This window comes from Oncorhynchus kisutch, linkage group LG1 (assembly GCF_002021735.2).
Source record: "Oncorhynchus kisutch isolate 150728-3 linkage group LG1, Okis_V2, whole genome shotgun sequence".
In the NCBI taxonomy this organism is placed as follows: domain Eukaryota; kingdom Metazoa; phylum Chordata; class Actinopteri; order Salmoniformes; family Salmonidae; genus Oncorhynchus; species Oncorhynchus kisutch.
In genome coordinates, this window is record NC_034174.2 from 47,881,155 (window position 1) to 47,953,243 (window position 72,089).

Below are 72,089 nucleotides of genomic sequence, written 5' to 3' on the forward strand. Positions count from 1 at the left end.
GCATATGGTGTCTTGGTGTATAGGCCCTATTAGCAATCATGTCATAAACTTAAAGTATTGCAAGTCAATTCCATACATTCGGAGAGTAAATTAGGCTTATTCGTTAAACATGATCCTGAGAGACACAATGTTGGAGCGGTCAAATAGCCTACAGTGAGAATAGAGCCGTGTTTGTCACTTTTGTCGATGTTCCATGTTTTAAAGATTATCCGGCCTAATTACATTTTATTGGAATGTATTTGTGTTCACAGCCACTGAATAATGCTAATCTAAAACCATGTTGGGAAACTCCATCCCTTGCATTAATTAATAATGGGAGCTGGAATAATGAGAATAAATAAGATTAGGTTAACCAACGGGCGAGATTTTTTTTCGCAGTCCGGAGAAAACACAGTGGGTGTGTGGAGAGGTTCGCCTAATGAGGTAAGGACATAACAATAGCAATTTGTGCTGCGCGTCATTTTGTGGCTGTAGATGTGTACTGCTGTTGGCGTGCGTGCGCGCGTGTATTGTTTGCTGCTGAGTCAGGCGCGTCCTCTCTCCATCAACACGGTCTGTTGCTCTATCCCAGTCTCTCTCGCTCTCTCCGTGCATTACCTCCCCACTTTTCTTCCTCTGCCCAGTGGACTTTGTTTTATACAGCGACGTCAATTTTCATTGGATAAAGCGGTGGCATGAGTGCCAGGAATATTGAGGTGCTGGTTTCTCCGCGTCGTTTATTTAAAAAAATATTTTTTAGCTATTGACAACTTGTTTATTTTTTAGCGCAGTGGTAGTCCACGGCGCCGGCTAGATCCAACCAGTAGTGTTTACATTCCTTTACATTACCGTAAACTGTAAGAGGTTTTGCTTTATGAATGAACAACGAGAAGGAAATACAGGGGATTGTGAAACTCTTCAACCGCGGTCGCGGGGAGCGAGTCACCGATATGAGGGATTAACGTCCCCATACTCGGGACTCATTGCGGAAAAGCCTCTCACTGCGGACCCATGTGAAAACGCACGGTGGGAGAACGTGTTCAAGGCATTGACCAGCAGAAACCCGTGGTGACCATGTAAGTTGCTGTCTGCACCTCATGAATGGATGCAAAAGACAGGGTAGTCTACTTTCCTCCCGCGTTTCTACTGTGTGATTGTACCACGCATGTTTTTGCCAATAATGGGCTATGAATGGGATAATTGCATAATAATAATTCAATTCTCAATGGTTTTTTAAATCTAAACAAATCTGACAGAGCAACGCCTGTCGGTGTCATTCGCTCAATGACACAACCTGATGCAGTGTCTCCGTGATAGACATGTATAATAAGAGGAAAAGGCTCTTAATTCCCTCCTTGTTGCATCTCTCACAGGCGCAGTATTAGAGACACGTTCACCTGACTTCCCCCTAATTCCCTCCTTTGCAGCATCCCACACTGCATTTGAGAGACACATCACATTCACCCTACCTACCCCCATAGTGTACCAGGCAGCACACCATATCTGTCAGCCCATCTCTGCTTGTCTGGTTCCTAATGGGTCTGACCCTGACTGTGTCCCCCCCATCTGGTGTGCTTTACTTACAGGTCCATTCATATTGTTGCGCTGGGCAGTGAGTGCCCCGGGGGAGTGGGGCCAGGAGAAGAGGCCATGGGTCAGGGCCAGCTCCAGGGGGGCCTGCTGTGGAGTTATTTGGGCCACGGCGCCATGGCCGGAGGGCCTGAGGAGAGCAGCCTGTCCAACCCGGCCTTCATGGAGTACACGTCCCACGTTTTTGGAGACGTCACTGTGGTGGTGCAGGACTGCCCTAGCTGGGTAAGTGTGTGTGTGTGTTTTGGCTCTGGAGATGTTGGGGTGGGTGATTATTTTTTATATTATTTCAAAATGTTTTTCGCTGCATTGTTGGGAAGGGCCCTAAAGTAAGCATTTCACTGTTAGTCTACTTTCCTGAGCTTTGTCTTCACCCAACGGTGGCTAATCTTTTCCCTTTCAGAATAGATTTCATTAGTGGAGACAGATGTAGGTTATCAGGGGCCAAGCCAGACCAATAAGCAGGCAGGGAAAAATGCATTTGTATGGTCAGATGAATATTGTCGTTATAAAGGAGTGAGTCACTCTTCCAGCCACTGTTTGTGTTTGTTTACCTGGCTTCCTTGAGTGTGAGGAGCGCTCTTGAGATACACATGCATTTTGAATTCCGAAACTGTTTTCAGCAAGGGCAGTGGAACAAATCTGACCACTTCTTCTCAGGTCTGATGGAGACTGATTACAAGTCGCAATTAACAGTTATTTTTTAGGGGGAGTGGGGCTTAAACTGGATCTGGGAAACGGGCCCTATAATGTTGATACTAAAAACACCAGCCCCTTGTGTCACACTTAAACAGCCTTGGTTATCAGTGCAACTTGTAGTGCAGATATTTAGGGGTCTTGGGCATGACAGTACGTGGCCTTCAGATTGCAGGACTGCATAGGACAAAGGCAAAGCAACTAGCAAAGTACTGCTCTGTGTCAGCTGTCATGGGCAGCCTAGCAGTTTGGAGAAAAATATATCCGTGTCCTGTAAAATGTTTGAATCCTCGACTGTAATGTGATTTGTGGATTCAAATAAAGTATTTAAAATGTGTGTATGTACTCTGTGTGTGGACAGGATCTGTTGGACAGTGACTGGGCCAGTGTGCGGAGCGTTCTAGAACAGGCTGACATCCTGGTCATCAAGTACTCGATCAACGACAAGATGGCCTTCCAGCAGGTGCGCAACGGATATGCCCCTAGACTCCGCCCCCTGCTACGTCACTGGGGCGTGCCCGTCATTTTGGTTGCTGTGGGCGCACGCCTAAACGGTGAGATCCCATTGGTCTATCTTTGACCACAACACCATTTTGTCCTGTTGGGACATGTTGTGTCTTCTTGTGCTGTATTACCATGCACTTACCACATGCCAGGTCATCATCTTAAATAAAATACAAATCTTAATGGACCTGCCTGGCTAAATAAGGATGATATTTTGTATCATGAGTCAAGTGGTGAAGTTTTGCTAGGCAGTCTTACATTCCGTTGCAGTCAGGGGTTGCCTCATAGCACTTAGAGTATAGAAATATTGACAATGATTGGTTATGTGGCCTCACACCATTCATAAAAGGTAATGACATCCAACCATGTTTATGACATTTGACTCAACACTGTTTTTACTATCCAATAAACCCAAACTAATATCATCCAAAAATCACATAATTTTGAGTCTTTTGAAATAGCCTTAATTAATTGATCTTTATATTTGCAAATTTTACAAATATGGCTTACCAAACGATTGCTACATTACATACTCTCGGAGCAAGGAAAATTGCTGAAGGAGTGGATTTGTCTTTTCCCTGTCCTTTCAGTTAAGAGCATGATGCTCATCTTATGATTCAATCTCAAACAGGCCCCAGGATTTTGTCTCTAAGTAATGTCTTTGTGGCTAAAACAACAAACAAACCAAGCATAATTTGGTGCAAGAAAAAGTATTAACCATCAAGCCCACTTTAATGTCTATATGCGTGACCATAAGTCATTTTCATTTCAGCGGTATAAACAAATCCAGGACATTCATGATGGGTTACTTTTTAGCACAGTGAGATGCTTTTAGATCTTGCCAGAGCTTCATTGCAAGATGATAATAGTATTTGATAACTCTTTGGTGGTGAGAGATGGGCCTTGTGGGAAAGTGGTGGACCTGACACTATGTTTTTGTGTTGTTTTGTCTCTGCTTTTATTGTCTATGCTAAAACTATCCCCTAATGAATGTGGAGAATGACAGCTGTGTTTCCTGTTGCCTTGGTTTAGGAGACCACCTAGGGCAGAATCATTGCAGGACACGTCACATACTGTACACACACACGCACCACAGACAGTGTCTGGCTTTCACTCTATGCCTGTAGTTTTATTAGCAGAGTGATTTATCCCTTGCATTTGGCACTGAGCAGACCGCCACACTCTCTCTGGCTCCTTCTCTGCTTTTATGCTGTTTCTGTATCTCTTTACTCCTCCCTCCATTTCCCTGTAAGTTTCTCTTCATATTCTCACACTCTGACTGTCTCTCTGCATGTAGGCTACAGTATGCGCATGCACGGTGTGCCTCTGTGCATGCATTGTAAATCTGTCTGAATTTCAGTATGTGGTTATATCTTTGATGGATAAAAGAAAATCTTGATATGTTCTGCTGGAAGTTCTGTGGGTAATATCTATTTTTTTGCAGGTGTGCGTTTAGAGGTAAATGTTGTCCTGTCTCACTCACCTCTTCTCTGTCCCCTCACTGTCCAGATGAGGGGCCCCCCTGCACGTGCCCCCTGTGTGCATCAGACTGGAGCAGCTGTGTCCCCCATAGTGAGGGCCTGCAGCTCTCTAGGGACCTGGGGGCCACTTACCTGGAGCTGCCCTCTCTGAACCATGTCTTTGTGGGTCGCTACTTTGGCAGCGTGGTGAGTGTCGGCATCAGCCAGTTATGAACGGATTATATTGTTTGATGGTGTGATATATGATTGGAGTGTTCTATGTTATCAATCATCATCGATGATGCAGATGGCAAATTATTGGCCATTGTACTAGTGAAGATAAGAATGGGGACTGGCTGCTATGTCATTAAAATGTTTTATTGGTGTGTGTGGGTTTATTCTAACAAGCGTGCGTTTGTGTATGTTTTCAGCTGGAGTACTTCATGATTCAGTGTTTGAAGCAGAAGGCCAAAGAGAGGCCGGAGAAGAGGCGGAGCAACAAGCTGAATGAGCCCCACCCCCCTCATCTGGAACAGCCAGGTGAGAGACTGGCATTGCAAGATGAGAAGCCCATTTAAATAATTTATATGCGTCTTTGTATGGTATCAACTTTACTTGTGGTGTTCCTCAGGGTTTAATTCTCAGCCCTTTCTTGTTCTCTCTGCACATGCTACTGTTGTTGTTAACATGCTACTAGATATTATTGTTAACTTAAATTATATTTAACATTTTTAAATCAGCCAACAGTTTGAGTTTGAACTAAATCGATAGCAGACACAGATTAGTGGAATAGTGTTAAGATTTCTTCGACAATTGCTCCAGTATAGTAGATTCATTACTTTTGGGGATTTATTATTGCATGGATCCAAAGTCTGTGAGATCTGAGATGAGAACGCCAGGGCTATTTTGGGCTCATGGACTTAATTTTGAATTATGAAAAGAGAGTAATTGCACACATCCAAACATGCCACAGGAGACAAATAAAGCAATGAAAATGAATACAGACTCACCGTTTGCTGCTCCTAAAGAACAGTTAGTGAAGCTTAGTGATAGTACTACAATACTTAAGTGACGAAGATCATATCATGTTGGTTGAAACATTGTTGAAACGTTGTCACTTCAATAGAAGATTGCATTTCTGTGTAGCAAACAGTTAGTGGACAATTTTCTTCCTTTACTAAATATAGAATATAGACTTTCATTGCTTTATCAAAGTTTCAAATCATCTGTTAGTCAGCCCTTCACCCTATAGTGTTTATTATTCCTGTAAATGTGCTATTACAAATTTGACACCTATCTGTGTTCATGGACACAGAAATAGAACACACGGCTAAGCCGGCCGTGACCAGGAGTCCCATAGGGTGGTGCACAATTGGCCAGCGTCGTCCAGGTTAGGGGAGGGTTTGGCCGGGGTGCTTTACTTGGCTCATCGCACTCTAGCGACTCCTTGTGATGGGCTGGGCGCCTGCAGGTGGATTTCAGTCGTCAGTTGAACAGTGTTTCCTCCAACACATTGGTGCAGCTGGCTTCCGGTTTAAGCGAGCGGGTGTTAAGAGATACGGCTTGGCGGGTCATGTTTCGGAGGACGCATGACTCGACCTTCGACTCTCCTGAGCCTGTTGGGGAGTTGCAGCGATGAAATAAGATCGTAATCACGCAATTGGGGAGAAAAAGGGGGCAGAAATGACAAAAAAAAAAATCTTAAATAAAAATACGAACACACGGCTAAGCTACAGTTAACGTACTGAATATAGCAGCCTTCCATGTTGCTATGTCTGATGAACTTTGGCCTGGTGATTGACAGATAAGAGCAACACTGCCAAAGTGGGTGCGTGGGTGGGCTGGCTTGGCTGGTGCCCGTCCAACTACTTAACTTTCTCTCGTTATAGTGCACAGTCCATGAAATATGAAGTGCATTGATTCCTGGACAGCCTTGCCTGTATACCAGGCTAAAACAGAGTGGCCATAAAAAAGTGATGAGGTGCACAGGGGTACAGCATGGATTAAGCATAAATAGGTTTATAATAGAACAGTGATTTACATACCTTCACACTCTCTCGCTCTGTTTACCTTTTACTTAATATTCTCTGCTTTTCCCTCATCCCTCGTTCCCATGCCCAACTCCCTAAGCTAACTGTCTGATCATCTTTCTGTTCTCCCTCTTTTTTTTCTCATCAATCCTTTATTCTTTCTCCCCTCCATCCATTTTCTGTCTGTTTCTTTCTCTTGATCTCTCTCTCGCTAACCTTCCCCATTTTTATTCCATCCAAGCCACATACGTAACAATGTTGACACTTACTCCTCCCCTTTTCCCTCTGTGCTTTTACTCTCCTCTCTCATTCCAACATCTCATCTCCTCTCTTCCCTTTTCTCCCACGACTCCCCCTTTCCTGTACCCATCTCTCACTCCATCCCTTCAGCGCGTCTTCCCCCCATCCGAGTGGAGGAGTCCAGCTTCTCTAAGGACCTACAGTGGCTGCTGGAGCGTGGTGGCCAGTTCGCCGACGTGGCCTTCTACTCTGGGGACTCTGGCAAGGAACTGGGCTGGGGGCACGCCGCTGTGCTCTGTGCTGTCAGTCCCTATTTCAGACAGCTGCTGCTGGGCCCCAAGGCCAGGGAGAGGCCCATATCGCGCTGCGCCTGCCGGGGGGATGGCCGGGGGGATGGTGGCCCCCCATCGCTGCTCTCCACCTGGGATGGGGGCCTGGGCATGGAGGACGGGTCGCGGCCCGATGGGCATCTGGCCGGACGGCTATCGCGCCTGGTAGTGAAGGACCCACTGCTGTGCTTGTGTCTATGGGAGACACTCATGTTCCTCTACCGAGGTAAACTACTGGTTTAAGTGCTGTTGTTTTGAAACAAGCTTAAATGTCAAAGTTACTTTAAGTGCCAAGTGCTTGAAGCATGTGGATCAGCACTAGAGAGCGAGGCTTTAGCTAAGTGAGCTAATGTCTGCTTTGGTGGGTGCAATCATTTGCAGTGGAGAATTTCCCATCACTGTATGAAACATCCTGCTATGACTCTATCCGTAGTCTCCATGGTGTGTGTGTGTGTGTTGGCTGTGCTTAGTCATGGTACCACATAAAGATCATCAGTGTTTAATTAAGATGATTTTACCCTCCATTTACCCTGCATTGTGAACCAAACTAACCAATTATCCTTTTCCTTGAGTCGACCTACCGTTGTCTTGGAGGAAATTTCAGCAGTTGATTTTCAGCGAGAAAGCTTTATGTCACAGCTTGGAATTAATCTCCTGAATGAGGTGTTTGTGGGATATTACCCTGCGCTGGGTGTTTAAATTAATCCTTGTATCAGCTAAAGTACCTCCATAAAAAGTGATGAGCTAATACCCCTATAACTCACCTCCTCCTGCTGCAATGGTCTGTTTGCCTTCATATATGAAGGAATACTCCACCCACCCCTTCCACCTTCAAGGCTGCCTGAAGGACTGTTGTTTGATGATTTCAAGGAATATGCTAATTGAAAGAGTTTTCCTGCCTATTCCTTGGGATACTAACTCACGGTCAATGGTTTTTCTTTCTCGCAGGTACTTTCTGAAAAGTAGGCCACTGTGATGTAGTTATGAGTGTGACTCCTATGCGACTCTGTGGATCTTTTCGTATTTGCATTGGTGTTCCTACAATATTATGTTATATGAGAGAGAGTACACAAAGTTGTTTATATTTGAGTCAATAACCATGTTTCCAACCACAGTTTTTATGCGAGTGATGGAAGTTTCGGTACAATTTCATTCTGGTGACATGATGATCGAAGCTTGACTGCCATTTGACAAATAAATATTCTCGCTCTTATCCATAATAATCTCATCATTTAGACTACCCGCACAGCCTACCCACACTGTATCTGCGAGCTGTTGTCTAGAATGCATATGTCAAGACTAGAATAGGCCCATATGCTATTTAACGCAACAGTTTTTGTGACAAAACCATCGGTAGAGTTGAAAATGCGATGGAAACATATTGCAATTTAGATTTGTATTCGGTAGATGAAAATGTAAGCGAAAAAGTACATTTTGTCTGCACTATGTCATCGCACACTGATTTTTATCTGTAAACAAGTCAGTTGGTGAAAACACTCCACTGGTGGGGAAATTAGCATATTTTCTTTATGCAGATTTATGTGGTAGCATATGTATTAGTTTTTCTGTGGTAGCCTATATATTAGTATTAGGGTTTATGTGAGTCTGTGTCCGGGGTATATATGAGTATATCTGTTTCCGTGGTATGAGTATTATAGTGTTTCTATGGTATGCATGAGTGTTTATATACTGAGTATACCAAACATTAGGAACACCTTCCTAATATTGAGTTACACCCTTCCCCCCAATTTGTCGGGCCGTATACTCTACAAGGTGTCAAGCGTTCCACAGGGATGCTGGCCCATGTTGACTCCAATGCTTCTCACACTTGTGTCAAGTTGACTGGATGTTCTTTGGGTAGTGGACCATTCATGAGACACACGGAAAACTGTTGAGTGTGAAAAATCCAGCAGTATTGCAGTTCTTGACACAAACCGGTGCACCTGGCACCTACTACTGTACCCCGTTTGAAGGCACTTAAATCTTTTGTCTTGCCCATTCACCCTCTGAATGGCACACATGCACAATCCATGTCTCAATCTTCTTTAACCTGTCTCCTCCCCTTCATCTACACTGATTGAAGTGGATTTAACAAGTGACATCAATAAGGGATTATGGCTTTCACCTGGTCAGTCTGTCATGGAAAGAGCAGGTGTTCTTAAATGTTTTGTATACAGACTCAATACTGTATATGAGTGTCTGTTTTTGTGGTATACAGTGGCAGGAAAAAGTATGTGAACCCTTTGCAATTACCTGGATTTCTGCATAAATTGGTCATCAAATTTGATCTGGTCTTCATCTAAGTCACAATAGACAAACACAGTGTGCTTAAACTAATAACACACAAAGTATTTTTCTTGTCTATATTGAATATATAATTTAAGCATTCACAGTGTAGGTTAGAAAAAGTATGTGAACACCTAGGCTAATGACTTCTCCAAAAGCTAATTGGAGTCAGGAGTCAGCTACCCAGGAGTCCAATCAATGAGACGAGTTTGGAGATGGTTGGTTAGAGCTGCCCTATAAAAATACTCACAAAATTTGAGTTTGCTATCCACAAGAAACATTGCCTGATGTAAAACATGCCTTGAACAAAAGAGATCTCAGAAGACCTACGATTAATAATTATTGACTTGCATAAAGCTGGAAAGGGTTACAAAAGTATCTCTCAAAGCCTTAATGTTCATCAGTCCACGGTAAGACAAATTGTCTATAAATTGAGAAAATTCAGCACTGTTGCTACTCTCCCTAGGAGTGGCCATCCTGCAAAGATGACTGCAAGAGCACAGCGCAGAATGCTCAATGAAGTTTAGAAGAATCCTAGTGTCAGCTAAAGACTTATAGAAATCTCTGGAACATGCTAACATCTCTTGACGAGTCTACGACACGTAAAACACTAAACAAGAATAGTGTTCATTGGAGGACACCATGGAAGAAGCCACTGTTGTCAAAAAAAAAAACATTGCTGCACGTCTGAAGTTAGCAAATGAGAACCAGGATGTTCCACAGCGCTACTGGCAAAATATTCTGTGGCCAGATTAAGCTAAAGTTGAGTTGTTTAAAAGGAACACACAACACTATGTGTGGAGATAAAAAGGCACAGCACATCAACATCAAAACCTCATCCCAATTCAAATGTATGGGGGAGGGAGCATCATGATTTGGGGCTGCTTTGCTGCCTCAGGGCCTGGACAGCTTGCTATCATCTACAGAAAAATGAATTCCCGAGTTTATCAAGACATTTTGCAGGAGAATGTAAGGCTATCTGTCCGCCAATTGAAGCTCAACAGACGTTGGGTGATGCAACAGGACAAAACAGAGAAGTAAATCAACAACAGAATGTCTTCAACAGAAGAAAATACGCCTTCTGGACCTCAACATGATTGAGATGCTGTGGATGACCTTGAGAGCGGTTCACACCAGGCATCCCAAGAATATTTCTGAACTAAAACAGTTTTGTAAAGAGGAACGGTCCAAAATTCCGCCTGATCCGCAACTACAGAAAATGTTTAGTTGAGGTTATTGCTGCCAAAGGAGAGTCAACCAGATATTAAATCCAAGGGTTCACATACTTTGCCCACCCTGCACTGTGAATGTTTACACGGTGTGTTCAATAAAGACAAGAAAACTTATCATTGTTTGTGTTATAAGTTTAGGCAGATTGTGTTTGTCTATTGTTGTGACTTAGATGAAGATCAAATTTTATGACCAATTCATGCAGAAATCCAGGTAATTCCAAAGGGTTCACATACTTTTTCTTGCCACTGTACATGGGTTAAAAAGATCAATCGAACTCGGACAAATCAATGGAAACACCCCTATCAGGTCCAGCCGTGTGGGAAAGATTCTGAATCTCCTTATTGTCTCCCAGCAAAATTAGCATTAAGGCTAATGTTTATGTGTATTCACACTATTTTGGGGTAAAGATCAGAGTATAATGCTGATATGGATGTCAACACCAGTACATGTCCATGTCATTGTTACCAGTCAACTGCATTACACTTACAAAAGACTCCAACTACCACTTCCCATTTCTATATGGCTAGCCATGCTACCAGCTTACATGAACTGGAGTTAGTATTTAGCAAAAGGACAAATATTTCCAAATCAGATTTTAGTAACCACATTGTGGGCTTGTTAGAACACTGACATCATGACGGAGTTGAGGAATATCCACTTTGTTAGATCAGATTTTTAGGAGGTGGGCAACAACCCAGCAGCAGGACCGCTACCTCCGCCTTTGTGCAAGGAGGAGCAGAAGGAGCACTGCCAGAGCCCTGCAAAATGACCTCCAGCAGGCCACAAATGTGCATGTGTCTGCTCAAACGGTCAGAAACAGACTCTATGAGGGTGGTATGAGGGCCCGACGTCCACAGGTGGGGGTTGTGCTTACAGCCCAACACCGTGCAGGACGTTTGGCTCTTCACAGATGAAAGCAGGTTCACACTGAGCATGTGACAGACGTGACAGAGTCTGGAGACGCTGTGGAGAACGTTCTGCTGCCTGCAACATCCTCCAGCATGACCGGTTTGGCAGTGGGTCAGTCATGGTGTGGGGTGGCATTTCTTTGGGGGGCCGCACAGCCCTCCATGTGCTCGCCAGAGGTAGCCTGACTGCCATTAGGTACCGAGATGAGATCCTCAGACCCCTTGTGAGACCATATGCTGGTGCGGTTGGCCCTCGGTTCCTCCTAATGCAAAACAATGCTAGACCTCATGTGGCTGGAGTGTGTCAGCAGTTCCTGCAAGAGGAAGGCATTGATGCTATGGACTGGCCCGCCCGTTCCCCAGACCTGAATCCAATTGAGCACATCTGGGACACCATGTCTCGCTCCATCCACCAACGCCACGTTGCACCACAGACTGTCCAGGAGTTGGCGGATGCTTTAGTCCAGGTCTGGGAGGAGATCCCTCCCGCCACCTCATCAGGAGCATGCCCAGGCATTGTAGGGAGGTCATACAGGCACGTGGAGGCCACACACACTACTGAGCCTCCTTTTGACTTGTTTTAAGGACATTACATCAAAGTTGGATCAGCCTGTAGTGTGGTTTTCCACTTTAATTTTGAGTGTGACTCCAAATCCAGACCTCCATGGGTTGAAAAAATTTGATTTCCATTGATCATTTTTGTGTGATTTTGTTGTCAGCACATTCAACCATGTAAAGAAAAAAGTATTTAATAAGAATATTTCATTAATTCAGATCTAGGATGTTATTTTAGTGTTCCCTTTATTTTTTTGAGCAGTGTATATTTTATATTTGAGATTCTTCAAATAGCCACCCGTTGCCTTGATGACAGCTTTGCACACTAGTTTGAGTTTATTTTTATTTTTACAGGGACAGTGCACATTAATCAACATTTCAGTAAAAGTGCCGGTTTTAGCCAACCGGCTAATTTTCAACCGCAGTCAATAGCAACATAGAACAAGCAAGACATAGCATACAGACAGAGCAACATAGGACAAGCAAGACACAGCATACAGACAGAGCAACATAGGACAAGCAAGACGTAGCATACAGACAGAGCAGCATAAAACAAAAAGCAGCAAGACAAAATTCATAAAAGCAACAAAGTGTTTCCACACCTCACAAGCTACAGACAACAGACAACATGGAGTGGCAACACACAGCTAGGGACCATGTTCACAAATCTGATGGACCTTTAGCCATGTCTTCAAGCATTTTGTGAAAGTGTGATATGTGGTGCAGTTATGTGTGTCTGATGGCAGTGTATTCCAGACATGGGAAGCTCTCACAGAGAATGCAGATTTACTAAAGGTGCTTTTCCTTAGGGGAACTATACAGTCACCTCTCATGGCAGACCTTGTGGATCTGCTGCCATATGTCTGGGTTTTCTGTTTAACAAAAATATTGAGTGGAGGGGGAGCCAGGCCATTGAGGATCTTGAATACAAGACATGCGTCGGTGTATTGCACAAGATTTTCCCAACTCAAGAGCTCATGCTTTCTAAGGATGTGACAATGATGATGGCTATTGGGCTTCCTATCAAGCACTTTGAGAGCCTGTTTGTAGACAGACTGAATAGGTTTTAATGTTGTACAGCAAGCTTGGGCCCAACTAGTCAAGCAGTATGTTAAGTGGGGGAGTATCATAGATTTGAAGTACAGTTTTGCTACCTCTGTAGTCAAACAATTTCGTATAAATCGGAAATTAGCTAGGTTGAATTTGGTTATTTGAATTACCTTTTTCACATGCTTTTTAAAAAGAGAGGTTGGCATTCTCTCAACCAGCTTCACCTGGAATGATTTTCCAACAGTCTTGAAGGAGTTCCCACATATGCCTTGCACTTGTTGGCTGCTTTTCCTTCACTGTGCGGTCCGACTCATCCCAAACCATCTCAATTTAGTTGAGGTCGGGGGATTGTGGAGACCATGTCATCTGATGCAGCACTCCATCACTCTCACACAGCCTGGAGGTGTGTTGGGTCATTGATCTGTTGAAAAATAAATTATAGTCCCACTAAGCCCAAACCAGATTGGATGGCGTATCGCTGCGGAATGTTGTGGTAGCTATGCTGGTTAAGTGTGCCTTGAAGTTTAAATAAATCACAGACAGTGTCACCAGCAAAGCACCTACACACCATCCATAACACCTCCTCCTCCATGCTTTACAGTGGGAAAAACACATGCGGAGATCATCCGTTCACCCACACAAATCTCCAATTTGGACTTCAGACCAAAATACACATTTCCACCGGTCTAATGTCAATTGCTCGTGTTTCTTGGCCCAATCAAGTCTCTTCTTCTTATTGGTGTCCTTTAGTAGTGTTTTTTGCAGCAATTCAACCATGAAGGCCTGATTCACACAGTCTCCTCTGAACAGTTGATGTTGAGATGTGTCTGTTACTTGAAGTCTGTGAAGCATTTATTTGGGCTGCAATTTATGAGGCTGGTAACTCTAATAAACGTGTCCTCTGCAGCAGAGGTAACTCTGGGTCTTCCATTCCATTCATCATAGCGCTTGATGGTGTTTGCGACTGCACGTGAAGATACATTAAAAGTTCTTGAAATGTTCCGCATTGACTGACCTTCATGTCTTAAAGTACTGATGAACTGTTGTTTCTCTTTGCTTATTTGAGCAGTTTTTTCTCAAACGCATTAAGAAGGAACTAAATTCCACAAATTAACTCCCTCATTGTCGTCACACGTCATCGGAGTGCGCAGCTGAACACTGTATGCTGGAAAACACCCGGTTTGTTATTTTTGATTAAAACAAAACCGCTACATATATTGCTAGAACCTATTTTTTTTATTTTAAATATCAGACATTTGAAAGATCTAGTTTTGACCATCATAATACCTCTGACGGCAGTAACTTTACGAGCACTAATTATGGCCAATTTAGACTGAGATTAGTATCTAGTTATGGTAAGGGGTGAAGTAAGTATAGCCAGTTATAATTTTAATGGTTTAGCAGATTATAAAAAAAGATCAGTCTTTACGTGGCTAAAAGAAAAGGAATATAACACATACTGTTTACAGGAAACACACTCTACATCCTTAGATGAAGTTGTGTGGAAAAAGGATTGGGGTGGTGAAATATTTTCTGTCATGGACAGAGGAACTCAATAGTTATGATATTAACAAAAAATTTGATCTGAATGTGCAAATAGTTGGGAATTATTCGCAATTTTAGGTGGATCTTTTTTAATATGAAAGTGGACGAAAAAGAGATTTGGCTCATTAATCTTACAGTGGGGCAAAAAAGTATTTATTCAGCCACCAATTGTGCAAGATCTCCTACTTAAAAAGATGAGTGAGGCCTGTAATGTTCATCATCATCTATGACAAAATGAGAAGAAAAAAATCCTGAAAATCACATTGTAGGATTTTAATGAATTAATTTGCAAATTATGGTGGAAAATAAGTATTTGGTCACCTACAAACAAGCAAGATGTCTGGCTCTCACAGACCTGTAACTTCTTCTTTAAGAGGCTCCTCTGTCATCCACTCGTTACCTGTATTAATGGCACCTGTTTGAACTTGTTATCAGTATAAAAGACACCTGTCCACAACCTCAAACAGTCACACTCCACACTCCACTATGGCCAAGACCAAAGAGCTGTCAAAGGACACCAGAAACAAATTTGTAGACCTGCACCAGACTGGGAAGACTGAATCTGCAATAGGTAAGCAGCTTGGTTTGAAGAAATCAACTGTGGGAGCAATTATTAGGAAATGGAAGACATCCAAGACCACTGATAATCTCCCTCGATCTGGGGCTCCACGCAAGATCTCACCCCGTGGGGTCAAAAGGATCACAAGAACGGTGAGCAAAAATCCCAGAACCACACGGGGGGACCTAGTGAATGAGCTGGGACCAAAGTAACAAAGCCTACCATCAGTAACACACTACGCCGCCAGGGACTCAAATCCTGCAGTGCCAGACGTGTCCCCCTGCTTAAGCCAGTACATGTCCAGGCCCGTCTGAAGTTTGCTAGAGAGCATTTGGATGATCCAGAAGAAGATTAAGAGAATGTCATATGGTGAGATTAAACCAAAATATAACTTTTTGGTAAAAACTCAACTCGTCGTGTTTGGAGGACAAAGAATGCTGAGTTGCATCCAAAGAACACCATACCTACTGTGAAGCATGGGGGTGGAAACATCATGCTTTGGGGCTGTTTTTCTGCAAAGGGACCAGGACGACTGATCCGTGTAAAGGAAAGAATGAATGGAGCCATGTATCGTGAGATTTTGAATTAAAACCTCTTCCATCAGCAAGGGCATTGAAGATGAAACGTGGCTGGGTCTTTCAGCATGACAATGATCCCAAACACACCACCCGGGCAACGAAGGAGTGGCTTCGTAAGAAGCATTTCAAGGTCCTGGAGTGGCCTAGCCAGTCTCCAGATCTCAACCCCATAGAAAATCTTTGGAGGAAGTTGAAAGTCCGTGTTGCCCAGCAACAGCCCCAAAACATCACTACTCTAGAGGAGATCTGCATGGAGGAATGAGCCAAAATACCAGCAACAGTGTGTGAGAACCTTGTGAAGACTTACAGAAAACGTTTGACCTCTGTCATTGCCAACAAAGGTTATATAACAAATAATTGAGATAAACTTTTGTTATTGACCAAATACTTATTTTCCACCATAATTTGCAAATAAATTCATAAAAAATCCTACAATCTGATTTTTTCTCATTTTGTCTGTCATAGTTGAAGTGTACCTATGATGAAAATTACAGGCCTCTCTCGTCTTTAAGTGGGAGAACTTGCACAATTGGTGGCTGACTAAATACTTTTTTGCCCCACTGTATATATAAGTATTATAGTGTTTCTATGATATACAGTGCATTTGGAAAGTATTCAGACCCCTTGACTTTTTTGACATTTAAATCGTTTTGTTGTCCTCATCAATATACACACAATACCCCCATAATGACAAAGCAAAATCTGTTTTTTAGACATTTTTGCATAAAAAAAAACAACTTAAATATCACATTTACGTAAGTATTCAGACCCATTACTCAGTACTTTGTTGAAGCACGTTTGGCAGCGATTACAGCCTCGAGGCTTCTTGGGTATGACGCTACGAGCTTGGCACACCAGTATTTGGGGAGTTTCTCCCATTCTTCTCTGCAAATCCTCTCAAGCTCTGTCAGGTTGGATGGGGAGCATCGCTGCACAGCTATTTTCAGGTCTGTCCAGAGATGTTCGATCGGGTTCATGTCCGGGTTCATGTCCGGGCTCTGGCTTGGCCGTTCAAGGACATTCAGAGACTTGTCCCGAAGCCACTCCTGTGTAGTCTTGGCTGTGTGTTTAGGATAATTGTCTTGATGGAAGGTGAATATTCACCCCAGTTTGAGGTCCTGAGCACTTTGGATCAGGTTTCATCAAGGATCTCTGTACTTTGTTCCGTTCATCTTTCCCTCGATCCTAACTAGTCTCCCAGTCCCTGCCGCTGAAAAATATCCCCACAGCATGATGCTGCCACCACCATGCTTCACCGTATGGATCAGTTTCCACCAGACGTGACACTTGGCATTCAGGCCAAAGAGTTCAATCTTGGTTTCATCAGACTTGAGAGTCCTTTAGGTGCCTTTTGGCAAACTCCAAGTGGGCTGTCATGTGCCTTTTACTGAGGAGTGGCTTCCGCCTGGCCACTCTACCATAAAGGCATGATTGGTGGGGTGCTGCAGAGATGAATGTCCTTCTGGCAGGTTCTCCCATATAGACAGAGGAACTCTGGAGCTCTGTCAGAGTGACCATCAGGTACTTGGTCACCTCCTTGACCAAGGCCCTTCTCTCCCGATTGCTCAGTTTGGCCAGGCAGCCAGCTCTAGGAAGAGTCTTGGTGGTACCAAACTTCTTGAATTTAAGAATGATGGAGGCTACTGTGTTCTTGGGGACCTTGAATGCTGCATTTGTTTTTTGGTACCCTCCCCCAGATCTGTGCCTCGACACAATCCTGTCTCGGAGCTCTACGGACAATTCCTGACCTCATGGCTTGGTTTTTGCTCTGACATGTACCGTCAACTGTGGGACCTTATTTAGACGGGTGTGCTTTTCCAAATCATGTCCAATCAATTGAATTTACCATAGGTGTACTCCAATCAAGTTGTAGAAAAGTCTCAAGGATAATCAATGGAAACAGGATGCATATGTGCTCACTTTTGAGTCTCATAGCAAATGGTCTGAATACCTATGTAAATAAAGTTCTTTTTTATTTTTTTATTATAAATGCAAAAATGTCTAAAATGCATTTTTTTTTGCTTTGTCAATATGGAGTATTGCGAGTAGATTGGTGTGAGAAATGTATTTATTCCATTTTAGAATAAGTCTGTAACGTAACAGAATGTGGAAAAAAGGGGTCTGAATACTTTCCGAAGGCACTCTATACGGTATGAGTGTTTATATATTTTATGAGTCTGTCTGTTGCTGTGGTATATATGTTATTTGTGTGCCTGTGGTTCTGGTGTGACCCAGGGGCGTGGGAGTGGGAGCACCTCCAGGAGGCCGTGGGGGAGAAGCTGAAGAACTCTCTGGCCGTGGCTCAACTCATGGACCGCGTCCGCTCCTTCATGGGCAGAGACAAGGTGACCCATGGTTAACATGGACTCGCACATGCAAAAAAATACCCTCTTCCCCCATATAAGACAATACATGTGGTTCTGATCAAAAGCAGTGTACTAGCAGTGCACTAATTGATTGAATTGGGATAATGTTTACTCTCAGATTGAGCAAAGGGAATGGGATGTGGGCCGCCTTAACATCAGGAGACATGTGACATGCAGGTTCATAATTCGATCTGGTGACCAGGCTTGAGTTCCTTCTATTTCAATTCCATCAGAAGTGAAGTGCCACTTTTGCACTCATCATTTACATGTATCATTTCTCAATACAAGTCATACGCTTGGTTCCAATCCATCTACAGGATTGACTAAGCAGTTGAAAGTCAATGATTTGTGTACTCTAAACCAGCAGGCTCTGGCACAATGCGAGCGATGTTATATCACTGCAGCACAATGAAGCCAATGGGTTTGATATGCAGACTGCTCTGGAAGCGAGCCTGCCTGCCAGTCTGTTTCAGCATTAGCCAGCTCCATTGAGGCGGTCTTGGCAGGGAGGGCAGGGACAGTGGAGTTGGCCACTGCTGAGGCAGGCGTGTAGACAGGCTATTTCTATGCCACGGGTGGGTGGTGGAGATGGAAGCTCAGAATGAATGGCACTCATGGTAGTAAATACCAACAGTGGTGGAATCCTCAGACATAACCCACGCTGTGTGTGTGTGTGTGTGTGTAGGGCTCCAGGGATACGCCTAACGCTCGGCCCGCCCAGCTTGGTCCTCAGTCTCTGGTCAACCTCTTCAACTCTCCTCTCTACTCTGATGTCATCTTCATGGTGCAAGGCAAGTACACACACACACACAAAGTAAACTTTTTTCTATTACACATGATTAACTGATTTCTTCACTGAGGGCCCTCAGGTAGTCGGTCCATTTCATTATTGCACCAGAGAAAAAATGCCATCAACATATTTAGGGTGCCTTGTAAGACGTACACTTGATATACAATAGTCGCAGTGCTTTAGACATTCATGACAGATTTTGTACAATTCTTCTGTTTTGTTTATAAGAGCTTAGTAATACTACAGACACCATAATATTATGTTTACAGATGTTATATTATGTATACAATTTTATAAATGACTTTGCTGCAGAAACAGTATATCGTTTTTATGACAAACTCTCTCGCAGGGTGATGCCAAGCTCCAGGTTCATAAGCAATCATCTACAATAACCCATGTAATGAAATATATATATTTTGTATGGCCAATATACCACAGCTAAGGGCTGTTCTTGGCACGACACATCGCAGAGTGCCTGGACACAGCCTCTAACTGTGGTATATTGGCCATATACCACAAACCCCCAAGGTGCCTTATTACTATTATAAACTGGTTACCAATGTAATTAAAAATAAATTGGTCATACCTTTGGTATATAGGTCTGATATACCCTGTTGTCAGCCAATCAGCATTCAGGGCTCGAACCACCCAGATTATATTTAAAAATAGACTGTGTTTCAGGGAGTGTGTTACCAGCTCACCGGGCGGTCCTGGTGGCTCGCTGCGATGTCATGGCGGCCATGTTCAGCGGGAAGTACGCGGAGGCACGGAGTCGGGTGGTGCCCATCCACGGAGTCTCCTCTGACACCTTCCTCTCCTTCCTGGAGTACCTCTACACTGACACCTGCTGTCCTGGTGGGTCCACTGCTGCAGGGCAGGAGCAAAAACAGGCACTTTGTAAAGGTCCCACCCCGGGTAAACATGGGTTAGGGCTAGACATGGCCTTGAGACCAGGGGTGGCCAAACCATCATTCTGGAGAACTATTGTTCCAACTTATGCTGCGTTTAGATGGTATGAGGTAGACGGCAAACCCGGATGTCTTCAATAATTGTTTTCAATAAAAGCACAATGGTAGACGGGACTTGTCACCAGAGTTCAGATATTTTAATGTTGATTTGCCCTGTTTGTTACTGAAATCACCATAGCAACACATACCATCGTGCTGGCTTGCTTTGCATTCACCCTCTTTCTTGCTTTCTTGTTCCGCTATCCCGACTGGTATGACGTTTTTTTGTGTGTCCCTCATCTAAACGCGGCATAACACTCAGTATTCAGCCAATTAAGGTCCTTATTATGAGCAGCTGATTCCCTAGAATAACAGGAAATTAGCTGTAAAAATTATATATTCTCTCAGCCTCATTGTGTAGAATAGCATGAGATTAGCTATAAAACTGCACATTTTTTCTTTAAGTCCCATGGCAATATGTGTAGAATTGCAGGAAATTAGCTTTAGCTCAGACTAGGGGTGTAACAGCTCACCAAACCCAGTTTGGGTTGGTTTCGGTACAGTGGGAAAATGAAATGCCAACAGTTACTGCAGTAAATATTTGTTAATTTAACAATATATTAAGTGTTGGTATTCATGTTTCCATATACTGTATGATCATGAGTCATAATGATGAGGGCACAATCAGGAATACCAACACATTGTGTTTTCTTAAATGAAAACAGGATTACTCATGAACAACACTAAAGTAAAGTGAAATATGTTTGTGAAATCAATGTGTAACCATGGCTAAGATATTGTATAATGTTATCTTACAAAGAGAAAAATATGTGACTCTCACAAAGAGGGCGAGTCTGAAGCATGGTACTTCACATTTCCTACTCCGGGGTAATGTGATGGGCTATCACTATTAAGTAGCTCTCTGTAGCCCTGGAGGTCCATCCATCTGTATTACGCAAAACATGGGGTGCATTGGCCAATTAATTGACAACATTTTGCTTTAGTTTGCTTATATAGAGCGGGTACTCCCAGTTTGCTGAAACGGGTGCGAGAGAGCCACGTTCATAATGTGGCTCGAGCACTTTCACGAGGTGCTGAAACCCCCTATTCTTCTCAACCACCGAGAATGGGCATATATTCACGGCCAGGGGGGCAACTTTCACTGGGGACGGGCATACCCCCCCACATTCTGAAATTGCATTTTTGTCCCCCCAGTTTTGTCATTGGAATGTGATACAAAACGTGGCAACGGTGTGCTTTAGGACCATGCGGACGCCTCCAAGAGGTCGGGTAGGCTGTTTGGAGTGTTTATCCGACTGGATAAAAAAAATATATATATATATAAAATCCCCCCCCACACACTTCTAAAGCCAAAGTTGCGCCTCTGTCTGCAGCTATAAACATACCTATCGCTCTAGTAATTTCTTTGGCCCGGTCAGAATCCGCTGCTTAAATGCAGAGGGGAGACAAAGTTGTGTTGTTTTTGTGTGTTTCTGTCTTGCTCTGTTAATAAGAAACATGGGCTGAAGTAGGCGTAAATGTGTCAACATGTTTGAGGTGATGGCAGCTGCATAGGCTATACTCATTGAGCATTGTCGACATACTCGCTCTGTCCATCACCGTTGTAATCTACTGGGAAGCGCAAATGTTCCCAAACTAGAGATTTAAATTATGAAGAATTCTCCTCCGACCCCACCACTCGCCATTGAACAGAACTATCTCCCAGCTGCGACAAAAGGATAGATTGAAATGCTCCAATTAAGATGGGAATTTTGATAACGTTGATGTTTTCTTATTTCAGATTTACTCAAGCCTATAGGCCTAGCCATTTTATATTTTAAATATATATTTTTATGTATTCAGTCAGGTTCACAGTGCGGACCGAACAGAGGTCTCCATACCCAACGGTTCGGTACGAATACGTGGGACCCCGCAAAACTGCGGTACGCCACTGTCCTGGGTCCTCGGTGCTGCTCAGTAGAGGCTGTGACATGATTTACAGTGGATTTACATGCTCAGATGGTATAAATAGTATCTCTTATGGCCTAAAGGGATTTGACTGTCAGCTCCCCAAAAAATTGACAGGCTGGGGGGACATCAAAAGAAATTGGAGTGGACACTGACCCTAGTACGATATGATAAATAGTACTGTAATGCCCGATTTGTTTGGAGGGTGAGCGAGTGAGTGTGAGTTGTTATCTGGTCGTTGGTTTATTTTTCACAGCTGTGTGTAATGTGATATGATTGACAGTACAGCAAATGGAGACATTTGCTGCGGTCTGTGTGCGGTTTATAAATCCCAACAATGGCATGGATTTCAACCACAATTTACGATTTTCTAAATGAGGCTCCAGTATGTTTGACAGTGTCTATGTATGTGTGTCCAGCCAGTGTGTTGCAGGCCATGGCCGTGCTGGTCTGTGCAGAGATGTACCAGGTGAAGCGCCTGCAGCACCTGTGTGAGGTGTGTGTGTGCGCCTACCTCCAGAGCATGCCTAGCCGAGAGCTGGCATCAACCGGCATCAGTGTGATCCGGCTTCTCCGTAGGGCTAAGGTAGGTGTGTGAAAGATATTCTCCATTTCATCTTGGCACTCCTGTAGATCTGAAACGTTTGATAGGTGTGAGCAATATAGTGAAGATTCTCATACGCGTTTGATTCTTTAAAATCTACCAACATGGTCTCAGGGAAATCAATAGGATTTGGGAAGTTTTATTTGTACCCCTCCTTTTAGTATGATATGTTACAAATGGAATAGTGGTCATACATCATCATTCGAATTGGAGGAAATATAGTATTGTAATGAAACAGGCAGGGAGCAGGTCTCAAACCCTTGACCTTCTAGCCCGAAGTCCAGCGCGCTATCGACTGTGCCCCAAAAGCATGCTCTAGCGGCAGAGTCAATATCCGCGCTTATAAACCCAGGGTCGTTACAGTATCATACTACTGTAACAATGGCGCCGTCCCAACTGATGGTGTTTTTTTGTTCGTTTATTTGCAACTTATTTTTTTAACTTATTTTGTACATAGTGTTCCGCTTATGTCTCTTATGATTGAAAATAACTTTTGGACTTCAGGACTGGGTTTACTCACCACGGACTGGCAGAATCCTTTTTTTCCTTTTAACGAGTCTGACGCAAATGATATACTGCTTTCTCGGGAACAGGCCCAGATCCCAGAGATTTGGGTGAAGAGGAGGTGGAGAAAAAGGGTCCAGAGGGCGGGCTGCCTTCTGAGAATTCATAGGCGATCGAATAAACCTCCACTTCCTTCCATTCTGCTAGCAAATGTGCAATCTTTGGAGAATAAAACAGATGACCTAAGCGGGAAGATGAATCTACCAACGGTAATATCTTATGTTTCACGGAGTCATGGCTGAAAGATAACACTATCAACATACAGCTGGCTGGTAATATGGCGGCGTCTGGTAAGACAAGGGGCGAAGGACTATGTATTTTTGTAAATAACAGCTGGTGCACAATATCTAAGGAGGTCTCAAGCTATTGCTCGCCTGAGGTAGAGTATCTCATGATAAGCTGTAGACCACACTATCTACCTAGAGAGTTTCTGTATTTTTCGTAGCTGTTTACATACCACCACAGACGGAGGCTGGCACTAAGACAGCATTGAATAAGCTGTATTCCGCCATAAGCAAACAAGAAAACGCCCACCCAGAGGCGGCGCTCCTAGTAGCCTGGGACTTTATTGTAGGGAAACTTCTCAGTTTTACCAAATTTCTAATCAGCATGTTAAATATGCAAACGGAGGGAAAATAATTCTGCACCACCTTTACTCCAAATACAAAGCTCTCTCTCGCCCTCCATTTTGCAAATCTGACCAAAATTCTGTCGTGCTTACAAGTAAACATTAAAGCAGGAAGCACCAGTGACTAGATCAATAAAAAAAAGTGGTCAGAAGAAGCAGATGCTAAGCTACAGGACTGTTTTGCTAGCAGACTGGAATATGTTTCGGGATTCCTCCAATGGCATTGAGGAGTACACCACATCTGTCATTGGCTTCATCAACAAGTGCATCAATGACATTGTCCCCACAGTGACCGTACGTACATACCATAAGCCATGGATTACAGGCAACATCCAAACTGAGCTAAAGGCTAGAGCTGACACTTTCAAAGGAGCGGGACTCTTAACCCAGAAGCTTATAAGAAATCCCGCTATGCCCTCCGACGAACCTTCAAACAGGCAAAGCGTCAATACAGGACTAAGATCGAATTGTACTACACCGGCTCTGATGCTCGTCGGATATGGCAGGGCTTGCAAACCATTACAGACTACAAAGGGAAGCACAGCCGAGAGCTGCCCAGTGACACGAGCCTACAAGACGAGCTAAACTACTTCTATGCTCGCGTCGAGGCAAATAACACTGAAACATGCATGAGAGCATCAGCTGTTCCGGAAGACTGTGATCACGTTCTCTGCAGCCGATGTGAGTAAGACCTTTAAACAGGTCAACATTCACAAGGCTGCAGGGTCAGATGGATTACCAGGACATGTACTGCGAGCATGCGCTGACCATCTGGCAAGTGTCTTCACTGACATTTTCAACCTCTCCCTGTCTGAGTCTGTAATACCAACATGTTTTAAGCAGACCACCATAGTGCCTGTGCCCAAGAACACCGAGGTAACCTGCCTAAATGACTACCGACCACTTACATCTGTAGCAATGAAGTGCTTTGAAAGGCTGGTCATGGCTAGGCCTGATCAACGACAAGACAGCCTATAGGGAGGTCAGCACACCAAGACCGTCGTGAAGAGGGCACGACAAAACCTATTCCCTCTCAGGAGACTGAAAAGATTTGGCATGGATTCTCAGATCCTCAAAAGGTTCTACAGCTGCACCATCGAGAGCATCCTGACCAGTTGCATTACTGCCTGGTATGGCAACTGCTCAGCCATCACTGGGGCCAAGCTTCCTGCCATCTAGGAACTCAATACCAGGCGGTGTCAGACGAAGGCCCTAACAATTGTCAAAGACTCTAGCCACCCTAGTCATAGACCGTTCTCTCTGCTACCGCACGGCAAGCTGGACCGGAGTGCCAAGTCTAGGTCCAAAAGGCTTCTAAACAGCTTCTACCCCCAAGCCATAAGACTCCTGAACATCTAATCAAATGGCTACCCAGACTATTTGCATTGCCCCCCTCCCTTTCTCTCTTTTACACCGCTGCTACTCTCAGCTGTTATCATTATGCATAGTCACATTAATAACTCTACCTACATGTACATATTACCTCAACTAACCGGTGCCCCCACACATGGACTCCGTACCGGTACCCCCCTGTATATAGTCTCGCTATTGTTATTTTACTGCTGCTCTTTAATTACTTGTTACTTTTATTTCTTATTCTTATCCATATTTTGTAAACTGCATTGTTGGGTGGTGGCTCGCAAGTAAGCATTTCACTGAAAGGCCTACTACAGCTGTTGTATTCGTCGCATGTGACTAATAGAATTTGATACGCCATACCCGGTCGTACAATATCATACGAATTGGAGGACGTATAGTATCATACGTTATACAATATCACACAAATTGGATGACGTATAGTATCATACGTTATACAATATCACACAAATTGGATGTCGTTAACACCCAGCAGGTTAGGAGAATTTACATTGCAGGTTAGTAGAATAAGGTTAAGTGGAAGGGTTACTAAAATGCTACAGTCGTCCCCGACACGACCATGCAACCTTTGGGTTGCTAGACGGTCATGTTATATGCCCTACTTTTTGTTAAGTAATCGTAAGCATTATTTTATTGGTAATGTAACACGTCATAGCAAATAGAGATACAAATGTAAGTAACATACCCTACATCTGTTTTAATATGGTCAGGGTGAATTTACAGAAGTAAGAACCCTAGGGGAAGGATTTTGGATTCAGCAAGAGTGTGTGTGTGTTCTGAAACAAAATAGCTTATCTTCAGTAGCATCCACCACATTGCGTTCTACTCAGTGGAGGTATAGAGTGAGAGAAGACAAGGAAGTCACTTCAGACTATTCAGATGATGCACCCCTTGATGTTTCAATGTTTCTAATATTCAGTGCCAAAAAATAAAAAAAATGTATGATTAAATAATAGTTTAAATTAAATAGTTTTATTAATGATCCTTACCACAAACCTGAGAGGATTTGGTTAAGGAAATAACTTGTACCGAACGCTGTGAAGGATTAACCCACCAAATGTGCTGTCACCTATCCAGTTCTTTCTGGTCATTGGTTTAAAAACACTGGAGGCAGGGAAAGCAGAGAATATGCATGCATGCACATTGCACAGGGTTGGAAAATGTCATTTTCCGTGTGGAAGTCATTGCTGGTGTTAATTTATTCCGCCCCATATAGTCTAAATCTTCAACAGTTACACAATACATCTTTGCTCAAATAGCTGACTCCTCCCCTCTCTCCTTCTACCTCTTTTTCTCTCTCTCGCAGTGCCACAACGCAGAGCAGCTGTACGTATGGCTCCTCCACTTCATAGCCAATAACTACCTAATCTTCAGTCACAAGCCCGACTTCTTGGAGCTCTCAGGTGAGAGATCAGACACAAGACATATTGATAACTCAAACTCACTAAGTGTGACTGGTGTTGCAAAATCCATGCTATGTCCAACTAAGGAAATGGACACGTGCGAGTCACCATGAGCTAAAACCGATGCCAGCTGTTGTGAAAGCGAATGACATTTTACTGACAGCTTTGTGTAGACCGTATGTTAAAGGGAAGTAGTTAAGTGTAATCCATTTAGGCATAATGTTAGTTTTGATAGCACAAGTTAAGTAGGGGACATATGAATTCAGAAAGGGAACATACTACAGGTCAAATAAGCAGTTCTGATTGAGGATGTAGTAGATTGTCATAGCATGTAAAAAACATTTACACACCTTTACATTTTCTAAATAGAGCTTGCACACCTATGACGCTAAATTAGCATTGTTAGCGTTTACCTTTCTTGACGCTCGTCAAGCCACTTCATCCCAGATTGACACATTTTATAAAGCCCACACGGGTTAATAAGCACACAGGGAAGGTTTAGTTGCATCTACAACAGGTTTATTTCCATTAACAATGTCATCGTACACCAGTGCATATTTAAGGTCAAATGGACGGATCTTTAAGGGCACAAGTGAAGTGATACACGATACAAAGACTAAATAGTACTACACAATATTATTCACATTGGTCCAGCTCGTGGGTGTAAACAAAAGTGTTTCAGGCAGAGCATGCATGTGGCTTGATGATGGCTTTATAGAAATGTTGGTTTAGGCAATGACGGATAAAAATAAATACTGGCACTGTGTGTGTACGCGCGCATCCATGTGTGTGTGAGAGCGGGGTGACATCGTCATGGCAACCTTGTTTTTTGTTGTTGTCTTGGTTGACAGAGGAGGAGCGGGAACAGGTGGAGAGACTGCGCTGGCCTTCCCGAGGTTACCTTCAAGAACTGAGCGAGTACCAGCAGCGCCGACGCAAACTCAAGAAGTCCCGCTGCCTCGTCATGTGACACCCACCCGCCGCCACACCCTGGAGAAGTAGCGAGAGGCAGAGAGGAGAAGAGGAAGGTGTGGGGCGAGAGAAAGGAGGGGGAGAGGAGTTGAGAGAAGGCATTAAAAACAGAACAGAACATAATTGAGTCATCTGCCTCAAATGGACAGTGAAAAAGAGGGACAGAAAGCCAACCAGCTCGGGAGGAAACCCAGAGGGTTAAGCGCGGAGCTGAAAGGTCGAAGAGGCCTGGTCGAAAGGCGACGTCTACGGGAGGTGACAAAAGACTGACGCACTCTGGTCCCCGAGGACCAACACGTGACTGTGTCCCCGGGACAAAATGACTGATTTACTTAACCAGGGAGAATTTCAAATGACAGCTGAATTCCACTGGAAACCAGGGCGTAAAAAAATTCCATAATGACCATGTTCGTCCTTTTTGCAGTTGCGCTGGCTGCATAGCTCATACGTTTTCTATATCATACTTATGTGGTTTCTGATATGTTAATCCTTCTCCAGGCATTGTGCACATGAAAAAAAAGATGACCTGGAAAGCCACCATTATCTGTTCATGGAGGACTATCTGTAGCCCAATGAATAACGGTATAAAAATGGCCCTTTCCATGGCAAATAACTGTCCATGGAGAATGGACAGTGATCCTCTTTGCCATCTCCACACAGGAGAGAGAACATTTAGGTTTTTAGCAGAGAAGGTGCTCAAATTTATAAATGTGCCCGGAAACATTCAAACGAACATGCTGAAATGTATCCAAAACGTTTGGGAGTCTGTCTAATGAACGTGACACGGGATTGTGCGTCTATAGAGGATGTCTGTATCTAATCTATACTTGACACAGAATCCTACAGTCCCAAATCAACCCAAGGCGCTACAACCTTCTCATTTAAGCCATGAAAGTTCAAGGTCGACCATGGTACTGCAGGCATTGGTAGCAGGAAACAGGATCCCCCATTAGAGTAAATGGAAAAATGGCAATCTTCGTGTTGATAAAAAAATAAAAAAATGATTCTAATATACCAGATGTCCTTGAACCGATTATTTTCAAAATCGCACACACAAGTTAAGGACAATTGAGTTGCTAATATTGGCAGCCTGCGGTACCCCGGTCAGCCTTCAACTTGAGGTACTCAATGAGATGGGGCAGCACTTAGCTAGCCTGCAACATCGCATATGTCTCCATGAGACACCATCTTAACCGACTTCATTTGGATTCAATGCGCTATTGAGTATTCACATAGGAATGAATGGTGTCACGGGATCAATGGCTTTGTCCATTCAATATATACAGTTATTGGCTACACCCTACATACAACTTAATGTCCCCTTCTTTTATGTCTGTAATGGGTCATCAAGAAGTGCCTAGGGCTATAGGAGTTGATCTGGGACTAGGCCAACATAACTGTGAGTACATAATGGTCCTACATGGCTGTCTTATTGGGTTATTCTGCAATGCTAAATCCTCTTAAGAGTGTTAACAGCATTGGGGTACCTGGAGACTTAAATCACCACATACACACCTTCTGTGGTGAACAAATTATTTGATCTGTTCATTGAAACCATAACCAAACAACACCTCTGGTTTGACCTCATTTTTGCCACGAGATTATAATTTGACAGTGCTGCGACTATTTTTGTAATGTGTACTGTCTGTACCAGGGGGTGTTCTATGTGTTTTTTTTAAACATCTGGAGTAGAGCTAACTGCGTAATGCACCCAGCATGTGGAGACTAGAGGGTGCGGGGTGTTTAGTTTCGTGGCCCTCTAGCCACGGGGGATGGCCGTGTACAGTAATAGTTGTGACCTCTGAGTCACTGGGAATAAAGACATGTTTTAGAAGAACACGTTGGCACGTCGCCTACTGAATCGTTGACATGCATCTGCTCGGTACGAGAGGTCTTCTGTCACGTGTGTGTGTTACTGCTTAGTGTGCATTAATAATGCACATACATATTCACATACAGCATGTCATGTGTTGAAGGTTAGTCTGAAGCTTGGTTGCTTTTGGCTTGAATTTAAACTACATACATTTATACACACAATATGATTTGAAGCAATTTCAACCTCAAACCACATAAGCAAATGACTTGCATTCCTAAGCTTGTTGTGGGTGTATGGTTCTTTATTACTCATGACCCCTTATGTTGAAAATGTTAGAGTAGTTAACGGCTCTGCATAAGCTCTAAATTAATCAACCTTGCGCAATCTTAACATTTTCAATTTCACCTCATCCACGTGCGTGTGTCGGAGAGTAAGTCACATGTTGTTGTGCATTTATGCCCCCCCCCCCCCCCCCGGGTTCTATCAATGTTGCCAACACCACAAGTTGTGACTAACAGGCCAACTGGTGTATTGAGACATACTGTATGTTGGGATCTCTAGCAGAGGTTGAGGGATACCTTGCTGCGGGTAAAAATGCTTTTGTTTCACAGTTCGCTCACTTCTGCCTTGTTAACAAGCTAAAATGCAGCATGCACCGCAAACGTCAATTTAATCTTGTGTTGCCAGATTCCGTAATCTCACATTTGCTCTGAAAGGGAAAGCTGAATTGAGGCTAACAACAATCTAATCCATACACTCTTTAGTCTGTTTCTGGAGGAGAATAGCTCCCACTCTCTGTACCTTGGTGGAAGCTTATGACTTATGACCTTTGCCTCTGGGGTCATTCATAAGTCAAAACAGGTCCCCTAAATGGACAGAAATATTATTTAAATCTAGGTCCTTAGGCTATGTGTTGTTTTTATTTAACTAGTCAAGTCAGTTAAGAACAAATACTTAGTTACATGTGTCCCAAGGTGGCTGTGGAGGATCCGTTTGGCCAGCAGGTGGCGTGGTTCTCTGGCCCCTGAGCTATCTGTTCTCTAGCCTCCTGAAACACCACCTCAGCTTCTCCCAGTCTGGAGGCTTGCTGAAGAGCCACATTACTCCCCCACCCCTCACTCTCTACAACTTCCCTCTCTACATTACAAACTCTAATCCCCTGCCTTGCGCCTCCCTCACTCCCGTTCATGCGTGTACATACCTGGGGCAGTGTGTGTCACTGCAGCGCACCAATGGACTGCAGCATCCCCTCCAGTTTCCCACTTTCGTCCAGATCTGCCACGTCACTGCCCCCTCCCACACACTCCTCACCGATGAACACCCGCGGGACCTACACACACACACACACACACACACACACACCACACTGTACTATTTATATTTGACAACTTTATACTTCTCTACATTCTTAAAGAAAATTATGTACTTTTTACTCCATACATTCCCTGACACCCAAAAGTACTCATTACATTTTGAATGATTAGCAGGTCAGGAAAATAGTCTAATTCACATACTTATCAAGAGAACAGCCCTGGTCATCCCTACTGCCTCTGATCTGGCAGACGCACTAAACACATTCTTTGTTTGTAAATTATGTCTGAGGGTTGGAGTGTACCCCTGGCTATCCGTAAATTTTAAAAAAACAAGAAAATGGTGCTGCCTGGTTTACTTAATATAAGGAATTTGAAATTATTTTTACTTTCAAATCTTATTGGTCACATACACGTGATTAGCAGATGGTATTGCAGGTGTAGGGAAATGCGTGTGCTTCTAGCTCCGACAGTGCAGTAATATATAACAAATTACACAACATATACCCAATACACACACATCTAAGTAGGAATGAATTAAGACGATATACATGTATGAGCAATGTCAGAGCGGAACGGACTAAGATACCGTAGAATAGTATAGAATACAGTATATATAGATATGAGATGAGTAATGCCAGATATGTGAACATTATTAAAGTGACTACCGTTCCATTCCTTAAAGTGGCCAGTGATTTGTAGTCTGTCTATAGGCAGCAGCCTCTAATGTGCTAGTGATGGCTTTAACAGTCTGATGGCCTTGAGATAGAGACTGAAAAACAGCATCTCGGTCCCAGTGATCTGTACGGCAAGGAACTTGAAGCTTTCCACCTTCTCCACTGCGGTCCCTTTTATGTAGGAAGTCCACGATCATCTCCTTTGTTTTGTTGACATTGAGTGAGTTGTTGTTTTCCAGGCACCACACTCTGATACTTAAGTATATTTAAAACCAAATACTTTGACTTTTACTCTAGTAGGACTTTACTGGGTGACTCACTTTTACTTAAATCCATTAATAAGGATAGTAAATTAATAGCTGAATACATTCACATGTGATGAGCTTCAAGCCAATCAGCGTTCATAGATTGCTGAGTCATTGCGATGGACGATCGAACTGTTATGCCGCGTTCAGAACAACTGGGAACTCGGAAAAAAACGAGCTCAGACTGGGAAAAATCGATTTGAACGGTCATCCAACTCGGAATTCCAACTCGTGAACTCGGGCCTCTTTCGAGAGCTCCAACTTTCCTACCTGAAAATCATTGACGTCATTAGTTTTTTTGGAACGGGAAATAACACAAACAAATGTATCATGTAACGTTACAATAGTCCGCATATTTTTTTAAACTACGGTATGTATTTTGCTATACAAAAAAAAATGAGACGTCGAGATATTACGCTCGTTATGAACTCCTTCACCGAAAAGCACTCTTTGTTCTCAAAAATCATCAATTGAACGACAGCCATCTTTGAGATCGCGCCCAATTGTCTGGATACAAAGTTACATGCAGTGTTGTACTCATCACAACAACAAAGGAATAACGAATTGAAATACTGGCAATACTCGAATGAAGACACTCACCGTCCGAGCTCCAGTTATCTCCAAAAAGTAGTCCTGTAAACTACTCATATCGCTCCGTCCAGTGATATCAATAAATTCTAAATGCCCAGCTTTGAATTTGTACTTTGTCAATACCTCTTTGGCCGTAACGCAATACGGGCACGATGGTTTGAGAAATATTGTAACTTTGTCTCCTCTAAGTTTAGTTTCGACAAATTCCTGTGCCATTCTAGCGTTAGTTGAAAGACAAAAATATTGGCTTGCAAATTTGATATGAACAGCTCGGCGCGATTAATGTTTTGATGAGCAGTCTACTTCCGTATTGTGTCAGAGGAGGCGTGTTAATAAATCGTTAGGACATGTGTGAAGATAGCCACAATTGTGGCATATTCGGTTTGCCTTCAAAATAAAAGTGTATTATTGTATTAGACTAAAATGTATTAGACTGCATAAATGTATTGGGGGCATACATACAGCTCTGGGAAAAAAATTAGAGGCCACTGCAAATATCAGTTTCTCTGGTTTTACTATTTATAGGTGTGTGTTTGGTAAAATTAACGTTTTTGTTGTATTCTATAAACTACTGTCAACATTTCTCCCAAATTCCACCTGCTGTCCCCAGTCCACCTGCTGCTGCTCCAGTATTAACTGTTCTGCCTGCGGCTATGGAACCCTGACCTGTTCACCGGACGTGCTACCTTGTCCCGTACTGTTATGATCTCCACCCAGCACAGCCAGATGAGGCCACCCCTCAGAGCTTGGTTTCTTCCTAGGCTCCTGCCTTTCTAGGGAGTTTTTCCTAGCCACCGTGCTTCTACACCTGCATTGATTGCTGTTTGGGGTTTTAGGCTGGGTTTCTGTATAGCACGTTGTGTCATCGGCTGATGTAAAAAGGGCTTTATAAATACATTCGATTGATTAGATTTATTTTCAATCACAGCTTTAATGCGTCTTGTCATACTCTCCTCCAGTCTTTCACATTGATGTTGGGTGACTTTATGCCACTCCTGGTGCAAAAATTAAAGCAGCTCGGCTTTGTTTGATGGCTTGTGACCATCCATCTTCCTCTTTCAATGCGGTTCAGGTCTGGAGATTGGACTGGCCATGACAGGGTCTTGATCTGGCGGTCCTCCATCCACACCTTGATTGACCTGACTGTGTGGCATGGAGCATTGTCTTTGTGGAAAAAACAATCCTCAGAGTTGGGGAACATTGTCAGAGCAGAAGGAACCAAGTTTTCTTCCAGGACAACCTTGTACGTGGCTTGATTCATGCGTCCTTCACAAAGACAAATCTGCTCGATACCGGCCTTGCTGAAGCACCACCAGATCATCACCGATCCTCCACCAAATTTCACAGTGGGTGCGAGACCTGGAGAGGCCTACAAGCCACAGTGTCTCGCACCCACTGTAAAATTTGGTGAGTATGTCTTTGTGAAGGACGCATGAATCAAGCTACATGCTCTAATTGAAAATATATTTATTTGGGAGGAATGTTGTCAGTAGTTTATAGAATAAAACAAAAATGTTAATTTTACCCAAACACATACTGATAAATAGTAAAACCAGAGAAACTGATCATGTTGCAGTGGTCTCTTTTTTTCCAGAGCTGTATATGCACTGTACAGCCAAGCCCTAGCACTTGATCATGACTCTCAGTTCCATGACATTACACACAAGAGTCATCGAACGAAGATGTCTTCTGTACAGGGGAGTGTTGTTAAGAGCCCCAACGCTTGGTCTGAACATTAACTCGTATTCGCTTGCAGTACAGTTTTGAAAGCATAAAAAAAAGTTAAATTGATACACACCTTTTAAAGGGTTAGGGTTCCCACACGGCCATATCTTCATGTTACAGTCAACCACCTCTCTTAATTAGCTATTAGCTAATTAGCTTCTAACACCTGTGTGTAATCGGAAGACGGACGCCACAAAAGGGTTGTCACTGAAAAATACTGTTGGCTGCAACTGTGATAAAACAGTGTACATACAGTAAATGTGTATTTTGCATTTGTGAAATTATTTTGATACGATATGAAAGTAGATATATTTATGTTTCTAGAACCATCGGATGACCCAAGCAATCGATGCATGTTTAGGTGGAGTATTTGGCTGTTTTGGCTTCCAGAGCAAATTTTGTTTTTGGCTTCCAGAGCCTTTAAAATGTAAGGTCCATGTAAGGTCCTTGGACTATAATGGGTAACATTAGACTCCTTTAGTCCCACTTTGGGCTATGTACTGCCTTACCTGCACCCATGGAATTGGGTATGTGCCTACTCAGTGACACCCACAGATTACAATTCCAAAGAGTTTACACAAATACCAGCTTCATAGCTCTTATTGCAGGACTATAAAAGGAACCACATTGACACATTAAACTCACCAGTCATTCAAATTGGACTGCAAAGCCTTACCTTTAGATTGTGCACCAATGAGTGTGCACCTATGAAATGGGGTATCTGCCCACACAGAACACAGCTACGTAGAGTTTACACAATTACTAGCTCTTATTGCAGGACTCTGAAACTAGCTCACCAGTCATATTGTGTGTATTGGACATTCATATTGTACTGTACAGCCTTACAGTGGTTTGAAATGAACCCAACCCATGGAAAACATTTACGAGACCATTAATTCAGTGATATACATTCTTTTCCTAATTATATCGCAAATCTCAGTTTTGGACAAGATTGAGTTTGACCAAAATTGTCCTATTTTCACTTTGTAGTCAATTATGACACTATAATACATGTTTATTACTAATAAATGTTTCCGTTTTCTACCAGAGAAGTTGTTTAGCTGCTCTTTAAAGATGCGGTGTGGTATAATTTTTAATACCCTGTCATTTTTTTCTATCTGAGTAGAAAACTGTGAAATAAATGTCCATTTTGTTATCAGATATATTTTTATATCAGTGTTCAAGAAAAAAAATAGACCAATCATTCAACCAAATCTACTAATGTAGATAGCGCCGAGACCCTTAGAAGGTGTAGTTCTTCCTGATGTGGAATTACATCTAGGTGTCAATGCAGCCAGTCCAGCCGGCTATACAGTTGTTTATATACAGTACCAGTCAAAAGTTTGGACACACAAACTCATTTTTCTTTATTTGTACTAATTTCTACATTGTAGAATAATAGTGAAAACATAAACTATGAAATAACACATATGGAATCATGTAGTAACCAAAAGTGTCAAACAAATTAAAATATATTTGAGATTCTTCAAGTTAGCCACCCTTTGCCTAGATGACAGCTTTGCATACTCTTGGCATTCTCTCAACCAGCTTCATGAGGTAGTCACATGGAATACATTTCAATTAACAGTTGTGCCTTGTTAGAAATTAATTTGTGGAATTTATTTCCTTCTTGATGCATTTGAACCAATCCATTGTGTTGTGACACGGTAGGGGTGGTATAGAGAAGATAGCCCTATTTGGTGAAAGACCAAGTCCATATTATGGCAAGAACAGCTCAAATAAGCAAAGAGAAACGACAGTCCATCATTACTTTAAGACATGAAGGTCAGTCAATACGGAACATTTCAAGAACTTTGTGCAGTCGCAAAAACCATCTAGCGCTATGATGAAACTGGCTCTCATGGGGACCGCCACAGGAAAGGAAGACTCAGAGTTACCTCTGTGGCAGAGAATAAATTCATTAGAGTTAACTGCACCGCAGATTGCATCCCAGAGAAATGCTTCACAGTGTTCAAGTAACAGACATATCTCAACATCAACTGTTCAGAGGGGACTGCATGAATCATGCCTTCATGATCAAATTGCTGCAAAGAAACCATTACTAAAGGACACCAATAATAATAAGAGACTTGCTTGGGCCAAGAAACACAAGCAATGGACATTAGTAAAGTGGAAATATGTCCTTTGGTATCTCCAAATTTGAGATTTTTGGTTACAACCGCAGTGAGACGCTGAGTAGGTGAAAGGATAATCTCCGCATGTGTTGTTCCCACCGTGAAGCATGGAGGAGGAAGTGTGATGGTGTGGGGGTGCTTTGCTGGTGACACTGTCTGTGATTTATTTAGAATTCAAGGCACACTTAACCAGCATGGCTACCACAGCATTCTGCAGCGATACACCATCCCATCTGGTTTGTGCTTAGTGGGACTATTATTTGTTTTTTTAACAGGACAATGACCCAACACACCTCCAGGCTGTGTAAGGGCTATTTGACCAAGAAGGAGAGTGATGGAGTGCTGCATCAGATGACCTGGCCTCCATAATCACCTGACCTAAACCCAATTGAGATGGTTTGGGATGAGTTGGACCGCAGAGTGAAGGAGAAGCAGCCAACAAGGGCTCAGCACATGTGAGAACTCCATCAAGACTGTTGGAAAAGCATTCCTCATAAAGCTGGTTGAGAGAATGCCAAGAGTGTGCAAAGCTGTCAAGGCAAAGGGTGGCTACTTTGAAGAATCTAAAATATATTTTATCACTTTTTTGGTTACTACATGATTCCATGTGTTATTTCATAGTTTGATGTCTACAATGTAGAACATGGTAAACAAAGAAAAACACTTAAATGAATAGGTGTGTCCAAACTTTTAACTGGTACTGTATATACACAGTTATTATTTGACCACGCTGATCATTTATGAACATTTGAACATCTTGGCCATGTTCTGTTATAATCTCCACCCGGCACAGCCAGAAGAGGACTGGCCACCCCTCATAGCCTGGTTCTGCTCTAGGTTTCTTCCTTGGTTTTGGCCTTTCTAGGGAGTTTTTCCTAGCCATTGTGCTTCTACACATGCATTACTTGCTGTTTGGGGTTTTAGGCTGGGTTTCTGTACAGCACTTTGAGATATCAGCTGATGTACGAAGGGCTATATAAATAAATTTGATTTGATATACACACAGACACACAAAATATGGGGGATTGGAAATGATGCAGATAATTACATTGATGGAAGCTCCAATCTGCAATATTAAAGCGGTTCTACACCCATTTTTTATAAAATATTTCAGCTCAAAAGAACACGGCTTGGGTCATGGACACAAATCAGGTCATCCAAAAGAAAACCAAACCCAAGAAGGAAAATTCCTCTGCAGAGGAGTAGCTGCCATCGATTATGGAGCCAAACGGATGCCAGACCCTATCGGATAACAGGACGACAACACTTGCTCTTCCCCAGATGGTCTTTCAATGCGGTATTCCCTAATCTCATTTGCAGAGATCTCAGATACTGTTGCATTGATGACATCCTGACAAATATGGGGCATCTCAGGTCATGGAGGACTGAATGCCGTAATCTTGGATTCAAACCAAATACTACTTTGAGCGGCCAAATTAAGATATATCCTTCATTTTCCTTGCAAAGCAGCAACATGAGTTAACATTGAGCGATCACCAGGACCGTGATTAGTTGATTCAGGTGTTAAGAGCAGGGCTGCTGCTAGTGCATGCGATTGAGCTTTGCACAAGACTTTGTTTGGGGGAAGCGAACCGAAGTCCTCAGGCAAGGTTACGTGTCGAGTGTGGCGAACCAAACTACCTTTGCTCCACTTCACCCTTCTTCAACCACCTCCTCTCTGAATCAACTGACTGAATCAAAGTCACTGCACCAATGTGACTGGCTGGGTTTGAACCTGGGTCACCCGCGTGCCATGTCTGTTAGCACGCAGAGCTAAAGCCTGTAGGCATTTGCTCAAGGAGACAGCTTGTTTTCAGGCAAGATTACTCGTCACATGGTTCACCAAACCACTTCTTACAATAGTTAACATTTAATTATAAAATGGAAAAAGTACCATCTCTGCCCTGGAATGTATAAAATTGCAGGCACATGCATGTGTTGAAATATTAATGTAGTCACTGACACTTGTAAGGAAATGTGCATTTGTCCAGTCAAACTTAGACCAGCTCTGCTAGTCTCCCCCCCAGACCACAACATTGCCAAGAGCTTCCCGGTACAATCCAACTTGTTTGTGACTGTTCAAACAAATTACTTTTCCATGTGCGCACTAGTGCCGGATCTGGATACCTTTACAAAGATGGAGCATCTTCCCAGTTTGCAACTGTCTAAGTTCCTATCGGCTCAGAGGCCATACTGACGGAACAATCATTCAACAGCATGATTTTCACACCAATCATGGCGAGACATAAATGTGAAGTCTTGTTAGCCGCAATAATCTATCAACATTAAAGCATCCAACCCACCTTCTTAACAATGGGTTGCATTTATATGGCACTTTACATTGTGCTGGGGGTACATGACACTAATATGTATCCATGTCAATACACAACTTATTGACCATAACATGGGACCTGTTGGAGGACAGTAGTCATTTCACATGGGAAAGAAATGGATGGCATGCAAAAAAAAAATGTAAATAAAAGAAACACTCCACAACGTTCAATGTAGAACCAAGTTGGCTTTTATTGTACTGATTTAATGCATTTTCAGGTGGGCAGGTTTACCACTCCTTCACAATTCATACAGTTTTGAAATGGTGTTTAACACTTGTTTGCCCTTTCTCATTAAAACTTGACCCCTCCTCCCCCAACATAACAAAAACAACTCCTCTACTTTTGCGCTCTCAGCCCTCCTTCCTTGCTTGCTTGCTTCCCGCAGTACTGATGAGTCACTTAGCGGCCTGCCATGTTAAGACCCCGCTAAATGTCCTCTGACCCATCTCCTGGCTGACGCTCCTTTAGCTAGGCATTAGCCTGCGGGGTCGCGGCGAGGACAGCCTCTCCCTGAGCCGCAGTATGAGAACGATTAGCGATTAGCAGAGTGGCTTACTGCTTCAGAGGGGCTGGAAGGGAGTGGGGCTTAGCAGCAATGCAGCTATGTTACAGAGCTGTCTTTACAAAGGAGGAAGGAGGGGGGGGGGGGGGGGGGCAGTGAGATGGACTAGACCTTGGGAGTTGTGTGCAGCCTAGCGTACATTTTGGCTATTGGGTCAACCTTGGGTGACTCACAAATTCTGGGAAACGACTGCAATAGTTATGGGAAAAGGGGGAAAAATAAAATAAAAGCAGCCCATCACACAAGTTATTTGAGTGAGGCTCCGACCAAGTACCCACTTTCCTGGGAATGGACCCTGTACTTCAGTACTCCTCTTGGGACTCACGAGTGTCACAATTATTCAGGATCTGCAAATAAGTATTTTTCACATCTACAAATCCCTCTTAAGCATGTTGAGCTCATGGTCCTTATAGAGTTGGACTATTAAATTGAAATACAGCAACACTGAAATATAGTTGGCTTTTGTGACTGGAGAGAGCCAAGCTCCTGTTTTAAAAAGTGACACTACCTCTGGAAAGAGTCGGTCTGCTGCAGAGACTGGCCCATTCAAAGGAAGCCCCAATCATTTCACGACAGTTGATATGAGCTCTATCACAGACTTACATTACACCATACTGCAGCAAGTTTGCATCTTCAGTTTCTTACAATTATATATAATTATAATTTTTTTATACCCCCCACCCCCCAGAAACAGAAAAAAAGCTCAAATGAAGAAGTATTAGAATATCTCCACCCCCCTGCAAAAAAAGAAGAAAAAAAAAAGCAATTTTCCAGGGAATACATTTCATATCCTGTCTCTGGTATCAGTGTGACAACTGGTAGGTAGATGCCCCACTGGAATACCAGAACAGTACATTTTTGGGCAAACATTCTAACACAGGTTTGTAAACATAATGTTTCCCTTGAGCTCAAAGGAGCTTGTTAATTAACGAGATCATGAAATAAAGACTCAAAAGTTGATTTTCATAACCCATCCATCAAACTAAATCAGCATGAGTTTAATTCAAAAACCTAAAACAGAAACGCTAAATCGTCGTTCTTCCATAGTTCTGCCAAAACTGGAATCGAGAAGAAAATAATACATTTTTCATCGTAATACAGATTTGTCTTCAGGTGGATGCATTCTTTTTTTTTCTTTTCTCAGAAAAACAGAACACAGCCTGTTTTCCTTTAAATAAGCTGGCGAGGCAATGCTGTAGTCCTAGAGATTTGCTACTCTAGAACAGCCTCCCAATTAAGAACATGTAACTTTAGCCAGGTTGATCCTGAGGGCTCTGGCTCTTTAAACAAAGACTAAAGCAGCTTTTTTTTTTTACTTTTTTCTTTCCCCACTTGTGTTTTCGCCCCAACCCGTTAATCTCCCCCCCACCCCCCCCGTTTTACATTGGCGCCCACCCATACACAGGTCACACTCACGCACACACAAACCACCCTGACCTTTGTAGCCCCTCTTGATACTCCCTCACCTCTCAAAAAAAGGTACCACCTAACCTCAGACATATTCTTTACTGTGTCTCCCCCCCCCCCCCCCCCCCGACACACACACTGGTCTGTGTGACCTGTAGCCAGGTGGTTGTAGTTCCCCCGTGTTGCCTTGGGGACCCTAGAAGTCTCAGCGACTCGACATTGCAGTGTAAACTAAACACGTTAAGGCACCCTTTTGCACTGAGGGCAGAAACACTGGTGGTGCTCAGGGTAGCACGCCCCTGCTGTCAGGGGACGGATACTCCTAATTTACCCATCCCACCCCCATTATAAGCCATTTATAACCCATGCACACACACATTGGTGTTACATCTCAATTGCTCAAGTGGATTCCTTTCCTTGAGCCCCCTACTTAACAATGAAAATGAGCCACTTTGGACCACTGGGATGCAGCATGGGATCTCCTCTCACGTGCAAAATGGCTTCATAAAGTCAAACACATAAGGCCCATGTTTTTTTGCATTGCTTTTGGAAAATATAAACTTTTTAAACAATAAATCATCTGTGGACCGCTCCTCCATCATAACAGTCCAAAATAAATAGATCTCCCTCTTTATTTACTTAAATACAAGTATAATATTTTCTCTGCTTTCAAAAATAAGTTTAATTTTTGTTGTTCATTTTTAGGGATAAGTCCTTCAAAAAGGTAAGAAGCGTTAAGTATTTTTGCCCTACCACCCCCTCACATGTAGATCCCTTCCTCTAGACCAGTGTTGTAATAATAGAGAGGAGGTCCAGGAGAAACCAATACGAGAAAAGGTGGGGGGGGGGCAGTGAATAAGAATTTTAAGATGGTGTACTGTAGCCTCCTGCAGCCTGTGGAATCAAAAGGTAGAAAGAAAGGGTAAAGGAAGGACGCGGTGGCAGAGGGGTCTGAATAAATAAAAAGCCAGTTGGACTCCCCTTGCTCTGCCCACCCCTTAAACCACCTCAACACTGTGGTCTTGAAGCTGGTGCTCTACCGCCAGGACTGGGCCCTGCGCTGGTCAAAGTCAGCGATGAGGCGCTTGATGTGGGCCAGCTTGTTGTGCAGGTACTCGCAGCGCTGCTTCTCCACCTGGTAGTTTGGGCTGTGCTGCAGGGTGACAGACACAAAGAAATTAGAGACTCCATAATATATGTTACATGAGAAAGCCATTTAAAAGGTTTGTGTTTATTTACTTTTATTTGACTGTTCAAAGTTCCAACGCTGTGTTTGGTTGATAACGCAGTGCCTTGAAGTGTACAGAATGCTTGCTTTTGTTGGAGGCCGCCCTGCGCTGACTCAGCCAAGCAAATCAACCTAGGTAATGTTAAAAAGTTCCCACTAAAATTAACCCTTGGTTCACCCATTTTTGTGACACTAACAAGCTAGAGTCATTAGTGGTTTGCTAGCAATTAGCACTGGTCACATAAGCTAACTAATGCACAGCGAGTAAGCCAGATAGCTAGCCAACCCTTTGGCTGTAAACAAGTTTCAAGTCTTCCTTCCACAACTGGTTATGACTCGTGGAGCACAAGTACACAGTCAGACTTCAACTCCACTCCATCTGGTGCTATATAGCTAGCGATTAGTGTCATGTAGAAAGTGTTGGTCCCATGTTTGTGATCTTTTATTTCAGCTCATGAAATGTTCCATATGCAAATTTCTTTCACATCCCTTTTAGTGAGCATGTCTCCTTTGCCAAGATAATCTGACAGGTGTAGCATATCAAGAAGCTGATTAAATGCCATGATCATTACACGTGCACCTTGTGCTGGGAACAATAAAAAGGCCACTAAAAACACCACAGATGTCTCAAGTTGAAGCTGTTGCCAGATAATTGAATGTTCATTTCTCTACCATAAGCCACCCCCATTTTATAGAATTTGGTAGTATATCCAACCGGCCTCACAACCGCAGACCACATGTAACCACGCAAGTCCAGGACCTCCACATCCATTATCTTCACCTGCGGGATTGTCTGAGACCAGCCACTTGGACAGCTGATGAAACTGGGGGTTTGCACAACCAAAGAATTTCTGCACAAACTGTCAGAAACGTTCTCAGGGAGCTCATCAGTGTACTTGTCGTTCTCAACAGGGTCTTGACATGACTGCAGTTCAACGTAGTAACAGACTTCAGTGGGCAAATACTCACTTTTGATGGCAACTGGCACACTGGAGAAGTGTGCTCTTCACAGATGAATCCCGGTTTCAACCATACCGGGCAGATGGCGGTGTGGGCGAGCAGTTCGCTGATGTCAACGTCGTGAACAGAGTGCCCCATGGTGGCGGTGAGGTTATGTATCAGCAGGCATAAGATACGGACAACGAACACAATTGCATTTTATCAATGGCAATTTGAATGCACAGAGATACCGTGACAAGATCCTGAGGCTCATTGTCGTGCCATTCATCCACCGCCATCACCCGATGTTTCAGCATGATAATGCACGGCCCCAAGATACAAGGATCTGTACACAAAGCTGAAAATGTCCCAGTTCTTCCATGGCTTGTATACTCACCAGACATGTCACCCATTGGGCATGTTTGGGACGCTCTGGATTGACGTATACGACAGCGTGTTCCAGTTCCTGTCAACATCCAGCAACTTCGCACATCCATTGAAAACACATATCTATATTTTTAAAAAGGTATCTGTGATCAGATGCATTTCTGTATTCCCAGTCATGTGAAGTCCACAGACCAGGTCCTAATGAATTTATTCCAATTGACTGATTTCCTTATTAGCTTTCAATCAGTAAAATCTTAGAAATTGTTGCATTTATATATTTTTCAGTGTATACTGCATTATTTGTTTTACTTACTTGTCTCATTTTATTGTACTCCTGCAACACTTCTTCATGTACTTCCTGAAAAAGTACAAACAATGCTTACAGTTACATGAGCAAAATGTGTTGACATTTTCCCATACATCATTTTTTAAATTTTTTATCTGACCTGGTACTCGTGTAGTGTTATATTTAGACCTGGTACTAATGGTGCTGTCAGAGTTACCGGCAATTCCGACTGACGTTTCACTTTAACGACCCTCCAAGTAGCAATTACTAGTGGGAAACTCAAAAGAAAATATTGCTACCAGTTGCGATGTTTCACCACTGACCTTCCACCTTTTCAACAAAAAGATGTAGCTAGTTTGACCATATTGTCAATGCAAGCTAGCTAACTTAATTATTAGCAATGTTAGCCATCTTATCTAGCTAGCTAAAATTAAATTGGTAGAACAATCGTCTTCTGACTTCAAAAGCACTTGGAACACAATCATGTCGGACTTCTTATTGGGACGTTTTGCATTTCCGACGAGCACATGAATGCAGCATTACTCGGTGGTGAAGTTTGGTAGAATCTGGCCTGGTACTCTTTGGTGTAGTTTATTATAATTTGATCTGGTGGTGAAGTTTGTAATATTTTCTCCTTGTATTGTGGTGTAGCTTGTTATAATCTGACCTGGTACTCTTTGGTGCCGGGAGGCAGCCTCCTGGACTCGGTGTCTAGATGGTGGAAGCGGCGGGTGATGTTCTCCACACGGGTATGCAGGACGCGGTACTCCTCATACTCGGCGTTGAATTCGTCCTTGTAGGTCTGCCTCTGGTCCATAGACACCACTGCCGTGTACTTACTGTAGGGGGACAGCAGCACAGGTCAGCGACAAGGAGACACACAGGGTCCTTCATGTGTATTTGAGAGGGGTAAAAAAGGAGATACCATCCCCCGAAAGGCTGATGATTGGTAGCAGTGGTGCTCTTCTGTGGAAGCCTTAAGTTCCCACATAGGAACAAAGAGTATTAAATAAGTAAAAAGAGGATAGTACTCACCTTATGTAATCTGGCATCACAGTGGTGGAGGATAGGTCTGACGAGTGGACTGGCCTCTCTTTAGTGTCTGGGGAACAGCAAAGACAATTATACTCCATAACCAACTGACAGCCGAACAGCTCGCTTCACTAGTGGTAGCCTTAAACTTATGAGCCATTCAAAAGTACTGGTATTGAAACAGTTGTTAGAGGCAGAACAAAGAGTCAAATGGACTGATTTCTGAGTCTGCTGCTCAGGGCAGGTCATTCTTTGACCACCTTAATATCATACACTAAATATAATAAATACTACCTACTAAATATCAGACCCCGAATAAATGCTAACCTCCCCCGTTATTGGTAAGGTTAATGTCTTGTGGGTATGATCATTGTGTCTCCAACTTTCTCACTCATTCACAATTCATTCAGGATTATCCGTAATCATGGTTACATCCACATGAATGTAGAAGTGTTCAGAAACATATTCTATTAATTTACAATTAAAGTGACAAAATGACAATACATTATTTACCATTAATTTCATATTGGGCACAACATAATCTGAAACAACCAAAACAAAATGCAAATACATCCAACAAGTCTGTAGTCACAAGCTTGATGTAATCATTGCGTGCTAGGAATATGGGACGAAATACAAAACATTTGACTAAGTTAATTCACATATACACACAAACAAGTGTACAAAACATTAAGAACATTTTCCTAATATTGAATAGCACACACACTATCCATGTCTAAATTGTGACCGCTAACCACTGCTAGCAGTCATCAGCTAACCTTTAGCTTGAAAAGCTCTCACCAGTTTGAACAACGCGACTCAAACCAGAGCATACCAGACCTATTTTCTCTCCATATCCCGGATTCCTACCGCAAGCTCTAGACCTTTTCACCTGGATCATCGCAGATAGCTAGCTGCTATCCGAGTGACTACTCCTGGCTAATCATCTATCCGAAATCAAGCACCAATTAGCCTGGAGCTAGCCCATCCTATAGGCCCTCCTGGGCTACAATACCCGGACCCCTTCTACTGCCGGTACGGGGCATGGAACCCGCCAATCCTTCACGACTGGACTACGACGTAATCAGCTTGAGGGGGTATTCAACTGGCCCCAACATCGCAATGTCAAGTGCCCATCTGCTAGCCACAGCCCGCTAGCTGTCTCGAGCATATTGGACTGTTCGCTGAATAGAGCAGTCGGCAAATTTCTTGGGCCACTATACCTATTTTGCCAATTGGACTTGGACCCCTCTGCTACTCGGAACGCTACTAATCCATCATGACTGATCTATCGACGTCACTGCACGCGGAGGCTAAAACAGACTTTCCTCCGACGAGACATACCTCTAAGGCCCTTCTGCTAGATTGCTAGTCCCGGCCTGCTAGCTGTCTGAATCGCCGTGTCTCCAGCCAGCCCAACCACTCACTGGACCCCTATGATCACCCAGCTACGCATGCCTCTCCCTAATATCAATATGCCTTGTCCATTACTGTCCTGGTTAGTGATCGTCTTATTTCACTGTAGAGCCTCTAGCCCGGCTCAATATGCCTTAACCAACCACTTAGTTCCACCTCCCACATATGCGGTGACATCACCTGGTTTAACCTGTTAGGCCTCAGCAGAATACTGCCCCCTTTGGATGAATTGCATGCCCATTGTAAACTGAAAAAAAATCTGTCCAAAATTGCTAATATATGCACATAATAATTATTATTGAATAGAAAACTCGCTGGGTAGATGAACAAGGTGTTTCTTTCATTTGAGCTATTGGACTTGTTAATGTGTGGAGGTTAAATATTTCTAAGAATATTTTTGCATTCTGTGCGCCATCTTTTGAGTTGAGGGGGGGGGGGCCCTTGGGGAACATTTAGCGTGAACAAGTTAAACGTCTCCAGAGACAATATCTCTCTCATCATTACTCAACGCCTAGGTTTTACCTCCAATGTACTCACATCCTACCATACCTTCATCTGTACATTATGCCTTGAATCTATTCTATCGTGCCCAGAAACCTGCTCCTTTAACTCTGTTCCGAACGTACTAGACAACCAGTTCTGATAGCCTTTAGCCGTACCCTTATCCTACTCCTCCTCTGGTGATGTAGAGGTTAATCCAGGACCTGCAGTGCCTAGCTCCACTCCTACTCCCCAGGTGCTCCCAATTGTTGACTTCTGTAACCGTAAAAGCCTTGGTTTTATAAGCATGTTAACATTAGAAGCCTCCTCCCTAAGTTTGTTTTATTCACTGCTTTAGCACACTGCCAACCCGGATGTCCTAGCCGTGTCAATCCTGGTTTAGGAAGAACACCAAAAACCCGGACATTTCCATCCCTAACTATGACATTTTCCGACAAGATAGAACTGCCAAAGGGGGCGGTGTTGCAATCTACTGCAGAGATACCTGGATAGTAAGACAGAACTCTGCAGGCTATGTACCCAAACAATTCGAGCTTATAAAAATCTACCTTTCCAGAAACAAGTCTCTCACCGTTGCCGCTTGCTATAGACCACCCTCTGCCCTGGACACCATATGTGAATTGATTGCCCCCCATCCATCTTCAGAGCTCGTGCTGCTAGGTGACGTAAACTGGGACATGCTTAACACCCCGGACACCCTACAATCTAAGCTTGATGCCCCCAATCTCACACAAATTATCAATTAACCTACCAGGTACAACCCCAAATCCGTAAACATGGGCACCCTCATAGATATCATCCTAACTAACTTGCCCTCCAAATACACCTCTGCCTTTTTCAACCAAGATCTCAGTGATCACTGCCTGCATCCGTAATGGGTCTGCAGTCAAACGACCACCCCTCAATCACTGTCAAACGCTCCCTAAAACACTTTCTAACCAACCTGGCCCAGGAATCCTGGAAGGATATTGACCTCATCCTGGCAGTAGAGGATGCCTGGTTATTCTTTAAAAAGTACCTTCCTCAGTCTTAAATAAGCATGCCCCATTCAAAAATTGTATAACCAGGAACAGATATCCCTTGGTTATCTCCAGACCCGACTGCCCTTGACCAGCACAAACAAATCCATTGGCGTACAAGTTTTGTTTAAATCTGACATCGGTTGCATTAAGGAGAAGTTTATCTAAAGTTCCATGTATTCGGCTTGTATTTTCATCAACTTTTATGATGAGTATTTCGGTAAATTTATGTGGCTCTCTGCAAAATTACCGGATGTTTTTGGAACTACTGAACATAACGCGCCAATATATACACTGAGATTTTTGGATATAAATATGAACTTTATCAAACAAAACATACATTATTGTGTAACATGAAGTCCTATGAGTGTCATATGATGAAGATCAAAGGTTAGTGATTAATTTCTCTATTTCTGCTTTTTGTGACTCCTCTCTTTGGCTGGAAAAATGGCTGTTTTTCTGTGAATAGGCACTCGCCTAACAATCATTTGTGGTGCTTTCGCCGTCAAGCCTATTTGAAATCGGACACAATGGTGGGATTAACAAGAAGTGTATCTTTAAAATGGTGTAAAATACTTGTATGTTTGAAGAATTTTAATTATGAGATTTCGGTTTTGAATTTGGCGCCCTGCACTTTCCCTGGCTGTTGTCATATCGATCCCATTAGCGGGATCTCAGCCTTAATTAACCTCCAAATGAGCTTCAATGCCATACAACTCTCCTTCCGTGGCCTCCAACTGCTCTTAAATGCAAGTAAAATGAAATGCATGCTCTTCAAGCAATCACTGCCCGCACCCTTCCGCCCGTCCAGCATCACTGCTCTGGACGGTTCCGACTTAGAATATGTGGACAACTACAAATACCTGGGTGTCTGGTTAGACTGTAAACTCTCCTTCCAGACTCACATTAAGCATCTCCAATCCAAAAATAAACCTAGAATTGGCTTCCTATTTTGCAACAAGGCATCCTTCACCCTCGTAAAACTGACCATCCTACTGATCCTCGTCGATGTCATTTACAAAATAGCCTCCAACACTCTACTCAACAAATTGGATGCAGTCTATCACAGTGCCAGCCGTTTTGTCATCGAAGCCCCATATACTACCCACCACTGCGACCTGTACGCTCTCGTTAGCTGACCCTCGCTTCATACTCGTCGCCAAACCCACTGGCTCCAGGTCATCTACAAGTCTCTGCTAAGTAATGCCCCGCCTTATCTCAGTTCACTGGTCACCATAGCAGCACCCACCCGTAACATGCGCTCCAGCAGGTATATCTCACTAGTCACCCCCAAAGCCAAGTCTTCCTTTGGCCGCCTCTCCTTCCAGTTCTCTGCCGCCAATGACTGGAACGAACTGAAAAAAAAACACTGAGGCTGGAGACTCGTATCTCCCTCACTAGCTTTAAGCACCAGTCGTCAGAGCAGCTCACAGATCATTGCACCTGTACATAGCCCGTCCAACTACCTCATGCCCATACTGTATTTATTTATTTTGCTCCTTTGCACCCCAATATCTCAACTTGCACATTCATCTTCTGCACATCTACCATTCGTGTTTAATTGCTATATTGTAATTACTTCGCCACCATCGCCCATTTATTGCCTTACCTCCCTTATCTATTGCCTTACCTCCCTTATCCTACATCATTTGCACATACTGTATATACTTTACTACTGTATGTTTGCTTATTCCATGTGTAACTCTGTTGTTGTATGTGTCGAACTGCTGCGCTTTATCTTGGCCAGCTCGCAGTTGCAACTGAGAACTTGTTCTCAACTAGCCTACCTGGTTAAATAAAGGTGAAATAAATAAAACATATACATACATGCTCCAACTCACACAAGGCAATGCAAGCATGCCATCATGTTCAAAGCATGCACACACTTATTGCAGTGTTTTTTTTTTTTTTTCCTCCCGAGGTTTGAAAGCAACCACTACGTCACTTGAAAATGAAACCTTTGGGAATTGGGCCATGCACGCTAATAAGCAAGCACACTTTTCCCTTTTAACCATGAAACCAAACCAAGACATTAAGGCAGACTACCTTCGTCCAGGCAGACTGGGCTCTTGGCAGGGATGACTGGCGTTTGTCTCTCCTCCACCTTGTCGCGGTGTCTCTTCCTGGGCCTCTGAGCGTCCACAACCGGCACCCCTCGGGGGCTGACACCAGGGCCATCGCCTTTACTGCTTCGCACATCCTTGCGCCTCTCCTTCTCGCGGTCCTTCTCTTTGTGCTTCTTTGACTTTTTCTTGGACTTCTTGCTACTGCTTGGCGAGGGAGGGGGGATAATGGTAGAGGATGAGGAGGATGAAGAGATGGTGAGGGCTGGGTGGCTTTGTGGACTGGAGCTGGCTGGTGGCGGCATGCAGGGGCCATAACGGTCAGTGGTCCTGCTCGGGGGGCTGGAGGTGGCTATCGGTGAGGGGGGTTCCAGGCAGGTGGAGCTCTGGTCCAGGGGCAGGTCCTGGGTGCCACGGCCCTCGGGCGTGCTGGGCGAGTTAGAGTTGGAGCCCGGGCCAGACTGATGCGACGGGGGAGGTCGTTGAGAAACCTGGAGCTGGGAGGGAGGGGGAAGGTGGTGGTGGTTGAGGGGCGGGCCAGCAGTGGTGGTGGTACTGGCTGGGAGAGACGAGCGCTTTGTGTTGGTGGTGGCAGCAGCGCTGTGGTGGCTGTCGTCCTCCTTCTGGGGGGCGCGGCGCTCTCTAGAGGACGAGGTGGGGATGGGGGTTGGGGCGGCAGGGGGCCCTTGGCTGGTGACATGGGAGATGCGGGGCTTCTTCGGCATCAGGGGGTCGGTGAAGTGAACCGGCAACTCGGGCTGGCACTTCTGCTAAAAGACCATAACCAAACCATCAAACAAGGATTTCTACGGTGAATGAGTGATAAAGGACCAATGTTTCCTTTTGATCTTAGCAAACAATTCATTGCATAGGTTTAAGATAAAAATGTGTCTTTACAGGAGAGAACTGGTCATTTAGTTTGGCTCGGCTTGTCTGTTCGCTCTGCATTGGTTTGTGCGAGTAATACTGAAAGTGTTTGTGTCCAGCAGGGTGTACTGTTGAGGGGTTACCTGTGGGGAAGCCGGGAGGCCGTCTTTAAGAGGACTGCTGGAGGAAAGTGTCTCAGTGGGAAGGCCCAGTTTCCTGAGAGAAAGAGGAGACGAGAGGGTCAACTGACCGTAAGCCGCCGCTACACGGAGTCCCTTCGCAATAAAATGGAGGGGCCTGTTCAGGAGGGTGCAACATCGCAAAAACATTCAGACAAATGCGTTGTGACCTACCGAACCAAGATCCCGTTGACCTGAACGCGGTCATCCTCGGAGTAGCCCGGCCAGTCCCTCTGCACATCGCGGTACACAAAGTCCTTCAGAGAGTAAGAGTTATCTTTGGGGTTCAGGTTGGCCACCTGCGGACAAACAGACACGCGAACAAGATCAGCAGCGTCTAATTTTGTAGTCGTTCCTTTTCAAAAAAGTGCTGCCCAATAATTTGGGATCATTAAAAGCAACAAATACAACCGCTGGTAATATTTTTGCCTCTTTACTTGAGTCAAACAAATCCTAAGGGTTAAAGACTTTTGTTGATCCCTGCCCTACTTGCATCAACCTGGGTATGAAGTCAGTGCATTTAATCCCCAAACTCTGTGTCTCTGCATTCTCCATCACAACATTATGCAAATCCTTAAGCGAGTCTGTGTGTTGTGTTTTATGTTGCCCAAGCATGGGGGTAGTCAGCATTGTAGTCAGACAACTAATTTGCTTTAGGCAAATAAACCAGTTTGAGTATGTTATCTATAAATGTGTGGTTCATGCTGTCTGTGTGTGTGTGTGTACACACACACACAAATTGTCTGTGTGTGTGTACGTGTGTACAACTAATGGCTTTAATGTATAGCTGCTTCATTCTTGCTGTGTGCTATGTTCAGTAGTGGTGAATGAAGGTCTTTGTACCCCAGGGAACAGGTCCTCTGTGATTTGCATTCTGTGGTCTAATGCTTCAGAAGGGTGAAGATTCCTAGGGGCAAACCGGGACATGTGTCTTCTCATACAGTGCTACCAGTTACTCATACTTTAAAATATCTATGAACTTAAGTGCATATTTAGGAATCACTTTATATAGCCACGTATTATTTATTCAAGCTCTAACCATCTTATTATCTATTTGTTCTAGTGCTGAGCGATTAACAGACATCGGTTTTTAAAACTAATTCACCGACATCGGTTCGACGATTAGAATGTCATTGTTCGTTTTTTTCTGTGAGCTCAATGTGCACATTGCGCAGTTTCTCTAGAAATAAGATCAAGCCCGAGCGGTGCGATGTAGTAGGTGCGAGTTGTAGTTTCCAAAAGGCCAATAGTGAACATAATCACCATGTTTTCTGTGCTAAACTAACTACAATGACCATAATCCATTGTGCTCGTACTTTCCCAGTTTGTGTTTCTTTTACATCTGCTAAGTTAAAGAAGAACGTGTGATCAATATTAACTCGAGAGCAGTTGCTTCGCAAGGTATCTCTACCTGAAATTACATGATCTACTGCAAGTGATTGATAGCTGGTATTCAACAGTCATAAAAGCATCCCTTATTTACGTTGAAGAACTTCTCAAATAATTATTTTGCCGGACATAGGCTGCAGCTTTATAGAAATGACTTGGAATGAAATAGTACTCAAATAATAATGTATGTAATAATCACAACAACTTATTCAAGTGATTAATAAGTGATAATGGAATGGGCAGTCGCTACCATTTATGGGACTTTTATTATTTTATTCTGTGTTCAACCCACATATTGCATGTAATTATTATTATTATTTTTTTTAAACGTGATTATAAAAAAAGATTATCAGCGCTAATGTGTTCCCCTACCAGTATTGGGGAAGGCTCTGTAGATTTGTTGGCCCCTTCTCCCCCCGGTTTCATCAAAAACTACCTATGAAACACCATCCTCCACCCTCTTGGTTACTTGTTGCAGGGCACTAGCCTTACTTGTTGCAGGGTGCTCCCCAGAGAGCTGCGGTCCTTCTGGCTGACCCCGTCCCGTTGCAACCTGGCCAGTAGCTCCAGCTTCTTGTAAGAGCGCAGAGCCAGCAGGTGGACGAGGCGGTCGCGGTAGGGCCGCTGGGACACCGGGTTGTTGGCAAGGCACTTGCGGATGGTGTTGGCTGGGTTGATGGGGGTGGAGCGTTTGCGCTCCGCAACTGGTTCGGAGCCTGACGGCGCTGGCTTGCGGATCTGGACTTTCTTACCTGATGTTAGAGGGGTGAGGAAGGCATAGACGAGAAATGTATTTATTTGATCTGTTTTTAGTTTCTCTTATGCTTAAAATGGACCAATTAAAATGTTTTCTTGCTAATACCTCAGAATTGAGTTTACAGCAGGTGACTAACTCGCTAACTAGCAGCTAAGTCCCTTGCTGTCAATCCCACAATGACATTTTTTATCAACATGACAACAATGTTATAGGGTTATTGGATACTGACTGAAAGATAAGGACAAAAGCCAGCAGACACTTGGAACCCTAGAGGGTCAAAGTCATTAGGCAACCATTTTGTGTTCGGAAATGTATGTGGATTGAATTTGAACTAACCGTGCACTACTAGTACGAGTTGAATCATACAAGCCTGATTTGAAGAGACTGAGTTCAATGTAAATGTCATTAAGAGCCTACATAGAATCTGGCCCCCAGCTCATTAGTCTTCTGCTTAGTCAGGATGCCTTGACATCTCTTCATACTGTCCTCAGTGATCATGAAAACCTAAAGCTCTTTAAGAGATTAAGGTTAGAGAGAAACTTGTACCCTCGTCTGCCCCCTAGTCCCTTCGTCTGGGCAAATGCTGATAGACATGCGAGAGATCTCTAAGCACACAAACCACACACATTTTTGCTGTCTCAGCCTGGTGAGACTGAGGCAGGTATGAGTTGTCTGCAAGCATTTGGCCAGCCTAGTGAGCCTATACAGTGAGAGATAAAGGACTGCAAGACAACACAGCAAGTCTGTTGGTTTCCTAACAGAATTACATGGTTTCTGCCATGATATGCATGTGTTTAGTGAACTAAACTCTGAATGACATCAAGTAAATAGGCTCTTATTTATGACAAACACTGTATAGGGTCCCAGACCAATATACCTAACTGACATACCCTAAACAAACAAGATAAAATGCAGGTTAGGGCTCATTTTTGCTAATGTTAATAGGGTGCTTCTATTGAGCCAGCTGTTACATGCCCAAACTCCACCCCTTTCCTCTGCTCCCCTCTCAGTTTCCATCTGGGCCATTGTATGCAAATGAATTCCCAAGGGAAAGAGGGTTTAACTGACTAAGTTTCTGAGTGGGTGGGACTTCAAGTTCAGAGCCACGACGAGTAAAGCAGATTTCAGGGATTCCTGCAGTCAACTATAGTTCAAGAGTGGCGTTAAGAGGTATTAGAATAAACCTCCCACCAAAGATAAGAATGTGCTTACTGTTGAATTTTGTTAGACAGACAATACCAATTTATGTGGATAACTGTTAGTTTATTTCTACTGGTAAGCCCTGACCCCCCCCCCCCCCCCCCCCCCTCAACTAGGGCCCTATAAAATATGTTAAATGCTTTGCCCTACTCAGTTTTTTCCCCAAAATCCAATTGATTCCTCCATTTTGTTTTTACAGGTTTCAGATTTGTTCATGTTTTTGCTCAAAAAAAAAAATCACAATTAGTTTAATTTAACTTGGCAAGTCAGATAAGAACAAATTCTTATTTACAATGACGGCCTTGTTCAGGGGCAGAACGACTGATTTCTTTTACATTTTCCACTCTGGGATTTGATCGAGCAACCTTACGGTTACTGGCCCAACGCTCTAACCACTAGGCTACCTGCCGCCCTTGTTTTTATTATAGATTTAGGGGTTTTAAGTCCCCAACATAATTATTTTGGGGGCGTAGATATCCTTTTATTCAAGTGTGCACCAGCAAGAGACTTGCTTGGTTAGAAGTGTTTCTGTAGCACACATGTGATTGGAGTTTGCTAAACAAATCACCACTGGATTGATGCAAATAATCATGATATCATTCTGCCTGGTAGAGCGACTACTGAGGTTTTTGAGAAAGCATTTCCAGCTACTGGAAAACGGTTGTCATTAGCATAATCGCTAACGGCGACACAAAGTGTTATACAAATGCTCACACACACAGAGGGGAATGTCCACACTGTTTCCTCTTGAGAAAGATGAAGGAAAATACAAATCACCTATGCATTTTGTAAGTTTAATATATTTAGAAGCTATATCTATCTATCTATATCTATCTATGAGTTGAATTCCGTAATTCGGTCATAACGGATTTTAGAGCCCCATCACACCCTCTCCACGATCGTTACCATGTGAGAACAAGACAGATTTATACTAGAATATATATCACATAAAGACGTCTATGGGGAACATATTTTAGAGTTCTATAACTGGTAACAAAAAGGGCCATTTCTGTGACACCAAACCTCTGTAGCAGTTCGGGGCTAGAAAATAAACGATTTGCCAGTGAAGCTCAGTATATGGTTCTCTGCTGTGGGAGAAGTGAGTCCCAGGTCAGCAGAGGCAGATTTGGCATGACCAGTTAAATCAACACTGAGCTGTTACATTGCACACTCTCAATCCCCATCATATCTCCACCGGCCAGACAGGACGGGAGATTGTGACAGAGGGGCCAAATTAGATTAGCTTTTACTTTTCCACTTGCCCAACCTCAATCTAGTTGCAAGACAATTGGTTTACAGGTGTGTGTGTGTGTTGGGAGAGTGGGGCTGTAGGCCAGGGTTGTTAAATAAGCACTACTTAAGAGTGCAACTTAAACCCAGATTTGGCTGTGTTGGCAGACCGTGTCAATATTCATAAATAGCCTCCTTCCCTCGCCTTGTGTAACCACTAATAGACAGAACCCAAAGGGCTTAGTCAGGTACAAACGATGGAAAAGTGGGCTTTAAGTTCCATTGCTTTTGACCAAGCTAGTTCTTAAGAGAATCAGTGGTTCAAAAAGAGAGGTTAGGAAAACAAAGCCATTTTGGAGTAGTGGGACCCGGCCTGTGAGAATACTACTGTTGGGGGTAGATTAGTGCATGGAACTTGCCTCTGAACTGGCCCACAGGCTTGAGGACCTTGGTCCCTCGTTTGCGACTGTCCTCCTCGGCCTGCGCCATGCGCTCCCGGGTCACCTGGTAGGAGTCGTTGGTGGCACACACCGTGACTTTGTCCTGAACCGTCCCCAAGGACACCAGGTGGGGGGTCCCTGAGCTGGAAAGGATGGGGGGGGGGGGGGGGGGGGGATTTCAGTCATACAGCACAGGGTTTCTCACCTTGGACCCAATTCAATTAAACCAATTCCTCATTAACAAGGCTCAATGACATGGTCAAATTCTGACACCAGAGTGACATGCATTCCAGTTAACGAACCAGTTTATGTTGGGTCTTCAGTAGCGAGCACTGGCGCATGCTCGGTTTAGTTCCAGAGGGTGCTTACCTGGACACATATTGTTGGATGCACTCAAAGCTTCCCTGAGGGTTGTCCTTGCCCACGTTGGACAGATAGAAGTCAAAGTTCTGAGAGCCATCCAGAGAGTCAGTCTTTGGGATCTTAATGCGCTGTGAGGTTCACATAAAAAGGACAATTAAAGAAAATGTATTGTAAAAATAAATTTACACAGAAAACCAGGAAGGCCTCTCTTTGCCCTCAAGCTATATGCATTAGTGAGGAATTGAATGGAGGTACTCAATCATTCTGAATGGGGTGTGAAATGGGGATTCATTTTGCTCTACTGCTATAGCGTCAGGCTGGGAAGAGATTTCGCTCATATTTGAATGTGAGAGTCAGTCATGGCAAATAGCGAACCATCTGTAAAAACACTTCAAGTGGGCCTCATTTCTCATGGTCTTGTAACATTATCCCTTTACAGTGATGTGTGTGTATTGCCTCTGTCAATATAGACTGATCTGAGTTATGGGATCTCAGATTAATGAATGTGAGTTTGCATGACAGGCAGATCTTTGAGGTCTAAGTTGCTGGTAGTGTGTGTGTTGACAAGTCTGCAGCTGGGCCCAGAGCACAGGTACCAGACTAGGGTTGCTACATTCTGGGAAATTTCAATAAATTCCCTGGTTTTTCTGAAATCCTGGTTGGAGGTTTCCGGATTTACTGGTTTCTCCCCCGATGCTGGGAATCCACAAAAATTAGATGTTGGGAAAATCAGGGAATTTATGGAAATGTTGTAACCTTAGTCTGGTCCCTGTGCTCTGGGCCCAGTTGCAGACTGTTAGAGCAGTATTTATAGATCTTGGGACATTGGAGAGTTAAACTCTTCATAGTGCACAGCCAGGGTAGTCAGGGGTTAACCGGATGCTTTCAGAGGGGTAGCAAGAGTCAGGCAACAAGCCACCAAATACACCTCGTAGCTGAATAAATGCACATTTCACTGAAACCAAGACAATCATTGGGTCTTCAACAACATTGGTCATCATTTTCAGCACTCAAATGTTAACTTATTCTACCTTTCATGGTTGATTTACAAAACTCAGTCTACCAGCCACAGGGTTGGCCCGTTGTACTGTAGTCAAAATTAAGATTTTAGGTGTGAACATACTTACCCCTTGGAGTCCCTTGAATTGTATTGTTGGCCGCGAGGACGGTACATTCTGAAAAAGAGAGGACAGGGATTGGACATCTTCAACGTAAGTGTTGACTGCGAGATTGACATTTGACACATTATGATGGAAATCTGTTACAATTGGAGTATCACTGAGCTGTGGTTGAGAAAAACACCCAAAGCGTTTTCTAATTTAGTGACAAAATTAGGCTATTCTGTTACTACTATCCTACTGGTGTGCTAGCTAGCATGTTTATAGTTTCATACATTTGTGACGAATAAAAGTAGGAATTAAGAGCAGGAATTAACAACTCCACTCGCCGAAATCATAGGCATCTCAAACAAAGTGGTCAGGAATATCAGCTTTTCCTCAGAATTAGCAAATGGAATTTATGTCAGATTATGATAGCAAATCACATGTATTCCAATTACATCAGCAGGTTGCATATAATGGTAGCACCATGAGGAAACGTCAGCACTGCAGAATAGGTTCTTCACTGGCTGTTTTGAAACTTCAGGAACTTCCCTCCAGCAACTTTCCCTTAACAGTGTACACCGAAAATGATTAGGGTAAGTAAACTTGCACAGGGATAGACCATACGAACATTTCCCAAAGTTTAAGCCCTGCCCAGGAAACACAGGCCACAAACCATTTTCTGAGCTCACAACATCAATTCTAAATAACAAAATCCCAATAACACACAGCCTAAGCCACACAAAATTCATGAGTTAGCGTATATTTGTGTCTCTTCAGCATAAATATCGTTAGAGTAGGCTAAAGCCTAGTCTCAAATAAACAAGGTTTTATTTCTGGGTTTCTAAGAATCTGTCCGCAAACAATAGGTAAGTGATAGTTTACACAAAAAAAAAGTGCAGTTCACTTCACACACACCAAACTAACTAGCTACAGTCCATTAGCCCATGATGAGTAAAGTTCTGTAAAGTAAACAGTGTTCTCTTGCATTTGGTCTGAATGCTGAATTCGGCACAGTTTCCTCTACAGAAGTTTGTAGAACCAGCCACAGCATTTCACCCATCCCCCAACACACACTCCCAGACCATCCAGTCCACACATACACACTCCTGATCACATTTCATGCCACCACACAGTGCCAGGGCTAGGCAGCTTTCCCACTCCAGTAGATATAGTTCAGCCCCCACACAAATCAGAGAGAGAGAAAGAAACAAAAAGCAGGCAGTTTTGGCTGCTCAGTCAGCAAGAGATGGTAGGCTGGTCATTGCAGCATACAAGGCCTACTGTTACACTTCCAATAAGGTTGTTGGGTCATCAGAATATAGGCCTAGGCTAACTACTAGGACTTGGAATAGATTTTAGTATAGAGGTTTCATTATCCCCCTACGGCAATATACTTTGCAGCAAGTAGGTCTAGTCAGAAACCATTTAGATATAAAAACAGGCAATAGAATACAAAACACTTGTGTGATGTCTGCTAGGCCTATCATGTATTTGTGTGTTCTGTACCAGTCAGATACAGTGACGCGATCCTGTTCATTTTCTAACTTTGATTGGCTAGTCCTAAGCGCCTATTCACCAAGGCGGTGTTCCTTCCCATAGCACCGCCTGACACCCTTTCAACCCCAGACTTTAATTAGCCTACTCCAGAGGGGTATACTAACTACGAAACAAGCTAGATCTCCTCAGCGTTTTCTAAAGCTAGCTTCCCATTCCAGCTCAGGCTTTATCTATACTACGACTGTGGACATTTTTTTTTTATCTGCCTGCCGCTATCTCTAGCAGGCTTGTAACTGCGCCTGTTTCTCAATTTCAAATGAAATAATTTTGATCTGGATTTTTTTATTTTATTAACTAGGCCCTGAACATATGCTACACCAAGTCTGACTAGCTTGTTGCTGGAATTATGTAACTGTTGTTGACAGTCCATTGAACTTCCCAGGGCTCCTGGCCTCAGTTGATCACAGGCACCTGAGGCCCGTTTATTGCATCTCTGAAGTGCATCCAGATAATACAGGTTGTACGGCCATCGGATTAACATGTTAGTTTATTTGGTCCCTACTAGAGGTTGACCGATTATGATTTTTTAACACCGATACTAGCTAGCCATTTCACATCGGTTACACCAGCCTATTCTTGGGAGTTGATAGGCTTGAAGTCATAAACAGCTCAACGCTTGAAGCATTGCGAAGAGCTGCTGGCAAAACGCAGGAAAGTGCTGTTTGAATGAATGCGTACGAGCCTGCTGCTGCCTACCATTGTTCAGTCAGACTGCTCTATCAAATCATAAACTTAATTATAACACAACACAGAAATACGAGCCTTTGGTCATTAATATGGTCGAATCCGGAAACTATCATTTCGAAAACAAAATGTTTATTCTTTCAGTGAAATACAAAACCGTTCCGTATTTTATCTAACGGGTGGCGCTAAGTCTAAATATGGCTGTTACATTGTACAACCTTCAATGTTATGTCATAATTATGTACAATTCTGGAAAAAGAATTACGGTCTTTGTTAGGAATAAATGGACTTCACACAGTTCGCAACGAGCCAGGTGGCCCAAACTGCTGCATATACTGACTGCTTGCACGGAACGCAAGAGAAGTGACATAATTTCCATAATTATAAGAAACTCATGTTAGCAGGCAATATTAACTAAATATGCAGGTTTAACAATACATACTCGTGTATTGATTTTAAAGAAAGGCATTGATGTTTATGGTTAGGTTTGGTGCAACGAGTGCTAAATCATCACCCGTTTAGCAAAGTAGGTTGTGATTCGATGAGAAATTAACAGGCACCGCATCAATTATATGCAACGCAGGACACGCTAGATAAACTAGTAATATCAACCATGTGTAGTTAACTAGTGATTATGTGAAGATTGATTGTTTTTTATAAGTTTAATGCTAGCTAGCAACTTACCTTGGCTTCTTGCTGCCCTCACGTAACAGGTCGTCAGCCTGCCACGCAGGCTCCTTGTGGAGTGCAATGTAAGGCAGGTGGTTAGAGCGTTGGACTAGTAACCGGAAGTTTGCAAAAACTAATCCCCGAGCTGACAAGGTAAAAAAAAATCTGTTGTTCTGCCCCTGAACAAGGCAGTTAACCCACCATTCCTAGGCCGTCATTGAAAATAAGAATGTGTTCTTAACTGACTTGCCTAGTTAAATAAAGGTGTATATATATATATATATTAAAAATTGGTGTCCAAAAATACAGATTTCCGATTGTTATGAAAACTCGAAATCGGTCCTAATTAAATCGGTCGACCTCTAGTCCCTACAGGTTGGTTCCCTAACAGCATCTGTAAGGGCCCAGACATAATAGGCCTCTGCTACAGCAATTTTTATCTGCACAAAATCTGCAATTCTGTTGTAGTGTGAGATATGCAACGACATTTTGAGAAGGGTGATCAGCAATTGCCAATGAGAGCTTGCCAGAAAGGAAGCCAGTGAGATGTTGTATCACACATAGAAATCCTATTAAATTACTATTAAATTACTATTTATTCCTAATTCTATGGTATCGCATCACCCTGAATGTATCTGGAATCTGGTTTTCGACAAAACCAAAGCCAAATCGTTAAAGCTCTGAAGTTCACAAGCAATGGGATTCAATAAAAAAATCTAGGCTATTGGCTAAATATTTCAACTCTGTATGGCAAGTGTGAATGCCTGACTGAAAATGTCTGCTTTGAGCCACAGCTTGTTCTATCTAAATCACATACTTGTTTTCACAAGACAACGTGGTCTTCAGGATTCTCTATACCATGCTAAGAATCTTAGTGTGTGTGACCCACGTACTATGTATGCCACATCGTTTAGTGTGCGCACCAATCACTATGCTGGTAAAACTAAAAAGGAAAGAGTCAGTGACTGTTAGTGTCATGGCTAGATGGGATCTAGCTTCTGTCAAATTAACGTAGATTTTACTTTTCGTACCAGGTTATGAGAATTTACGCAGCATGTTAGGATAATCATCGCAAAAGGTTAGGCGAATGAGGTTAAGGTTAGAAAAGGGTTAAGGTTAGCTAAAATGCACAGAAAAATAACATTTGACCCTAATTTGACAAAAGCTGGATCCCTTCTAGCCGGGACCCCATTTAGAGGCTCAGCGATGTTGGGATTTTGAAAGTTGTGTAAGGTACAGTACTGTAGCTTTAAGGGAAAACACCAGATTAGAAGTAAAATGCGAGAAAACACCCGAAATCGTCATCGAGTGAATAGTATTTTGAGGAAAACAGCAAATAATCCGATCAATATTAAATGGGCCTAGCTGTAACGTTTTCATAACAAATCGCAGTCAACCGACAACATATCCTAGGCTACATGACTGTGTACTTACAAAGATTAGCAACAGTTGTCCTAAAGTTACTCGCCTGGGAAGATAGCTAGAGAAAATAACATTCACATTTAATTTAAGAGTTTAGTCATGAACATAACACACCGTAAAAAAAAATGGACGAACTTTCAGTGTGGAATGCAAGAGCAACTGGATAGGTCTATGGCCAAAACAGTAAAGTTATGTCATATGGTGTAGCCTACTGCCATTCCAATTTTTGGGGGGGTATAAAACCAACATTTTGATGCGGATTAAAGGAAGTGACAATGCCAATGGAGTGAATTTGATAATTTGTGAATAAAAAGGTGATTTTTTGGGGGGGGGAGATAAATGTAAGTGGTAAAATACACGTAAGAAAATATCGACCATAGTGGCGTGAAAATGTAAGGTATATTTTTTTAAATATTGAGAACTGATTTTAACTCCCTATAATGGTATGGTAACAGCCGGTGATAGTGGGTAAGTAAACACAAACGGTTGACAACTATCTGACTACTTTCAACATTAGCCAATTGATTTAGTAATTTGAGTAATGTCACTTCAGCTACTTTGTTAGTAGCTAGCCATTTTGCCAGGTAACGTTTAACGTTATCCGATAATATTTTTTTCTCAACTAGATTGACTGTCTAACGTTTGACTATTGTCAGAAATTCAGTTTACGTCTGCCAACTTCTTTATAGGTAGGACGTTTGTCACTCATAGCCCCCAGATAACTAACGTTAGCTAGCTAGCTAAACTTGTAATGTTAAACTCTTTAACACATATCCAAACGCCCAAATACTGACTGCAGTGCCAATCCTCCTGAACATACGGTAAATTATCGTTAGCGAAAGATGTCACGCGAAACTGCCATCCAAATATTCATCTATTTCACCAAAGTACTTGAAGTAGAATAAAACTGACTTGGCCGGGGATAATGTAGCTCTAGACAGCTAACGTTAGCTCAAACCGGCTGTGCGTGGCAGTTTGTTCACCAGTTTTGATAGCCTCGTATAACGTAAGCTATAAAACATATATTCAACTTACCTTACAGGTTTGGTGGCTCTCTATTGCTCTGAAAGCTGTCTCTGTCAATTTTACGTGCAATACGGTGACTCGATCTGCATTCCGTCGGCCACAATTCAGTCCATACCTCCCATCCTCGGAGAGCGCCGCCATCTTTACCAGCCCTCCACCATCGTCCCTCTGACGTCCGAGCATATAGCAGCTCTACCTCGCTAAAATTCAAGGGAGGGACTTCCACAAAGTCTTGTTCTAGATTTTTTCGTCTGATTGGGTTGACTTTTTTTTGCTCCCTCACAGACTTCTCTCCCTCAGTATGAATGCTAGTACAGTTCGTAATTGTAGAACTATTTGAAAGGTGATCGATCGAATCAGATGTGTTCTGTCCACTATTATGTCATATAGCTATGTATACTTTGAATTTTTATCAGTTATGTCATTATGCTTAACAACAGAACAACCTTCACTGCTATCAGTAGAAATGTATGTGTGCTGACATGGTACAACGAACAACGTTTTATTGCTGACATATTTTTACTCTATAAAGTCATACTTACAGGGATTACTTTGACATCTATTATATTTGTTTGCTTTTCACTGACAATTCAGATGATCTCACAATTAATATATCTTGAAGGGAACCCAGTTGTCTCAACCTTTTTTGTTTACACATTTTGCTCTGTCTGGAGTACCCCCGAGGTACCCCCACGTACATTTTACAAGTACCCTCTGTGGATAGGCCAAGTACCTCCAGGGGTACATGTAGGCTACCCCAGGTTGAGAACCACTGTTCTATAATGCACTTTTTTTTATCATGCTTGAAAATAGTAGGGGAGTGAACTCAAAGGGCATTAAAGCACAAGTCTCCTTGTGTGTACACACCTGCACTATCTCACCCAGTCAGTCCTCACTGAAGGTTGATTATGCAGCATGTTTTGGTGTGGTGTAGCATCAGCCAGGGTGTGGGAAAGCCTGTGTGAATCCAGCAGATTACTGTAGCCTGTCCACCACACCCATCCTGTCAGTTTAGTCAATCTCACACACACACACAGACACACACACTAGAGAATGACCGATAATCGGCCAGGCCGATATATCAGGCCGATATTGACTTTTTCTAGTCTATTGGCCCTTCTCTATCGGTTTTGCCGATAGTCCCGCTACATAGCAAAACTGCTGCTATGCCATCCGCCACTCACCACCTGAGCCATGAGCACTGCACAAGAGGAATGTCTAGCTGGGAAAATCAGCAGAAGCAACAAGCTAGCTAATTTTTCAACAGAATAGGTGCGGTATTGAGAAATGGAGGAATTGACACAGTGACCAAAATGTAACACCTGTTGCAAATATTAATAAGCCTTGTGTTGACGTGCCTGTTCTTTAACACACACACATGATGTAAATGCAATACATAGGCTAGCTATGTAACCTGTTAGCAAAGATTACAATATCGAACCCTTTCATCTGTGGTGTTAGCTAGCTATATTAGCTAGTATACTAGCTAGCTGGCGAGATAAACATGGTGCTAAGATATCAGATAGGAGATAATAACCAACGTAGCTAGCTGACGTTAGCTAGTTATCATTTTGAACAAGCACCATTTTTGGCAACAAGACATCTGACTTGCGGTGTAACGTTAGCTATTTACTGGTGTGCTGATCTGACCAGGGAGAATCGTAGCCTTAAATTGACAGTTGATAGTCGGATTAGATGACTGTCATAATAGGAAAATAAGTGTTTTAAAATTCCTAAATAAAGGTTGGCGATAGGTTTAGATACCTAAGAATCTTTCTGCATGTTTATGGACAAAGAAAGCTGTAGATCAGTGTGTGTGTGTGCTGACTGTGCGGCCACGCACTTCTCCAACTCAACTATCAAGTTTCCAGATGACAACAGTGGTAGGCCTGATTACCAACAACAACGAGACAGCCTAAATGTTAAATAATATATATGTACACTGCTCAGAAAATAAAGGGAACACTTAAACAACACAATGTAACTCCAAGTCAATCACACTTCTGTGAAATCACACTGTCCACTTAGGAAGCAACACTGATTGACAATACATTTCAAAAGCTGTTGTGCAAATGGAATAGACAACAGGTGGAAATTATAGGCAATTAGCAAGACACCCCCAATAAAGGAGTGGTTCTGCAGGCGGTGACCACAGACCACTTCTCAGTTCCTATGCTTCCTGGCTGATGTTTTGGTCACTTTTGAATGCTGGCGGTGCCAGCATGGTAGCATGAGGCGGAGTCTACAACCCACACAAGTGGCTCAGGTAGTGCAGCCCATCCAGGATAGCACATCAATGCGAGCTGTGGCAAGAAGATTTGCTGTGTCTGTCAGCGTAGTGTCCAGAGCATGGAGGCGCTACCAGGAGACAGGCCAGTACATCAGGAGACGTGGAGGAGGCCGTAGGAGGGCAACAACCCAGCAGCAGGACCGCTACCTCCGCCTTTGTGCAAGGAGGAGCAGGAGGAACACTGCCAGAGCCCTGCAAAATAAATGACCTCCAGTGGGCCACAAATGTGCATGTGTCTGCTCAAACGGTCAGAAACAGACTTCATGAGGGTGGTATGAGGGCCCGACGTCCACAGGTGGGGGTTGTGCTTACAGCCCAACACCGTACAGGACGTTTGGCATTTGCCAGAGAACACCAAGATTGGCAAATTCGCCACTGGCGCCCTGTGCTCTTCACAGATGAAAGCAGGTTCACACTGAGCACATGTGACAGACGTGACAGAGTCTGGAGACGCCGTGAACGTTCTGCTGCCTGCAACATCCTCCAGCATGACCGGTTTGGCGGTGGGTCAGTCATGGTGTGGGGTGGCATTTCTTTGGGGGGCCGCACAGCCCTCCATGTGCTCGCCAGAGGTAGCCTGACTGCCATTAGGTACAGAGATGAGATTCTCAAATCCCTTGTGAGACCATATGCTGGTGCGGTTGGCCCTGTGTTCCTCCTAATGCAAGACCATGCTAGACCATGCTAGACCTCATGTGGCTGGAGTGTGTCAGCAGTTCCTGCAAGAGGAAGGCATTGATGCTATGGACTGGCCCGCCCGTTCCCCAGACCTGAATCCAATTGAGCACATCTGGGACATCATGTCTCGCTCCATCCACCAACGCTGCACCACAGACTGTCCTGTCCGCCACCTCATCAGGAGCATGCCCAGGCTTTGTAGGGAGGTCATACAGGCATGTGGAGGCCACACACACTACTGAGCCTCATTTTGACTTGTTTTAAGGACATTACATCAAAGTTGGATCAGCCTGTAGTGTGGTTTTCCACTTTAATTTTGAGTGTGACTACAAATCCAGACCTCCATGGGTTGATAAATTTGATTTCCATTGATAATTTTTGTGTGATTTTATTGTCAGCACATTCAACTATGTAAAGAAAAAAGTATTTAATAAGAATATTTCATTCATTCAGATGTAGGATGTGTTATTTTAGTGTTCCCTTTATTTTTGTGAGCAGTGTATATTTTTAGAATAAGGCTGTAACGTAACAAAATGTGGAAAAAGTCAAGACGTCTGAATAATTTCCAAATGCACTGTACATAGTCATTACCCACTTCATATGTATAAACTGTATTTTAGTCCAGGCTCATCCTGTATAACGGATGTATTTATATTCAGGACTCTTGACATTGCTTGTTCTAAATATTTCTTCATTCCTGTCTTTACATTTTTGTGTATTGTTTTGTATTGTTAGGTACTACTGCACTGTTGGAGCTAGAAACAGAAGCATTTTGTTGCACCTGCGATAACATCTGCAAAATACACTGAGTGTACAAAACATTAGGAACACCTTCCTAATATTGAGTTGCACCCACGTTTGCCCTCAGAACAGCCTCAATACATCGGGCATGAACTCTACAAGGTTTCAAAAGCGTTCCACAGGGATGCTGGCCCACGTTGACTCCATTGCTTCTCACAGTTGTGTCTAGTTGGCTGGATGTGCTTTGGATGGTGGCCCATTCTTGATACGACTGTTGAGCGTGAAAAACAGAGCAGAGTTGCAGTTCTTGACAGCCTCAAACCGGTGTGCCTGGCACCTACTTCCATACATACCCAGTTCAAAGGCACTTAAATATTTTGCCTTGCCCATTCACCCTCTGAATGGCACACATGAATGGCTTAAAAATCCTTAGTTAATTTGTCTCCTCTCTTCATCTACACTGATTGAAGTTAATTTAACAAGTGACATCAGTAAGGGATCATAGTTTTCACCTGGTCAGATTATCTCATGGAAAGAGCATGTGTTCCTGTTTCGTATGTATGGGTGCGCGACTAATACCATTTTTTCTCACTTCTCAAACTATGAGCAGATTTTAGGCATTCAGAGGCATACCCTCGCTCTCCTTGTTAGATATTATCCACATTTATGGCTTGGTAACAAATTTCATCACCATTGAGCTACAGGAGTTCTCATAGTAGCAGTAAATGGCAGCAAGCGATATGAGAGATTTGAAAGGGACAGGAGTTACAGCCTCGCTCTATCTAATCGAAAACAGTAGGATCAAGTTACAACACCGTGTCTTGATAGATAGCTGAACTAGCCCATTGATTTGTTTCTAATTTCTAATTTTGTTCTGTTAGCAGAGATGCGTTCTGATCAGCCCCAAAAAAATGACATTTTCCCGATCACGGAAAATGAAAAAAATACTAGTTTCATAAGCATCAGTGATCACAAATCATGACGTTACGTTGGACCCATTTTCACTGAATAGATTTTGTCGTCAACAGTTTCAAATGTAATTATATTGAATATCTGCCACAAATATCAGCCATCGGCCTCCTTGACCCCCAAAAATCGATATCGGTCCTAAAAAAATACATATTGTCGTTCTCTAACACAAACACACACCTGAAACAGTCATCCGGACCTTGATAAACCAGTCAACGTACCCTGATGACATATTGTCATCGTCGTCTTACAGGAATTACTGCATAATAACAGTGAGATTTCTTTACAGATTCATGTCATCTCATATGATGACATTTCCTCTGTAGCATGCCTCCTCTTTGTTGACACAAGTGCTCATTGTTTGAGGTTGTCAGTACTGAGTGGGGTGATAGAAGAGGTCCTCAAGACTGTGCTCCTATTCAAGCCAGGCACCCTGCTGGGCACATAAAGCGCAACAGATGTCATTGGGCTAATTCCCTAACATATCAATAACATATCCTAAAGCATCCACTACACAGGGTCTTAAGACCTGTGTCATTGAAGAAAGTCACTTTGTGCCCTATTTATTTACATTTGCATAATGTTAGACAAAGAAATACATTAGATTGAGTACTGAGTACACCTCCCTTTGTTTAGGCTGATTTTAAAGTGAAAGTGATCATGACATTTACCTACAGTACCTTCAGAAAGTATTCATACCCCTTGACTTATTCCAAGTCTTGTTGTGTTACAGCCGGAATTCAAATAAAAATCAAATCAAATTTTATTAGTCACATGCTCCGAATACAACCAGTGTAGACCATACAGTGAAATGCTTACTTACTAGCTAGCCCCTAACTAACAATGCAGTTTAAAAAATACGGATAAGAATAAGAAATAAAGTATCAAGTAATTAAAGAGCAGTAGTAAAATAACAATAGCCAGACTATATACTGGGGGGTACTGGTACAGAGTCAATGTGCGGGGGCACCGGTTAGTTTAGGTAATATGTACATGTAGGTAGAGTTATTAAAGTGACTATGCATAGATGTTAACAACAGAGAGTAGCAGCAGTATAAAAGAGGGGGGTGGGGCATTGCAAATAGTCTGGGTATGTAACGGATCTCTTCGTCGTCTGACGACGAGTATGAAGGATCGGACCAATACGCAGCGTCGTAAGTGTCCATGTTACTTTATTAGCACTGAACACACAAAACAAAATAACAAAGTGAACGGAAGAAACGAAACAGTTATGCAAGGTGACATACACTAAACAGAAAACAACTACCCACAAATCATAGTGGGAACACAGGCTACCTAAGTATGGTTCTCAATCAGAGACAACGATTGACAGCTGCCTCTGATTGGGAACCATGCCAGGCCAAAAGCATAAATACACTACATGGAACAAAAACATTGAATGCCCACCCCAACTCACGCCCTGACCAAGCTAAAACAGAGACATAAAAAAGGAACTAAGTTCAGGACGTGACAGTAACCCCCACCCCCAAAGGTGCGGACTCCGGCCGCAAAACCTAACCCCATAGGGGAGGGTCTGGGTGGGCATCTGTCCGTGGTGGCTGCTCTGGTGCGGGACGTGGACCCCACTCCACCATAGTCTTGGCCCACTTAAGTGGCGCCTTTGGAGCGGCGACCCTCGTTGCCGATCTCGGACTGGAGACCCTTGCAGCGGGCCCCGAATAGACGGGAGACTCCGGCAGCGCCGGCGCAAAGGGCGACTCCGGCAGCGCCGGAGTGAAGTGCGACTCCGGCAGCGCCGGAGTGAAGGGCGACTCTGGCAGCGTCGGAGTGAAGGGCGGCTCTGGCAGCTCCTGACTGACGGGCGGCTCTGGCAGCTCCTGACTGATGGGCGGCTCTGGCAGCGCTGGACAGGAGGGAGACTGGCAGCGCTGGACAGGAGGGAGACTCTGGCAGCGCTGGACAGGAGGGAGACTCTGGAAGCGCTGGACAGGAGGGAGACTTCGGAAGCGCTGGACAGGCGAGAGCACCTGGAGGGAGGAGACGGAGAGACAGCCTGGTGCGTGGGGCTGCCACAGGAGGCCTGGTGCGTGGAGGAGGCACCGGATGGACCGGACCGTGGAGGCGCACTGGAGGTCTCGAGCACCGAGCCTGCACAACCTGTACTGGCTGGATACTCCCCGTAGCCCAGCAAGTGCGGCGGGGTGGAACAGACCACACTGGGCTGTGCTGGCGAACCGTGGACACCGTGCATAGGGCTGGTGCCATATACCCCGGGCCGAGGAGACGCACTGGAGACTAGATGCGCTGAGCCGGCCTCATTTCTCCTGGCTCGATGCCCACTCTAGCCCGGCCGATACGAGGCACTGGGATGTAGTGCACCGGGCTATGCCTGCGCACTGGGGACACCGTGCGCCTCACGGCATAACACGGTGCCTGCCTGGTCCACCTCTCTCCACGGTAAGCACGGGGAGTTGGCTCAGGTCTCCTACCTGACTTAGCCACACTCCCCGTGTGCCTCCGGCAAGACATCTTTGAGGCTGCCTCTCGTCCCTGTTGCGCTGCCGTGCTAACTCCTCATAATGCCGCCGCTCGGCGATATTCCCCAGCCTCTGCCCAGGGTCCCCTACTGTCCAAAATCTCCTCCCAAGTCCAGAAGTCCAGAACCCTCTGCTCCTGGTTACCACGCTGCTTGATCCGGTTGTGGTGGGTAGTTCTGTAACGGATCTCTTCGTCGTCTGACGACGAGTATGAAGGATCGGACCAATACGCAGTGTGGTACGTGTCCATGTTACTTTATTAGCACTGAACACACGAAACAAAATAACAAAGTGAATGGAAGAAACAAAACAGTTCTGTAAGGTGGCATACACTAAACAGAAAACAACTACCCACAAATCATAGTGGGAGCACAGGCTACCTAAGTATGGTTCTCAATCAGAGACAATGATTGACAGCTGCCTCTGATTGGGAACCATACCAGGCCAAAAGCAGAAATACAAAACATAGAACAAAAACATTGAATGCCCACCCCAACTCTCACGCCCTGACCAAGCTAAAACAGATAAAAAAGGGACTAAGGTCAGGACGTGACAGGGTAGCCATTTGATTGAATCTCATTTACATAATATCTCATTTACATAAGTATTCACACCCTGAGTCAATACTTTGTAAAGCACCTTTGGCAGCAATTACAGCTGTGAGTCTTCTGGGTAAGTCTGTAACACCATGCTCAAACCGCACACATAACAAGGTCTATTACCACGACCGACCGACCTCAGTTCATCTTTCAATCACCCACGTGGGTATACCCATGTGCCAGCTCCTCATTGGTTATCTGCTTCTATAAACCAATGAGGAGAAGGGAGAGGCAGGACTTGCACCGCATTCAGCGTCACAAATATAATTGACTTCTATTTTAGCGCTTGGCAACGCAGACGCTTGTTGGCACATGCGAGCAGTGTGGGTGCAATGATTAAATAACATGTAGGTGTAACTTTATTTTGCAACGCTCGCGAATGCGACGCGAGCGGAGTTGGCAGCATGTAAGAGCTTTCCACACCTGAATTGTACAATATTTGCACAGTTCTGTCAAGTTGGTTGTTGATCATTGCTAGACAGTCATTTTCAAGTCTTGCCATAGATTTTCAAGCCGATTTAAGTCAAGACTGTAACTAGGCCACTCAGGAATATTCAATGTTGTCTTGGTAAGCAACTCCAGTGCATATTTGGCCTTGTGTTTTAGGTTGTGTCACATTCGTTGAAAGGATCGGACCAAGGCGCAGAGTGGTATAAGTACATATTCTTTTAATAAATGAATCCCGAACAAACCAACTAAATAGAACAAACGAAACGTGAAGCTATACAAAATAGTGCTGACAGGCAACTAAATATAGATAAGATCCCACAACTAACAATGGGGAAAATGGCTACCTAAATATGATCCCCAATCAGAGACAACGACAAACAGCTGTCTCTGATTGGGAACCATATCAGGCCAACATAGACATACAAAAACCCTAGTCACACCCTGACCTAAGCAAAATATATAGAAAACAGAATCTAAGGTCAGGGTGTGACAGTTTGTCTCCCAGTGTCTGTTGGAAAGCAGACTGAACCAGGTTTTTCCTCTTGAGTTTGGCCTTGCTTAGCACTATTAGTTTCTTTTTATCCTCCAAAAAACTATATGGTCCTTGCTGATGACAAACATACCCAGACATGATGCAGCCACCACCATGCTTGAAAATACGAATAGTGGGACTCAGTGATGTGTTGTGTTGGATTTGCCCCAAACATAACGCAATGTATTCAGGACATAAAGTTAATATCTGAGCCACATTTTTTGCAATTTTACTTCAGTGCCTTATTGCGAACAGAATGCATGTTTTGGAATATTTGTTATTCTGTACAGGCTTTCTTCTTTTCACTCTGTCATGTAGGTTAGTATTCTGGAGTAAGTAGAATGGTATCGATCCATCCACAGTTTTCTACTCTCACAGCCATTAAACTCTATAACTGTTTTAAAGTCACCATTGGCCTCATAGTGAAATCCTTGAGTGGTTTCCTTCCTCTTCTATTATGGGGCATTGTATGTAGGCCAGTGAAACAGCATTTCATTTGAATCCATTTTAAATTCAGGCTGTAACAAAACAAAATGTGGACAAAGTCAAAGGGGTGTGAATACTTTCTGAAGGCACTGTAAAGCCTTAAGTGGTCCGTTTTTATTCCAAAATGGCTTCTTTGGATTCATTAGGCTTATATCACATTGCATTGTGAATACCCGTAGGTAAGGTTCAGCACAGGGATTCTCGACAGCGGGGAAATGTACATCCCTGAGATACACAGGTTCTGGCCTATCTCCATATGCATATTGTACAAGAACTCACTTATTATAATTTCCATTCATTTTGCAATACACGCTCTGCCTGTCTGGCACTCAGACTCTCCTCCCACCTCTGAATCTATTTTGAACGACAAGAAAAAAAGTAAATCATTAATCAGCGTGCTATTTGGACAGGCTCCCTCATCGGTGATAATCAACAGCACATGCTCACTGGACTGCCCCTAAAGCCTCTAATCAGTACACAAAAAGATAAAGATGCTCTTTCTCCTTTGCCAATACTCAGAGGCCCTGTTAATGAATGTGTTATGCCCCAGTATTTAGGTCAATTGTAGGATATAGATTTTTTATCACAAATCTAAATTTGAGTTAGAAATAGCATTTGGAAGAAATCCACTTGATAAGCCGCACCCCAGAAAAGTTTAAGTGAAACACTAATTCTGGCTTATTCTAAAATTGTGGCCCTCCAGATTGTTCAGACTCTTGGCCAGGTCATAATCCGACCGAAATCCAATTGAGATGGTTTGGGATGAGTTGGACAACAGAGTGAAGGAAAAGCAGCCAACAAGTGCTCAGCATATGTGGGAACTCCCTCAAAAAGCATTCCAGTTGAAGCTGGTTGAGAGAATGCCAAGAGTGTGCAAAGTAGTCATCAAGGGAAAGGCGGGCTACTTTGAAGAATCTCAAATGTCAAATATATTTTCATTTGTTTAACACTTCTTTGGTTACTACATGATTCCACATGTGTTATTTCATAGTTTTGATGCCTTCACTATTATTCTACAATGTAGAAGATAGTAAAAATTATTGAATGAGTAGGTGTGTCCAAACATT

The 72,089-nt window shown here is 43.4% G+C and overlaps 3 protein-coding genes and 1 long non-coding RNA gene across 6 annotated transcripts; 1 reads left to right on the forward strand and 3 right to left on the reverse strand.

The window, feature by feature from the left end:
• Positions 1–497: 497 nt before the first annotated feature.
• Positions 498–28,833, forward strand: LOC109892402 (rho-related BTB domain-containing protein 3-like). Its single transcript, XM_020484907.2, has 12 exons — positions 498–1,055; positions 1,566–1,794; positions 2,627–2,819; positions 4,279–4,436; positions 4,661–4,769; positions 6,650–7,054; positions 17,778–17,887; positions 18,594–18,703; positions 19,384–19,553; positions 22,033–22,199; positions 26,093–26,189; positions 27,041–28,833. Coding segments are annotated over exons 1-12 (1,869 nt in total). The 5' UTR covers positions 498–1,053; the 3' UTR covers positions 27,160–28,833.
• Positions 17,961–24,002, reverse strand: LOC116374305 (uncharacterized). Its single transcript, XR_004210160.1, has 2 exons — positions 22,128–24,002; positions 17,961–19,565 (listed from the first exon to the last, which is right to left on the reverse strand). It is a non-coding gene; the product is annotated as an uncharacterized LOC116374305 (long non-coding RNA).
• On the reverse strand, positions 26,687–32,189 carry glrx (glutaredoxin (thioltransferase)). The gene is made up of 3 exons (XM_020484896.2): positions 31,870–32,189; positions 30,179–30,307; positions 26,687–27,179 (listed from the first exon to the last, which is right to left on the reverse strand). The coding sequence occupies exons 1-2, from the start codon at positions 32,074–32,076 to the stop codon at positions 30,194–30,196; spliced, it is 321 nt and encodes a 106-aa protein (XP_020340485.1). The 5' UTR covers positions 32,077–32,189; the 3' UTR covers positions 26,687–27,179; positions 30,179–30,193.
• A 6,029-nt stretch (positions 32,190–38,218) lies between these two features.
• LOC109892379 (RNA polymerase II elongation factor ELL2) lies at positions 38,219–61,979 on the reverse strand. 3 transcript variants are annotated; one of them, XM_020484886.2, is made up of 12 exons: positions 61,789–61,979; positions 56,446–56,493; positions 55,325–55,446; positions 54,935–55,098; positions 51,821–52,080; positions 50,114–50,238; positions 49,904–49,976; positions 48,877–49,660; positions 43,898–43,964; positions 43,530–43,701; positions 42,890–42,934; positions 38,219–41,175 (listed from the first exon to the last, which is right to left on the reverse strand). In XM_020484886.2, exons 1-12 carry the CDS (start codon positions 61,960–61,962, stop codon positions 41,059–41,061), a joined length of 2,151 nt encoding a protein of 716 aa, XP_020340475.1. In that variant the 5' UTR covers positions 61,963–61,979; the 3' UTR covers positions 38,219–41,058. The 3 variants fall into 3 exon arrangements, with proteins under 3 accessions (XP_020340475.1, XP_020340467.1, XP_031681805.1); XM_020484878.2 differs by having other exon boundaries at positions 48,877–49,663; positions 61,789–61,977; XM_031825945.1 differs by lacking the exon at positions 38,219–41,175 and adding an exon at positions 42,546–42,699 and having other exon boundaries at positions 48,877–49,663.
• Positions 61,980–72,089: the final 10,110 nt, after the last annotated feature.

Excerpts from the sequence above, each read along its gene's own strand:
- LOC109892402 (XM_020484907.2), top strand. Across the intron at positions 7,055-17,777 it reads ACTCATGTTCCTCTACCGAG|GGGCGTGGGAGTGGGAGCAC; the intron begins GTAAACTACTGG and ends GGTGTGACCCAG. Across the intron at positions 19,554-22,032 it reads CACTGACACCTGCTGTCCTG|CCAGTGTGTTGCAGGCCATG; the intron begins GTGGGTCCACTG and ends ATGTGTGTCCAG.
- glrx (XM_020484896.2), bottom strand. The coding sequence starts at position 32,076 with ATGGCACAGGAATTTGTCGAAACTAAACTTAGAGGAGACAAAGTTACA. Across the intron at positions 30,308-31,869 it reads AGATAACTGGAGCTCGGACG|GTCCCGCGGGTGTTCATCGG; the intron begins GTGAGTGTCTTC and ends GTGTGTGTGTAG.
- LOC109892379 (XM_020484878.2), bottom strand. The coding sequence starts at position 61,962 with ATGCTCGGACGTCAGAGGGACGATGGTGGAGGGCTGGTAAAGATGGCG. Across the intron at positions 56,494-61,788 it reads AGAGCCACCAAACCTGTAAG|AATGTACCGTCCTCGCGGCC; the intron begins GTAAGTTGAATA and ends TCTCTTTTTCAG. Across the intron at positions 52,081-54,934 it reads GCCTGTGGGCCAGTTCAGAG|GTAAGAAAGTCCAGATCCGC; the intron begins GCAAGTTCCATG and ends CTCTAACATCAG.